At 44.1% G+C, this 72,089-nt stretch overlaps 1 protein-coding gene across 2 annotated transcripts; it reads right to left on the bottom strand.

The window, feature by feature from the left end:
- Positions 1-3,798: 3,798 nt before the first annotated feature.
- Positions 3,799-46,711, bottom strand: SMIM14 (small integral membrane protein 14). Of its 2 annotated transcripts, none has more exons than XM_088482991.1 (5): positions 46,562-46,711; positions 25,537-25,638; positions 24,665-24,713; positions 6,020-6,168; positions 3,799-4,383 (listed from the first exon to the last, which is right to left on the bottom strand). In XM_088482991.1, the coding sequence occupies exons 2-5, from the start codon at positions 25,609-25,611 to the stop codon at positions 4,345-4,347; spliced, it is 312 nt and encodes a 103-aa protein (XP_088339117.1). In that variant the 5' UTR covers positions 25,612-25,638; positions 46,562-46,711; the 3' UTR covers positions 3,799-4,344. The 2 variants fall into 2 exon arrangements, with proteins under 2 accessions (XP_088339117.1, XP_088339118.1); XM_088482992.1 differs by having other exon boundaries at positions 25,537-25,658.
- Positions 46,712-72,089: the final 25,378 nt, after the last annotated feature.

The raw sequence follows: 72,089 nt of genomic DNA on the forward strand, positions 1-72,089 counted from the left end.
TTCTCTAGAACCATTAAGCGAGTGTTCATTTCAGCCCCTGTATAATTATATAAAGTGATAAATAACAGGTTGAACGTTTCTTTTTCCTGTGACTGAACATTTTACACTTCACCTTTATTTGTATGACAAATCTGAGAGGACAGAAGTTATGTGCAAGTAGCCATTTCTCATTTTAGTACAGTCAAACGGTTTATAATTTTTTTTTGTAAATAGACCTAAAAGCTATGATCGCCTAAAAGGCTCTTGTCTATACCAAGGAGATCTTGGGCTAGAAACAAGATGGCCAATAGAGACGTGTATGGACAATCCAAAAGATGCCATTGTTTACAGCTGCGGCCATACATCTGGATTCCACAGGGTAGCATTAGTGCTGTGGGAAGATAACTACAGTGATCACTATTCTGCATCTATCATCCACCTAGGCGTCCGATGACCCCTGTCATCATGGGCAGTCTCTCTGTGTGGGAGATGAATCAAGCCTCAGAAGGGGGGAGGATGAATCAAGCTTTGGAGAGTGATAAACTGGAGAGAGATAAAGTACCAGCCAATCAGCTCCTAATTGTCATTTTTCAGGCTGTTTGAAACATGACAGGAGCTGATTGGTTGATACTTTATCTCTCTCCAAGGTTTGATACATCGCCTCCCCCCTACAGTGTCTATTACAGGAAATCTACAGACTCAAGAAACAACTTTTCATTCCAGATTTTCTCTATAAAATAAGCATGGAAGCCCGTCAAACACATTTCAGTGTTTTACACCCACTGACTATCTGCCAGCATGGAGGCCTTTTCCCTGCAGCTGCAAATGCCCTTCACCAAGTTTATTTAGATTGTATTATGTAATTGACCTGATGGTTAAAGCAAGTGGCAGTGTCCCAGACAGGCATGGGACCAGCAGATCTGGCATCTCATCTACTGCGCAAACATAAAACCTGTAGCTCAGAGGTTCCCAAACTCGGTCCTAAAGGCACCCTTGCAGTCCTGGTTTTAAGGATAGCCATGCTTGACCACAGGTGTCTTAATTAGTACCTTAGTCAAATTAATTTAACCTTCTGTGCTCAACCATGGATATCTCTAAAACATGAACTGTTAGGGTGCCTTGTGGACCACCTTTGGGAACCTCTGCTGTATCTATCAAATGAGGCCACTCTTCCTGGAGGTATCAGGCCATATTCTGACTTTGGGGGAAACCTAATGAATCGCCATTTGTCACATATCACCGATTCTCTGCAGCTTTTTATTTTTGAAAGCTTCTATTAAAAAAATAAAAATATCTGTGATTTAGCAAAGTCACGGTTCATTACAATTCCCGCATATTATGTATTGTAGCTTACGTCTTACTCTGGCATGATACTCGTATGAGGCTTCACAATGGAAAATGATTCTATTGTGGTGTGGAGTGCTTAATGTCTAACACCCAGGAACGGAGTTATGCTACTGAACGGGTGTCCTGTGTAAGGATGTTATAGGAATGGTGCATTGCTCCAGGAGAGGGACTAGAACAGCATAAAGCAACTTGTGACCCTCCAGCTGCTGATCTACCTTTCCTATCACTAAGGTGATGGCGCCCACCGTGCTCAGCTAGCTATACAGTACATGGCGATTGTCTACAATGATTAACAGCCCTATGCAGCTTTTGCGCTTCATGTAACCACGCCAAATTTCACAGTCATGTTCTGTGTCAGTGTCTCGGGGACGATCACTTAGTAATACAGTTTGCTTCTGGTATCCTGCACCTTCATGGTCGCTGTAGTTATTACTTCACAGTCAGACAAGTGTGAGATAGGCTAAGAGCTTAACTTCTATTCTAGACGCATTTCTACATGTAACAAACACTCAGGCAAACCGTTACATCTGGTGTACCTGTGGGCGTGATGGCCCACGCAGACGCGTGAATTCCTGCAGCTAAAAAACAAGAAAAACCGTGGTGTGCATGTAGGCGTAGGGCGATGTAGCATTTGCTGCATTTCTTCCCCATTCTAATATATTTAGATTCTGGGTTCGTCTCAAGAGTGTTTTGCAGCACAACATTGACCATAGAATGAGGGAACGGTCTATCCAGCTCGTGTTTTGCAGCCTTGTGTGACATTAGTCTTAAGCTGGCCACACACTAGACCAACTTTCATCCAACCAGCCAACTAGCTGATTGGTTGGAATGAAAATCTGGTAATGTATGGGAGTAACTGATGATCAGCAATTTGCTCCTAAATGCCAGAAAACAGATGAAAATGGCCGTCAGACATGTTTGTTAAATGTTTGATATAAACAATTTGTTCAAACAACAGTTTTTGTCCATTTTCCGGCGTTTGGGAGCAAATTGCTGATTGTCATTTGCTTTCATCCCTTACCAGATTTTCATTCCAACCAATCAACTAGTTGGATGCAAGTTGGTCTCGTGTGTGGCCAGCTTTAGGGTAATGTCACACGTACTGCGTACACACACACGCTGCAGTGTCCCTCTCACAATCAGCCCCTAAATGCTACTGGTGTGTGCGCGAGTGTATGTATTGTATAGGATAAATCACGTTTATTGCATAATCCTATTTATGTTACCGAAAGGAGCTTCCATTTATGTCCTTGTGGATTGGTATTATAATAACCCAAAAAGTCACACAGGTGCACAAAGGATTATAGACTGGCACAATGATTGCACAGAGTGGGATGGTCCCTGTAAAACCTTCAAGTAATTATCGCTATGTTCCTGTTCTATGCTCCATACAGTCTAATAAACCAAACAGAACAAAATGTATCTGCACCGTTAACCAATAACTATTGATTACAATCAATGACTTAATCAGAGAATATTAGCGGGCTGTGCAACTGACCTGCCCACCTTTCCCATGCATTTCCTTTCTTATCTTAGCCAATATAATCTCAAAAATACAAAAGCTTTTACAAACGTTTGACCCTTTCCTCTGACTATGCAGTAATAAATCTCAAATAAAACTAATGATTTACAGGTATATTACAATATAATAGGAAGAACAGGGAAAGGAGGCGTATTTAATAAAGCTGTGATAACTATGATTGCAGGATCTAGATAAACGAAAATTTCTTACTGAGCCACATGACAGGATGTAGTCAACACTATAATAAAAAGAAAGTATTTGTCATATCTTATAGTTGATTTTAGGATGGATTACGGACCTCCTATTCCTCTTTGCCAATACTAACAAATGGGTAGCAAAAAACAATTGTTTAACCAGTCCATGAAACTGGGTGAATGGTATGATGTTCATAAAGGAAAAGGAATGCAAAAGGAATATCAATTATCACAACATGATAAAACATTCCAAAGACAATGAATGCAAATGTTTAGAACATTTAATTCTTCCAGTTGCGCTGCCACTGTTGGAAATGCCTCTGAGTTTCTGTGATGTTGTAGAAGCAGTGTCTTCAGCAGTGGGCCATCTTCTTGTGGCACATACAGTACTGACCACTGTGCCTTAGAACATTTAAGCATGCTTAGTAGGTTGTCCAACAGCCTGGCACTTTAGCCCATGGTATTTACGCAAGATTATCGGAACTATTGGATACAGTAGTTTCTAGGTCTAATATTTTCAAGATCATCCAAGGTATGGTGTAGTAACCAAGATTCACATATGAACAGAAAGGAAGAGACATTTGATTACAGAATAAACATAATTTGTAAACTATAGTCCACCACACATGTCTGAATGTGAACCGTTTCCACCAAAAGTGTCGCAAATAAAATCCATATTTGTATTAAGTGTCAAAGGTCCCTCAACCAAAAATCTGTAATTATTGAAACAACATTTAGGAAAATAAAAATTATGTAAAAAAAAAATAATATATATATATAATAATTCTATGGCACAAATTGGTTGTCGTGCGATTACTATGAAATATGATCTTTTTATTGTGGTAATGACTGAAGGAATGTTTCTTTATACCCGATTGTATGAGACTCACATTGAGGTGTCAGGTTCACATTACAATAAACATCTGCAGATCCGATCTTAGTACCAAGCAAATGTATGACAAAATACATTATCTTATGTGTCTGAAGACTTACATTATAAGGCTGAAAGTCCAGACACAGGTATTAGTGAAAAGGAAATGTACAGTACAGTGTTGTCTCCTGCCTAGATCTGCAAGCAAGGAACATTAGTATGGCAGGATTGAGCGGAACCAAGAAGGTGATCCGACACAGAGACCCTACATCACTGGCACATCTCAGGATCTGGATCTCGGGGATGCCGTTCAGGTGTTGATCATCATCGGTGGAAAAGAGAGAAAGGATAATCGTCAATTTTAGAGTAGTCTGTCCATTCTGTATTCATTTGGTCGTGCAAAATTGTAGTAGGTTTAAGATCCTGGGAGGCTAATCTACTGGAGGGGCTGGTGGTTCATGGCCTGGATCCTACAAATAAAATAGGACAATTAATTGATGTCTTTCTCTTCACATACACTAAGGCCCTAATTTATAGCTGCCCCTAAGTGCATTTGTGAATGGTAAAAGATGTGTCTTGGTGCAACATGCGTTCAACCTACACCTGTATTTAGAGCTGCAGGTGTCTGCCAATTTCGGCAGCTTGTTAAACTGCGTACACACACAACGATGTTAGTAACCAACGATTTTAGTAAACGATTTTCGTTCAGATTTTCCCTTGAAAAAGTGAACGAAAATCGTTCACTAAAAATCGTTGGTTACTAAACTAATGAACGATTTTCAAAAACGATTAACATTTTTTTAATTATGCATACAGTGAATGGAAATCGTTCAACGTTTATTCTGCACAACAGGAACGATTTTCTGAACGAAAATAGTTTGTTGGACAGTCAGAATGGACGATGAACTACAAACGTGAACGCACATGAATGATTATCGTTCAGCTTAAAAAGATGAACGATTTTACAAACGATTTAACGATAACGACATCGTTATAGTTAAATTGTTCAAAAAAATCGGTGTGTACGCACCTTTACAGTTAGACCAGGGGAGTTAATGTGCAAGTGCAGTAACGTTAGGGCGTGCAGACAAGTTAAGCATGGCTAAATGCTTCTCGTTTAATACATTAACTTTGACACTTACATGTTGCACCCACAACACTTATCAAATTATGGGCCTGATTCGGAGTCAGGCGCTATGCCGATATAATCACGCAAATGGGCGATGTTTTTCCTACTGTGCATGCGTTTGAGCCGCACCACACATGCGTCCCGGGTTTTGTATGCAGAGAGATGCAGAACAAAATGTAGACACCCTTTGGTGCAGAAATGTGTGGGGTGTTCCGGGACAGTGACTGGGAGGTAACGGTTGGAAATACCTCGGAGTGGTCGCGTCTTATGGGAGTGTCGCAGGTGTGTCGGTGATAGCAGTAGCGTCCAGAGATGCTCAGCCATTCACAGAAGGCTGGAGCAAATATCGATGGACGCACCAGATGGTAATGCAGTGTCTACAGACGCTGCGAGTGGGCGTCTCAGTCCTTGCACATTCAGACACACAACTGTACGCCAGGGAAGGACTTTTGTAGCTGCATTAGCATAAAGTTGCAGACGCCACTGCGGAAGAAGACGCAATGATGGCCGCCACTGCATCCGACTCAGAATCAGGCCCTACGTGACAATGTGTTACACAACGCATCATGCGGTTCATCTTCCAGACAGATAATGGATAGTAAATTAGTTACAATGAAAGTAGAAATAAAATTAAAAATCTTTATTACAACAAGATCAAAGATGTTACGAAATACTGCACCCGCTACATCCCAGCGGATTCCTGTGACGCGCACATACTAGCCTTAATCTTCCGGCAAGAGACTACTTGGTAGCGTGCAATTTGCGCCATTGTGCTTCCAGAACAGGGCAAAAAGGAACAGACAACCCTTTAGCATTTTGCTGGAAAAAGGGAAACGTGGATGTGCGTCACTGGCGCTAGGCAGGAACAGCGATGTATGCGACAACGCAACTGCTGCCATAGTCTGCTACATGCTGTATCACAGATAGCATATGGACAGGAATTAGTGGCATTAAATCCAGACCAATGTAACACTCACATTGTGTGGACTGGCAGGTTTTCCAGTTGCCCTGGATCTCCGGAGACTTCTGGGTCTAAGCAGGTATAACATGAAACCGATGACGAGCCAGGCCATGGCGATCATTGCAATGCTAACTCCACCATCACCGGAGGAATTGGGTCCCGGCACTGGGGAGGAAAAGAAACCAGTACAAGAGATGTAGCCACAATTCCCAAGTCTTATAACCCGTAGATTTTTGTTTTATTAAGCCAGGTCTTGTAACTAACATTAATTGACCATGTATGACAGGGTAGAAAACAACTGGAAGACAATAGAGACAGACAGATGATGCCACTCATGTGTGACAAAAATGTTGGTGATGCAGCTCTTCCCCCGTTAACTCCTCCCCACCTGAAGTGATTGACAGGCTGCAGGGAGCCAGATTATCTCAGTGTCCCCAGGAAAGGTGCTGACATCTCTCTCTGAGAGAGCAGCCGGTCACATGACACTGAGGAACAGATTGCAGTCACAGAGCCTAAGCGATAGACGCTTCAATTAGGAAGGGTTCCAGTCAGGCAGCAAGAAGTAATCAGTCCTCCCCCTGTTATCAGAGGCTTTCCTTACTGTTAGTATTAGGCACCATGAACATCCGCAATAACTACAGCAGAACATAATAGTCTTGGCCTTAAGGAAGTGAACTGTATCTATAACGGGTGCAGTGTGTGCCGGCCCCCTGGGTTCAGGGGGGCCCCACACCGCACACCCTGCACCCATATTTTTTTAACTTACCTGTCCGTGGGCCCGCGTCGGATCTCAGTGCTGCCCAGAACACGGGAAAATGGCCGCCACGGCCATTTTTCCGGTGTTCTGCGCATGCGCAGTAGACTCTGGGCACACTCTAGTGCCTGGAGTCTACGAATGCTCCAGTGGATGGCCGGCTGCGTCAGTCGGCTGCCGGCCACCGGGGGGAGAGGAGGGGGCCCTGCACGGGGAGTGCACACGGGCCCCCTCCTCTGTTAAGACACCCCTGACTGTATATTATTCTCCAGAGGGACTATACACTATAACTAGAACTCTATTATAAGTAAATTTGGAAGCCCATCCCATACAGATTGTGGCAGCAGCTTCTCTGATAAGGAACCAGAGGGATAAGTCCCATACCCTAACAGCAGCAATAGCAATAAGCCTGAGCTTGGGAAGCTAGTAGTACAGCTCTCACTCTATGTAGATGCCGAAATCCGCTATTTAGTGCACTTTGCCCTCAGGACTCGGATACCTGGAGGTGCACACTTATAGTCAGGAAAAAAAAAAAAACTCAACAAACCAGAACTTTTCTCCATATTTTTAACCCAGGTCAGACTTTCCTAATAATCTGAACAAGTTAGATATATGGGCCATATATTGAAAAGTGTCTAGGTTATTGTTATTGTTATTTTGTGAACACACTTATATAAGGAATAGACATGGTGATCAGAATTTTATGAAATAATACAGATAAGCTGAATTTAATTTGTATGATAAATCTCCTTGTTAAGGAATTAAAGGTCAATTTACTGGTTTGAAAAGATATTTATAATAATTTCATAACCAGAAGATTCCAGAATAGATATATCTGTAATTGCAAACAAAATAGCTAATGTCTAGTCTCCAATCCTTCAAGCGTTCCCTGAAAACTCACCTCTTCAGACAAGCTTATCAGATTCCAGAACCACCCACATAACATATGTCTAATTACATCCCCTTTCACAGTTCACACATAGGGCCTGATTCAGACCCACTCGCGAGCGGCTGTCCGCTCGCAAGTGGGTCGATGTTAGGCACTGAGCATGCGCACGACGGAGGGAGCTCCGTCGTGCGCATGCGCCAGACGCGACGAGCGAAGGAAAGTCCTTCGCTCGTTGTGTCCGATCAAAGGGGGCGTGCTGTCAATGTTGATTGACAGCACGCCCCCTTTGGTGGGCGTGCCGGGGGCGTGCCTCCCTGACGGGGGCGTTCCCACGGGAACGCCTCCCGTCAGAAGCCGGCCCACTGACATCACTAGTGATGTCAGTGGGAGTGATTTTGGCTCTGATAGAGCCAAAATCACTCCGGAGCTTGCGGTTGAAAACCTCAACCGCAGGCTCCGGCTCGCAATTTCAATGGTCGCGATGGTCTCGACCATCGCGGCCATCACAAAGCACGCTCGTATAGCCTGTGGGTGGTGACCCACAGCTATACGAGCGTCCAGGAGGACGCTCCATGAAAATGGAGCCCGGCCCTCATTCAGAGCGTGCGCTCTGCTCAGAGCGTACGGCTCTGAATGAGGGCCATTGTCTTTCTTTCACATCCTCCTGACATTTGGCCGACATTCCTGTGTGACTGGATCATGCAGCCCACCAAGAAACTCTGCAGTCTGGCTGGGCCAAATTGCAATATATAGCACCTATCCTTGTATATCAACGCCTATTTCCCTATAGATTGTAAGCTTCCTACCTATATATCTGTCTGTTATTACCCAGTTTTGTTCTATTAATATTCCAATTGTAAAGCACAACGGAGTATGCTGTGCTATATAAGAAACTGTTAATAAATAAATGCAATGCCTGTACTCTAGTGTAATAGATAGCAATTATAATGTTTTGGACTTAATGAGTTTTATTGGCATTGAACTGTGTATATAATTTAATTGTTATTAGTATAACTGAGAAGACTATCTCTTATACCCCTTCTACACCGGAGCTAAAACCCAGGTTTTTGAAGGGTTAACCCGGGCAGCTCCCTGGTGTAAAAGGGGAGAGGGTTGGATCGCCGGGTCGAGTGACCCGGCAATCCAACCCAGGTTAATAGCAGGGTTTAACATGGGTGTAGCCCGTGAAACTCTGCTATGAGAACAGCGCACTCCGGGTCACGATGACCTGGAGTGCGCTGCTAGCCGGCCGATTGGTCCGGCTTCAGTGGCGCTTGGAGATGACGTCATCTCCAAGCGACCACTTTCACTCCGCAAAAGCTGGGTCTATGCAGACCCGACTGTGGTGTGAGCGGCGATGACTCGGGAATATCCCGAGTCGGCGCCGGCAAAATACCGGGTCTGATCCGGATAGGAACTTTGTTCCGGGTCAGACCCGGAATTTAGGTGGAAAAGGGGTATAAGCCTACAGTGCAGCAATTGGTGTTTAATAAAACCTTGTATTGTGCGAGAAAGTTGTCAGTTAGTGAGCTGGGGAATGGGGATACTTGCCTCTCTGCCATAAAGTAAAAGAAATCTGTGAACATCCCATGACCATACGCAAAACACCAACCTGCTTTTGATCTGGCAAAAGGTAGGAAAAGCCTTTAATGAAAATTTAGGGTGCTACAAGTATATTACTAACGAGAGATCCAACCTGGGAGCAGGTGCATTTTCATTTAAAGAAAACTGTATTACTAAACAAACACAGAGTGGAGGAGTTTAATAGCCAGACTTTAAAGTAGGGGTGTGCACCGGCCACTTTTCGTGTTTTGTGTTTTGGTTTTGGATCTGGATCTTTCTTCGTGTTTTGGATCTGGATTGGTTTTGCCAAAACCACCCTTCCGTGTTTTGGGTTCTGGGTTTTGTGTTTTGGATCTGTATTTTTTTGAAAAAAAGCATAAAAACAGCTAAAATCACAGAATTTGTAGGTTTTTCTGCTCCTATGCTATTATTAACCTCAATAACCTTAATTTCCACTCATTTCCAGTCTATTCTGAACACCTCACACCTCACAATAGTGTTTTTATGTCCAAAAGGTTGCACCGAGGTAGCTGGATGACTATGCTAAGCGACACGAGTGGGCGGCACAAACACGTGACCCATCTAGGAGTGACACTGCAGTGGCAGGCAGGATGGCAGTTAGAAAAACTAGGCCCCAAACTGTACATAATGCAAAGAAAAAAAGAGGTGCAAGATGGAATTGTCCTTGGGCCCTCCCACCCACCCTTATGTTGTATAAACAGGACATGCACACTTTAACAAATCAATCATTTCAGCGCCAGGGTCTGCCACACAACTGTGGCTGAAATGATTGGTTCGTTTGGGCCCCCACAAAACAAGCTGGCAATTAATGTGTCCCTGCACAAACTGGCTCTACGGAGGCAAGATGTCATCCTCATCCTCCTCATCCACCGATTCCTCACCCTCTTCAGTGTGTACATCCTCATCCTCACAAAGTATTAACTCGTCCCCACTTGAATCCACCACCACAGGTCCCTCTGTACCTTCTGGAGGCTGGTCTCCCTGGAAGAGCTGATAATTCATTTTGATGAACATCATCTTCTCCACATTCTGTGGAAGCAACCTCCTACGCCTTTCGCTGACAAGGTTCCCGGCTGCACTAAACACTCTTTCGGAGTACACACTGGAGGGGGGGCAACTCAGGTAAAATAGAGCCAGTTTGTACAGGGGCCTCCAAATTGCCTCTTTTTCCTGCCAGTACAGGTATGGACTGTCTGACATGCCTACTTGGATGCTGTCACCGATGTAATCCTCCACCATTCTGTCAATGGTGACAGTATCATATGCAGTGACAGTAGACATGTCAGAAATTGTTGCCAGGTCCTTCAGTCCGGACCAGATGTCCAAACTTGGTCCTGCCTGCCCTGCATCACCGCCAGCGGGTTGCTTAGGATACCTAAGTTTTTTCCTGGCAGCCCCAGTTGCGGGAGAAAATGAAGAAGGAGCCGTTGACGTGTCACGTTCCGCTTCAGCTGACAGTGTGTTCACCAGCAGGTCTTTGCACCTCTGCAGGCTTGTGTCGGCCGGAAAGAGAGACACCACATAGGCTTTAAACCTAGGATCGAGCACGGTGGCCAAAATGTAGTGGTCTGATTTCAACAGATTGACCACCCTGGAATCCTGGCAAAGCGAATGAAGGGCTTCATCCACAAGTCCCACATGCCGAGCGGAATCGCTCCGTCTTAGCTCCTCCTTCACTTTCTCCAGCTGCTTCTGCAAAAGCCTGATGAGGGGAATGACCTGACTCAAGCTGGCAGTGTCTGAACTGACTTCACGTGTGGCAAGTTCGAAGGGCTGAAGAACCTTGCACAACACGGAAATCATTCTCCACTGCGCTTGAGTCAGGTGCATACCCCCTCCTTTGCCTATGTCATAGGTGGATGTATAGGCTTGTATGGCCTTTTGCTGCTCCTCCATCCTCTGAAGCATATAGAGGGTTGAGTTCCACCGCGTCACAACCTCTTGCTTCAGGTGATGGCGGGGCAGGTTCAAGAGTGTTTGCTGGCGCTCCAGTCTTCGGCACGCAGTCGCTGAATGGCGAAAGTGGCCAGAAATTTTTCGGGCCACCCAAAGCGTCTCCTGCACGCCCCTGTCGCTTTTCAGAAAATTCTGCACCACCAAGTTTATTGTGTGAGCAAAACATGGGACGTGCTGGAATTTGCCCAGATGTAATGCCCGCACAATATTGGTGGCGTTGTCAGATATCACAAATCCCCAGGAGAGTCTAAGTGGGGTAAGCCACTGGGCGATGATTTCCCTCAGTTTCTCTAAGAGGTTGTCGGCGGTGTGCCTCTTACTGAAACCGGTGATACACAGCGTAGCCTGCCTTGTAACGAGCTGGCGTTTCTGAGATGCTGCTACTGGTGACGCTGCTGCTGTTGCTGCGTAAGGTGATACATCTACCCAGTGGGCTGTCACAGTCATATAGTCCTTAGTCTGCCCTGTTCCACTTGTCCACATGTCCGTGGTTAAGTGGACATTGTGTACAACGGCATTTTTCAGGACACTGAGGACACTTTTTCTGACGTTTCTGTACAGTCTCGGTATCGCCTGCCTAGTGAAGTGGAATCTAGACGGGATTTGGAACCGGGGACACACTACCTCCATCAATTGTCTAAATCCCACTGCACTAATGGCGGATACCGGACGCACGTCTAACACCAACATAGCAGTCAAGGCCTCAGTTATACGTTTTGCTTCAGGATGACTGCTGTCGTACTTCATCCTCCTCGCTAAGGACTGTTGGAGGGTCAATTGTTTAGTAAAAGTAGTGGTGTTCCTACTTCCTCTCTGGGATGATGAACGACTCCCAGCAGCAGCAGCAACAGCAGCAGCGGCAGCAGTAGGCGTAGCAATGCAGGATCCTCCGGAGGAATCCCGGATAGGAGAGTCAGTCATGCCAGTGATATGGCCTGCAGGACTACTTCCGATCCTGACTAAGGAGGAAATTGACGAGGAGGGAGTTGACGGTGTGGTTTGCAGGCGCTTGGATACAACAGGACAACGGGATTTAGGTGTCCCTGGACTGCTTACGGTCTGAGCCAAAGTTTCTGAACTTGACAGTAACTTTTTATGAACGCGCTGCAGGTGCCGTATAAGGGAGGATGTTCCTAGGTGGTTGACGTCCCTACCCCTACTTATTTCACCTTTACATATGGTACATATGGCAAGACAGTTGTTGTCCGGATTTGGATAGAAATATTGCCAGACCAAAGAGGTGGAATGTTTGGTCTTCTGCCCAGGCATGACCGTGATGGGCTTTTTCATCCCACGGACAACAACTGTCTCCCCCGGAGCCTGATTTAAACAAACCACATCACCATCAGAATCCTCCTCGCCAACTTCCTCCTCAGCGCCAGCTACACCAGTATCCTCATCCTGTTGTACTTCAACAGTGACATCTTCAATTTGCATATCAGCAAGTGGACTGTGGGTGCTCCTTTCAGCACTTGCAGGGGGCGTGCAAATGGTGGAAAGAGCCACCTCTTCCCGTCCAGTGCTGGGAAGGTCAGGCATCGCAACCACCACCACACTTGGACTCTCTTTGGGGATTTGTGATATCTTCTTAGAAAGCACAGTTCTTCGCTGTGCTTTTGCCAGCTTAACTCTTTTGATTTTTTTAGTGGGAGGAGTGCTTCCATCGTCATGTGAAGCTGAACCACTAGTCATGAACATACTAGGGATCGACCTTAGCCGTTCCTTGCCACTCCGTGTCGTAAATGGCATATTGGCAAGTTTACGTTTCTCTTCAGCTGATTTAAATGTCTTTTTCAAGGTCATTTTCCTGAACTTTGCCATTTGGGATTGTATGTGCCCTCTACTATGACATTGGGCATCGGCCTTGGCAGACGACGTTGATGGCATGTTATCGTCTATGTCATGACTAGTGGCAGCAGCTTCAGCACTAGGAGGAAGTGGTTCTTGATCTTTCTCTATTTTATTTTTATCGGAGAAAGTTTGGTCCTCCATTTATGTTATATCGATTTGATATATACGTGCGGCTAAACACAGAAAATAAATTTTTTTTTGGTTCGGACTGGAGTGTACTTTGTGGGTTACAGCACCCTTTAACGGTCAAGCCAGCCGGCCCTTTACTTATGACACAGGCGCACTCTTGGCACTACTTTGTTGATGCACGTGCGGCTACTGCGCACACAATTCACAAACACAGAAAATAATTTTTTTTTGGTTTGGACTGGAGTGTACTTTGGGGGTTACAGCACCCTTTAACGGTCAAGCCAGCCGGCCCTTTACTTATGACACAGGCGCACGCTTGGCACTACTTTGTTGATGCACGTGCGGCTACTGCGCACACAATTCACAAACACAGAAAATAATTTTTTTTTGGTTTGGACTGGAGTGTACTTTCGGGGGTTACAGCACCCTTTAACGGTCAAGCCAGCCGGCCCTTTACTTATGACACAGGCGCACGCTTGGCACTACTTTGTTGATGCACGTGCGGCTACTGCGCACACAATTCACAAACACAGAAAATAATTTTTTTTTAGGTTTGGACTGGAGTGTACTTTCGGGGGTTACAGCACCCTTAACGGTCAAGCCAGCCGGCCCTTTACTTATGACACAGGCGCACGCTTGGCACTACTTTGTTGATGCACGTGCGGCTACTGCGCACACAATTCACAAACACAGAAAATAATTTTTTTTTTGGTTTGGACTGGAGTGTACTTTCGGGAGTTACAGCACCCTTAACGGTCAAGCCAGCCGGCCCTTTACTTATGACACAGGCGCACGCTTGGCACTACTTTGTTGATGCACGTGCGGCTACTGCGCACACAATTCACAAACACAGAAAATAATTTTTTTTGGTTTGGACTGGAGTGTACTTTCGGGGGTTACAGCACCCTTTAACGGTCAAGCCAGCCGGCCCTTTACTTATGACACAGGCGCACGCTTGGCACTACTTTGTTGATGCACGTGCGGCTACTGCGCACACAATTCACAAACACAGAAAATAATTTTTTTTTAGGTTTGGACTGGAGTGTACTTTCGGGGGTTACAGCACCCTTAACGGTCAAGCCAGCCGGCCCTTTACTTATGACACAGGCGCACGCTTGGCACTACTTTGTTGATGCACGTGCGGCTACTGCGCACACAATTCACAAACACAGAAAATAATTTTTTTTTTGGTTTGGACTGGAGTGTACTTTCGGGGGTTACAGCACCCTTAACGGTCAAGCCAGCCGGCCCTTTACTTATGACACAGGCGCACGCTTGGCACTACTTTGTTGATGCACGTGCGGCTACTGCGCACACAATTCACAAACACAGAAAATAATTTTTTTTTTGGTTTGGACTGGAGTGTACTTTCGGGAGTTACAGCACCCTTAACGGTCAAGCCAGCCGGCCCTTTACTTATGACACAGGCGCACGCTTGGCACTACTTTGTTGATGCACGTGCGGCTACTGCGCACACAATTCACAAACACAGAAAATAATTTTTTTTTGGTTTGGACTGGAGTGTACTTTCAGGGGTTACAGCACCCTTTAACGGTCAAGCCAGCCGGCCCTTTACTTATGACACAGGCGCACGCTTGGCACTACTTTGTTGATGCACGTGCGGCTACTGCGCACACAATTCACAAACACAGAAAATAATTTTTTTTTGGTTTGGACTGGAGTGTACTTTCGGGGGTTACAGCACCCTTTAACGGTCAAGCCAGCCGGCCCTTTACTTATGACACAGGCGCACGCTTGGCACTACTTTGTTGATGCACGTGCGGCTACTGCGCACACAATTCACAAACACAGAAAATAATTTTTTTTTAGGTTTGGACTGGAGTGTACTTTCGGGGGTTACAGCACCCTTAACGGTCAAGCCAGCCGGCCCTTTACTTATGACACAGGCGCACGCTTGGCACTACTTTGTTGATGCACGTGCGGCTACTGCGCACACAATTCACAAACACAGAAAATAATTTTTTTTTTGGTTTGGACTGGAGTGTACTTTCGGGGGTTACAGCACCCTTAACGGTCAAGCCAGCCGGCCCTTTACTTATGACACAGGCGCACGCTTGGCACTACTTTGTTGATGCACGTGCGGCTACTGCGCACACAATTCACAAACACAGAAAATATATTATTTTTTTAGCACTTGGGGGGAGCACCCCTGATGGACAGAGCACCCCCTGGACAACACTACAGCACCCCTTTAGGACTGGGACACTGCACAGGACTTTGGAACTGACTGCACAACACAGTCCAGCCAGCCCCTATGGACTTTGAAGTAGTGGACACAGCCCCTATTAACAACAGCAGCACAGCACAACACAGCCAGCCCCTATGGACTTTGAAGTAGTGGACAACAGCAGCACTACACTACACTACACTACACAGCACTAACTCCCACCCTCCCTCTTCACTGTCCACAGCCGAGTGAGAAAATGGCGCCGACGCGGGTACCTTATATAGGATCCAAAACCCGCGAGACTCGGAAGGCGGGATGATGACGTTTTGCCTCGATGTCAGATCCGAGTCAGGCGGGAAAAGTCGAGCCTGACTCGGATCGGACTCGGATCGGGGGGGCTCGGGGGGGGTTCGGATTTCAGAAATCCGAACCCGCTCACCCCTACTTTAAAGTAATCTGTATTACTTACCTAGGGGTATATTTACCAAAGGGTGGGTTTTTAGAAGTGGAGATGTTGCACATAGCAACCAATCAGATTCTAGCTATTATCTTCTATAAGGCGCTAGATAAATGTTAAGTACATCGCCATTTCTAAAAAGCCGCACTTTAGTAAATATACCCCCTAGTGTACAGGAGGCCTGTCTAGGATGGAAAATCTAGAACATTAATGTCATTTTATAAATGTAGATTTTCAGAAGTCATTTTTCACATCTGTTCCACTCTAAAAACATGGCAATATTTTATTATTTTGATATTTTTAAACAGTTTAATAAAGCTTTGACTATTCTACTAATCTGAATATTTTAGTTTTATCTTAGCCAATCAACATATATTAAAGCACAGATATGACAGATTAGTAAAATGTGCCGGTCCGTGAGGCTACATACGAGTTGGCACTAACATTCTGTGGTCAATTCAATTAGACCCGCCCTGCGAGAGTAAATGTGCCTATGTGCCATGTCGGCCGGATCCCGGCGAGTCTGAATCATTTAATAAGCAAAACCTGTTTGGTTTTGCCTTTTGAATTACTGCCCCTTTAAAACATCAGACTCGCCGATGCCTGCATTGCACAGGCTATTACATTTACCACTTGGACTTTGATATTATGGTAAAGGATATCCAACAAACATACTGTACAGTATATGGAACTGTGGGTTACTTAATAGCCCGGTGCACAAAGGAAGACATGGAGGAAGACATGGCAGAGACACACAAGTCTTGGAAAACAAAAAGTACTATTACATGTAAGTTCCAGATGTTTGCATCCCTTTATACAGGAACAATGTTGGTGGGGGAAGGGGAGTGTTAACCCTTTATTCTGCTTCTTAAAATGCAAAGACGGTGATATCATGAACAGTTACAAAACGGTGTACTAATCCCTATTGTTTTATGTGTACAGCATGAATAGGCATAGTCTAATTGTAGTGCACAAGGAATCAAAGTAACTTTTCTTTATTTTAAAAGACTTCTTTACATTGTTTTTACAATTTTAGCTAAATAAAACATTACAATGTGTGAAAAAGGAATGAAAAGCTGTTTAAAAAACTTAAAGTGAGCGGGTGTATGGATTACTTCTGCAGAAGTTATTAACGCATCCATTCACCGGTCATGGTACCTTTGTTCCTTTTGCAGTCTATATATTAGCGCATTTAGTCATATTGCGCATGTTTGCCACCACTGAAGTTATAATGCCTTTTCCCAGAATTTCCTCAGAACTCTTATCATAGACTTCCTGGGTGCATGGTAGCACAACACCAATTATTCTACCACCCGATCTAGAGCCTTATGTTCGGCAAGAGTACATTTCTGAAACCATACGACAATCCTGTGGGTCAGGGACGTAACAAGGTCCTCACTCACACAAGCCTATCTTAATCGTCCTACAAAAAAATAAGGTGTTGCTGCGCCTTCTTCACCAAAACTAGACCATATCAAGGTATCCGAAATAAAAATCCACAAGAATTTGAAGGACTCCACTTGCTCAATGATCAGTCCATCTAGACAAACAAATTGGGCATAGAGTTTGCATTTGATAACTCCATTTACAGTAGTCTGGGGTCACTGTCTAGCTCGGTGACTGATTCCTATTGTATATATTTATCACTGAGTATTCTTCCCTGGATAGTACATCAGAGTTAGATTATATCTGGGTGCACTCACCCAAGTTTACATACTGATTAATTCAGTAACTGATCCACATCTCCAAGATATCACCTATACTAGATAAATACACATTCATTCATAGAACACACACACACACACACACACACACACACACACACACACACACACACACACACACACACACACACACACACACACACACACACACACACACCTATTAATCTGCTTTTCTCTAAAGAATGAGTCCTGTGTTCATCTCTTGTCTATTTGTTTACTTACTGTAGATGTGTTCTTAACATCCATCCCTATGGGGAGTGCTTTACACATTGATGATGCGATAAGCTATCTCTGGGATTCCCTTAGTAGAAACCAACAGACATTTCAAGGAGTCTATGAATGCACTGTCTAATGCCAACATTTACATATGACTGATCCCTCGCCTCAGATATGTCTGTAAAGACTCATGCACACTAGTCCAGGGGTAGCCAACCTCGGTCCTCGAGAGCTACTAACAGTTCACGTTTTCCAGACTACCTAGCTGGTGCATAGGTGTATTCATTACTCAGAAACACATTTGAAAAGATCCACAGATGGAGTTATTATACTTGTGATTCTGTGAGGAGACCAGGAAAACATGCACTGTTGGTAGCTCTCGAGGACCAGGGTTGGCTACTCCTGCACTAGTCGATGTGTGTGATGAGCGATATTTGACACGGCGGGCCTAGACATCGGTAAGTGTATACACACTTGCCGATGTCGGCAATTGGCAGCATGGCATCGTTAACGTTATCCCCAGATTGAGCTGCATGTTCAGCCGACTGGGGATATCATTACCGACCCGCGAGAGCACGCATCGTCAAGTACACACTTGACGATATACTGCTGAACGATATAGTTATCGTCCATAAATATCGTCTATTGTGTACGTGGCTTAACTATTCAGGATTCTCACCCCCCACCACCACTAAAATCCACACAGACACTATTGGGGCCAGGGCTTGGTCACATGTAAATGTTTGTATTAGATACATTGAGAGACTTCCTGAAAGGTCTTATTGGAATCTACTAGAGATCCCAGAGATAGCTTACTAGAGCTGAATGAATGTGTAACACACTCCCCAATAGAAATGGATGTTAGGAACACATCTAATGGAATGAATAGACAATAGAAAGTCAGAGGATGAACACAGGACACATTCTATATAGAAAAGCAGCCTTCGGAGAATGGATGCAGCTTATCCGTTTGTGAGATAGGTAGGAGAATACCATAACAAAACTTAGGTTTTTAATTAGAAGTGCACTACAATTGGACCAGTGGTTCCCAAACTCAGGGCCTGATTCAGACCCGGTCGCGAGCGCTGAGCGCTTGCAACCGGGTCGATGTTTGCCCTCTGGTCATGCGCATGACAGAGCCGGCTCCGTCGTGCGCGAGACCCGGCTAGCGACGGGTGCTCCGTCGCTCCGGGTCTCGCACCAAAGGGGGCGAGCTGTCGATGGTGATTGACAGCTCGCCCCGTTTGGCAGGCGGGCAGGGGGGGTGGCTGGCCAAACGGAGGAGTTCCCGAAGGAACGCCTGCCGTTTGGGGGAGGCCCCACTGACATCACCAGTGATGTCAGTGGGAGAGCTTCCGGCTCTATTAGAGCCAGAAGCTCTCTGGGGCTTGCGGCCACAAGACCCTATCATAAGGGTCTCGTCGCAAGCTAAGCGAGCGGCCAGGGGGCCGCAAAAAAATAAAAAATAAAAAAACGCCCTGATTCAGAGCGAGCGCTCTTTCAGAGCGTCAGTCTCTGAATCAGGACCTCGGTCCTCAAGGCACCCTAACAGTCCAGGTTTTTAAAAGATATGCATGCTTGAACACAGGTGATATAATTAGATTTAACCATCTGTGCTCAGTCATAGATATCCTTAAAACCTGGACTGTTAGGGTGCATTGTTGTTCATTGACCCACCTAACTTGCTTATAAAATGTAAGCCGACTGGTTATGGGTGGGTTTTCCAACTTGCGGTGGCATAGAACACCATGGGGCCGACTCAGTCTTGCACCCAAGTCAGTCACAATAATGGATCTAAATGAGAGATTCTTGAAAATAGGGAGGCTCATTATGGGAATGGCAAAAAAACGCAGTGAAAAGACGACACGTTCTAACCACATTAATAATTTTGTTGACGGGGCACAAGCCCCTGACTACACACAAATATTACGGGTTTCTCAGGTGTAAACGCATCTTTTGCACAGCCTGCATGGTTTTGCAGTTACATGAACTCCCCATTACTGCCTACAATAGAATGCTCCCGTCCTGCGACAGTGAATTCACACACTATGCAGTACGCCAATTGGCTTAGTCCTCACTCGGCATCAGGATCTCCACAAAAACTTGGTTAGCAGGTGGTTAGGCACTTTCTTTTAGAGGCACTAAACGTTCACTGCACCGGAAAGCACTACAGCCTTGCAGATCTGTTGCTCCTAAATTGTGAACTGCTGAGATCAGAGGTGCAGAATTTGCCCAGAACTGAATGGGTTAAAATCTCGATAAAAAGGACAGCGACAACAACTATACCCTCAGGACAGTAGACATGTTCTATAATCTTTGGGCTGTGTCAGCATAAGCATATGGAGTATCTGTAATGCACAGTCAGCCTTCTCGCAAGTTTTTTGAAGGAGATCCCTCTGACCCAGATTCCTAAAATAAAAGGCTTATTAAGAAAACAAAAAAAAAATAAAAATCAATCAGGCGTGTAAACCAGTATGGCTGGTCTAACCTACATTCTGGGGAAATAGTCACATTCCTGAGCATACCTTTACGTTACATACTGGGGAGTGTCTAATATGACCTCTCCATAGCCGATACAGGTAATATTACTCAAACCGTTCGTACTCGGTCTGTCCCAACAATGTTTCTGAGTTGCAGCACAAAGGCCACTGACGCACTACAAAGATATTTTTAGCGCATAATCCCAGCAGATGTGGGTTAAATATAATGAAGAAACTATATTATACAGGTTTATTTGTAATACGGCACAAATGGTCCACATCACTGTACATAAAGGGCGAGCACAGAATACATTTAACAGTATTAAACAATGCACAGGCAGCAACGACTAATACATAATTCCACAATCCAAAATTATACAATGACCAATCAACAAAAAGTTGACAGAGTATTAACAAAACAGAGAATTGCAGATCCAGCTTCTGACAAGACGTGAGCATCAGTGATAAGTAGCCCCCGCGTGATATAGGCCAGTGCTCAGAAACAGTGAGGCAGAGGTGCAGTGTTAGGAAGGAAAACACAAGGGAACAGGACCCTGCTCGTGACAGCTGCCTTACATCCTAGAGGGAAGGGGCAGACACACATAGGATGGCACTAAGTGGGGAGCAAACTGGTAGCATAGGCAGTTAGGAGGGCTGGTAGGCTAGAATGAACTGGTGAAGCCTTGGGGACTAGTGGCTAATATAATAGGATGTGGGTGGGAGCAGGTCACAAGCATCACGCACAAAATCCTGGAGGCGGGAATGCGAATAGGTAACCAGCATGGTAGGGAGTAGGGATGGTCACCGACCATCGATGATTTGCCATCAATGCAGGAGAATTAATGGTGCTCCATCACTGATGGCACATAGGGGGTCATTCAGACCCGCTCGCGAGCGCAGGACGCTCGCAAGCGGGTCGATGTTCCCCTACTGCGCATCCGCACGACGGAGGGAGCTCTGTCTTGAGCATGCGTGAGACCCGGCGAGCGACGGGCTCTCCATCGCTCCGGGTCTCGCACCAAAGGGGGCGTGCTGTCGATGTTGATTGACAGCACGCCCCCTTTGGTGGGCGTGCCTACCGTCTGAAGCCGGCCCCACTGACATCACTAGTGATGTCAGTGGGAGTGATTTTGGCTCTGATAGAGCCAAAATCACTCCAGGGCTTGCGGCAGCGAGACCCTACCGCAGGGTCTCCGTCGCAAGCCCGATGGTCGCAATGGTCAAGACCATCGCGACCATCATCATGGACGCTCGCATATGCTGTGGGTGGTCACCCACAGCTATGCGAGCGGCCAGGAGGCCGCTCCATTTTCATGGAGGAGGGCCCTGATTCAGAGCGAGCGCTCTGGTCAGAGTGTTCGGCTCTGAATCAGGCCCATAGCCCGGTGATTGTTTTTTATTTTCTCCCCCACTGCGGGAAGCACCAACCTTAGCTGTGCCTTCATATATGATACGCAAAACCCTGCCCTTCCCTGATTGGCCCGCTACTAATGGTGGTCGATGGTGTAAACCATTGTTTGTTTCTTGCCAGCAATGTAGATCCCTGATGAAGGTGGTGGGGGGGGGGGGCGGCGGGGTGTTCAAGGGGTGAGGCTGGAGATGTTGGGGGGACAGGGGTGGCTGAAGAGATTTGTAATAGACTCTGGAGTCAGTGCAGAGATCAAAGCTGAGAGAGGAAAATAATGTGACAGCAGCATGTAATATAGATATAACAACAACAACACTAATAATGTTTGTAACCGTACAAGAATTGTAAAGTCCAAGGGGCTGATATAGAGTTGAATGCAAGTTGGCTGATATTGTTCCTGCATGGTATGCATGGGACTAATAGCATAGAATTGCCTGTGTGCAGAATGAATACACATCTCTGCGGTCAGACAGCCGCTATCCGTACGCATGGCTTATTACCCTGCATCACCATCAGTACACTTACACCAGCCCTATACTCGGTATAAATGATACATCTGAAAAGAGGCATAACTACGCATATACACAACACTGCATAGCTCGTAATTCCGTTACCACTCTATCTCCGAATGCCCCGTTACCACCCAGTTATGCCCCTAACTAGCAAGAGGCGATGTGACGGTTTTGTGTGGGCCCAGCTCCACCTATAGTTGTGTACAGCCAGCTCCTGGCCAGTGTGGAAACACACAAGATATGTCTGCAAATCCGACTTGTGTTCAACTGCTTCAAAATCATTATCCTGCTGCCTTATGCTGCATACCACGGGACGATTTTCCTGAACAATGACGATATCGTTGAACGATATATCGTTCATATCATTAATTTTTAGGCAGTGTGCGATCAACCAACGACCAACGATGCGCGTTCCTGCATGGACGATAAAGATATCTTTCATCGTCCATGCATGCTGGCCAACTTGGACGATATCGTCAATTTTCCCTGTTCAGAGATGTGCCAGGATGACTCACTGAAAGATATCTTTGAACGATATCTATGAGCGATATCTTTCAAGTCGTTAGTGGTACAGATTGTACCGTGTGTATGCACCTTTAGACCTTGTGCTGCCAGGTGGCCAAATACCAATTATAGAGGCTCTCTCATATTGTACATATTCATGCGGTGTCTGTTTCATCAGGGATAACTGGTTTTATATATTTACTGTATGAAAGCAATAGCTTTTTCATTACTCAGACAGAGTTTTCTTTTAGTGTCACAGCTAAGGGATCATCTCTCTCATTTATGGTCACTAACCAGATAGTAATGGGGAGGGGGAATGTTTGAAATTCCATTAATTACTTCCACAAAATGATTTCACTTCTATGTAGCTCTTATTCAAAACCATACATAACCCATGTTTTATTCAGACACTACACAGTGATACCTAATGTGTGTGCTTTTTATTGTTTAAAGTATTTTTGTGGCCATTATAAAAATGTAAATGCAAAACGTGTTTTGCTGGTCAGTGTTTTTTTCTTGGTTTTTTTTTTTTTAGAAGTTTTTGCTACTTAACAAAAAAAAAAAAACATTTGGTTAGTGCAACAACTATTTAAAACATGAGACTGAAACGTTAACCTCTAAAACAGAGGCAAATACTGCATTGGCATTAGTTACTAATACTATATGATCGCAACATCAGCAACCATCAGCTTATAGCGCATGCCACAACGCACACCGTTCACTAATCCCAAATTTCTGACTATTCAGTCTAACTGCTTACTGGGATAGACTTATCTTACCGAAGACAACTACAGTATAGGCTCTGCCAATTTGTGCATTAGACACATAAATGCTCATGGACACTGTCTACTGGTGTGCTACAGGTGAGCTCCTGGGGCGCTACAGGTGAGCTCCTGGGGCGCTACAGGTGAGCCGCACAATAAGTAGAGTTGCAAATCAAAAATATAAAAAAAAAAAAATAGATCCAAAAGGGATGATTTACCATATCTAACCTTCTAAAAAGAACCTGTGGAGGTGTTGTCATTAGCAACTAAATTCTAGCTATCATTTTATAGAATGCACTAAGTGACAGTTTAATTGACTGCTATGAGCAACAAACACCATTCTCTGATTTAGAAGGTTTAATAAATCTCCCCCTAGTGAAAGAGACCTAGCTAGTAGGAATAATTAGGCATGGATACATATATAGGGGGAGACGTATCAAACGTCTAAAGAGGACAGGTGAAGAAGTTTCCCATAGTAACCTATCAAGTTCTACTTATCATTTACCAAGTACATACTATAAAAAGATAACTAGCAGCCGATTGGTTCTTCTCCACTTGCCCTAGAAGGTTTGAAACATCTCCCCCATAATGACCTATTCTTCCTCTACTTATATTGTTGTACATTTATTGGAGAATGTTATTCAGAGTGGACACAATAAAGTACCAGTGTATGTAAAAAAAACAACAGAATAGAGTGTAGTATAATAGTGCAACAAGGCAAAAGTTTGTTTAAAAAAGTAAGGCAAATTAAATGCTAAGATTGTATAGATTTAACTTGACAGCGGTAACAGGATACGTTTAAAATCCCAACAGCGGGGATTCCGGCGGTCACAACGCCAACGCTGGAATCCCGACACTTATCAGAATACCAGCACCAGCAACCAAGCCGCCGGAATCCCAAAGATAAGTAGGTTAAGATTAGGGATTAGGCACTAGCGGGAGGCTTAGGTTTAGGCACTAAGGGGAGGAAATGTTAGGTTTAGGCACTAGAGGAAAAAAGGTTAAGTTTAGGCACCGGGGAGGGACGGTTAGGGGTTCAGTTAGGTATACTTACCTTCAGCCGTCGGGATGCTAACCTAGTCGCGGTGTCGGCATCGGGATTCTGACTGTCGGGATTCCAAACGCCGGCATCTTGTACCCAACCCGTGGTAACGACCTGCTCTTAATGCCTAACATAGGGAAATGTTCACCCAGACACAGTAGAGACAGTCAGAAAGATGGAACACAGCGTAGAGACATACTCACGTTCTTGTAAGCATTCGTTGTCTGTGCAGTAAGACTGGGATTGCCGGAGCTGTACACAGAAATACATTACAGTTACGCTTAATATTACAGCGGCTGTGCTTGTTTTTATATTTATTTCCATTGGTAAAAAAAACCTTATAAAAGACATGTAATGCTAATCAGTGCTGTTATTACCTCTAATAGGGATATTATTACTTTTATCGCTTGCGTGTTACAATTACCTGATGGCAGATACTGTAATAACACACTTTAGAGTTCCTTGAGCAGTATCACCACTCTGGCTTGTAATATCATTTACAATTGCGTGTTCATTATAACATACTAGCTGAAGTACCCGGCGTTGCCGGAATTTAAATCTTCAAGTTATTAAGTTATCAATGAGTTGGATGCAACTGTCAAAATTTACTTTCATGAATATGGATAAGTGGTTGATTATTTCATAAAAAGTTTTGTTGAAAAGAATGTTTAGTGTATTTGAGAATACAACAGAAGTTACAATAACTGAAAATGAGCAAAAAGTTCTTGATGCTATCAATTTATCTATAAAATAGCTGTTCATTCAACATTATGTCATTATTTTCAGCCTATTGTTAAGATATTACTTTAACTGTAATATATTTCACATTATATTCTATTTGTTTTAAGATTATTATGCTAGGTCGTCTAAATCCATCCAGTGGAAGGCCAAGAACAGGCTCCCTGGGTCATTCAGCATAGGCAGGTATAGAGATAGGAAGATAGATCATCTCGCCAATTAATGTTTTCTAAATGTGTTTCCCATGTGGACTAATCTACTATTCTATGTAATACTGTGAAAAAAAAAAAGTAAAAAAAAACAAAAAAACACACATTATTTATTGTATTATTCTCACCAAATTAATCAGTCTCCGCATTGCAAATTCATGGGAGCAGATGCACTCACAGGGGTCAAAATTGCCCTCCGCCATCTTGCCTGTTGGGGAGTCTATAGCCACCTGTGAAACGCAGACAATGACTTACACACATATGCGGAGAACAAGTTTAAAATCAATTTGCTAAAAATAAGAACAATGATATAAAACCACAAAATATCGCAACATGTAAAACACAATATTAATAGGCAAATACTTCAATCCTGTTGTAGTAAATTGTTTTTAAAGAAGTTTGAACATGTTCATTCTGTAATTCTTGATAAAATATTCTTTCCATTTACAACAGATGTGTGGGTTCTTGCATGAAATAAGTTCAGTCCTGAAAAGCTCTTCTATGGGTAAATTTTAAATAACTGGTACCAGAGGGATGATTGGTAATTTAATATTTGTTTACTCGAGACATTTAATCATTTCACCACAAGATGGAGACAGCACCCAGATTACAGGTGAACAGACGGCAGAATAGATTTGCGCCATATCGTAGGAGGAGCTGCCCAGAACCGGATAGATCAGATTATTTTGCGTAGCCTGCGGGCCTGGCTAGCTGCTGTAATGCAACTGCTTCTGTACAATGATTCAAAAACTGGGGTTTTGCCTTGCAGGACAATACTCCCATGAACTACAAAAGGGAGGGAGCATACATTTTTGGAGAGGCCCTCTTATAGTCACACCAAATGCCCTTTGGCCATTTGGTGTGACTTTTTTAGAACCAGATTGTGAGACCACCGTTGAAGAGGTGGTGACAGGACCTAGCCTGCTACTTTTAATAGGATAACTTCTGCCCTATATAGGCACATGGTTTGTACTGAATACATTCCTCAGCACACAAACCAATGTTGAAAGGAAAAAAACCCAAAAAACCCAGTCACCATGCGGCCATGAGACCGGTGCAGGGCGATTTATAATTCTGGAGTGACTTCCTTAAATAATAATATGATAAAAATAGCATTTGTAATACAAGATTTGTCTACGGAGTTAAACATGATACGCTAAACCTTATTGGTTAAATAAATGTTTGAAAACTGCTTAATGTAAATAGTGACAGCATAAGAATGGAAAAAAAGCATAATGTGTGTTCTCTAAATGGTTTGGTCAGATACGTTTTAGAAGAAAATTTGGCGACTCTTATAATTTCGGGACCTCATTGGAACGGACATTTAGTGGGTCGGATTTTTACCCTTCTGCCCCACGGGAGGGTTCTGTCCTAACTGAGCTCGCCTTAGAACACCTGCGTTATGGTTTGACAGGTGTACTGCCCCAGTCATACTGCCCACCTGCCACTGTCCAACCTGACTGACACACACACACACACACACACACTTTACAGTTCTGTGTCCTAAACCCAAATTACTTTGCGATGACTTGTGCCAGGCCTCAATAAAACTATAATGGAATAAAAGAAAAGATATAAAGAGGATTGGATTGGTTGGTTGGCAGCTCGCCGGTGACACCTGACTGAATGCCTAATGACACGTTTGAGAATAATCAAGACCTAGAAATCTAATGGAATTGGTGGACTGTATCTTGGCACTGGTTGGAGGACCCCAGAGATAGGACCTTATCGTAATACTACTGCCGGGAAGGATAAATAGATTCAGAGCCACAATATCATAGGAACCCTTGCATGCAGTGCTGGGAAGTGTGGTGTTTAGTTCCCAGCAGAGGGAAAGATACACTGACTGGTGCATTCCTATCACTCTGCCACAATGGGGGGCATCTGAAGAAATGCAAAGTGACATTTTACCTGGCAGCCTGATACCCAGCAGATAACACAGGTATACACTGTAAGATATCTCACAGAGTATTTGCCCCAATATCTGTGCTCTTCCCCTGGGGAGGAGACATTTCCCTGTTGCTTCCCTGTCAAGGAACAGAGGAAATGTCTGTAGGTCGGCCGTGGCTGGGCATACACTGGACGAACATGCTGGACGACGGCATGCCCGACCAATCGATAGTTTAACATTGGTTGACCACACACACAGTAAAAATATCGGGGGGTTTTGCAGATCCGCTGCTATCGGCTAGATGCCCAGCATTACAATGGACTTCCAACTAATGACATTATGGGAACAGCTCCTAACAGGTGGAGAAATGTCAGATCTCACGGGAAAGCCTGTACAAGAGACTCACGTCTGGAGCAGATTTTGTTCCCTTTTGGTTACATTTGTGTTTATTCTCGCTCTCAGAAACTGGTATATTTTAATAGCTGCAGATTAAAGTTTACATATTGTCTTCCTCGCTTGTGGGGCTACTAAATGGTAACACACTAGACACTAAATAAGATTTAGTCCACCTATATACTTGCAGGTTACATTAGTTTTTTCTGTAGCCGGACCACAATAAACTATATAAAAGCACCCATTAAAGAACCAGAGAAGACAGAGTAAAAGCCACCAGCTAAAGTAAAGGATTTGTGCTCTCATTGCACCAGTCACAGGGACTAGCAGAGGCCTGCAAATGTGCCGTTTATAGCCCCCGATCAATCAGCTACATACATTAACTGCCGCGGTGCATGAAAGCCCCCTGCCCACGGCTATAGTAACAGGATGGCAACATTGGTCACATCTGGAGCCGTAGAAAGCCTGCCGGGCCCCGGTAATATTGGGGGTACATGGTCTAATGTAAATAGACATATCCACGCTTCATTAAAAAAAAAAAAAAAAAAATACTATTTGCTGCGCCCCACAGTGGGGTGCATCGTGTGCCCCTCAGTCAGGGTTAAAGCCAGGGAGAGGGTGCTTGATCAGTGTGATCCCCCCCATCCTCCCTGGTCCCACCACATGTGCTGGGGAGATGCAGGCCTCTGACAGGTAAGAAAGGGGGAGCGGGTGGTGCACTCGGACCCTTGTATCCGTCCTAGGCAATTAGTATTTGCTCACCCCCCCCTCTCGGTGCCCCATGGCGCAGAGAGATCAAAATCCCCCTCTCCCCTGGTGCTCATGGAAGGCCATAGGTCACTGCTTTCTAGTTTCTTCCAATTAGGCACATGAGGGGAGATGTATGAAGCATTGGTGAGAGATCAAGAGGAGAAGTTGCCCAAAGCAACCAATCAGCTTCTACCTGTCATTTCAACTACTTTGCTAGATTAAAAGCAGAAGCTGATTGGTTGTTTTGGGCAACTTCTCCAGTTTCTCTCTCTCCAGGGCTTGATAGATCTCATCCCATGGTGTGAGGTGGCAGCAGGCGTTCCGGCACACACCTGTGTGTCCTGACCAAGTTATCTTCTAGTAATCATCACCTCTGCCTAATTTACAGCTCACAATCTTGCAGCCTGCCCCTGTCCATTGTAATTTTATCCACTGTGACCCTGTGATGCTGGCCTGTTCTCTGACCCTCCTCTTCTTAGTTAGTGAGCCTAGGCTACAAGTCTGTGGCTTCGTTGCAGCGGAGCTCATCACTCCCAAGCAGGAGCACCATGGAAAATAATCCACACCCCAGGCAAAATCATAGTGGCACACAGAGTATCACATGCAATAAAACAGGTACAGGATCAACAACGGATTAGCCATGGTTCTCTGGGCCCGGTTCCGATCTGGCCGCAAAGTCGATGTTTTACTCAGATTGAGCGATTGCCTGCCATTGTGCATACGTATAAGCCACACTGGGCACGGGCAGCAATTGAGTCATAAAGAGGATTGACAGGTAGTCAGCGTTTGGGTAAGGTAACGGGGGTGGCTACAGAAACCCAGGCGTGTCGGTTCTGTTTAAACACTTTTTCTGGGAGTGCGTATATTAGCCACTGCGATCCTGCTCGCCCTCTGCATGTCAGGAGAGCCGCCCTGTTTGAGATAGGTCAGATATACTCAGAAGGTCAATGGGCACCCGTTCCGCATCGATGTTTCCGTTATTGCACATCGCCGGACATGTACCTGAATGTCTGACCTGAGGCAGCTGGAATGATTCTAGTGGTGAGACTGCCGATAACCCATATCACTGAAAACAAGAGAGTATCTCCGGCACCGAGAAAAGTACTTTATAGATTGAAAAATTTAATTGTGACCCGCTATGCAATACTAATCCTTTACTCTCCATATATGGGAGCCTGGCAATATAGGAATGTAAAGGCAGTGTCCGCACTTATGATATAAGTGGTCAAACACCCTCTTACCCAAACAAAAAATATGGGCTGCAATTGGCAAATAAGGTAAGACGCAACACAAAATGAATGATTAATAATCAAATAATTTATTAAAGATTTATTAATGGCATATTCATAATACACTATTGTCAAAGATAAACAAAACTTAAAATAACAAATCTCTTTCACTACTGTAGGCCACAATGGTTAGAGGAATAATTAAAAATACAAAACTGTTTAAAACACAGTATCACGTTACAAATCAGGCATAACAGAGAAATTAAATTCTCACTTAAAACTGCAACGCGTTTCACAGCACCTGGGCTCTTCCTCAGGCAGTGCTGTACCAATCTTAGGGTTCAGTTGGGAAACCCACTAGTTCTGCTTTTATCGACTAGCTATGTTCACTGATCCCATGTGCTACAGACAATGCTATAAGCTAATTATATACCAAATATGTATAAAGCTCATCAACTGACTCAAACTTAGTTGGTGAAAAATCACCTCTTGGATGGCCCTTCACTTCCCACAAATGAATTAAGAACTATTAAAAATGGGGCCTTTGAGCTGCTCGTATCTTAAGATACAGATGACTTTAAATGTAGCGTAGAGATACATCTGATGCACAAATGTTACCATCATCATCACCAGGCCTCCTACACATATGCACAAGTCTACATTGGACACATCGCCAAGGGGCATTGTTACTTAAGCCGCGTACACACTAGGCAATATTTTACACGGCTGAACGATATCGTTCTTGATATCGTCCAGTGTATGTGCTCAATGTCGTTCACGACATTTAGCACACCCCTGCCAGGACACCCTAAACGATGTCGCTCATGGAGCGAATCGTCTAGTGTGTACGCCCCTTTACTGAGTGAACTAAATGGTGGCCTGTAACATAAGACAGAGGTTACAGGTGAAATGCATTTTGCTCAGTTGGCTATTGGCACTATATTACATGCCCAACGATTGGTTACATGGATTGTTCTCAGGTGAATTGCAAGCTAGATGCAGATTCTAGTTACACAGGATAAACGGACTAAAGATAAAACAATGTACCACGCAGCATCGGATAATCTGCAAGGACATCAGCCGGCTAAGGGACTATGGGGTCACACAAGCCGGCCGCCGCAGATGAAAGAGGCTAGGAAATCTCCGTCAGCGGAAGGATATCCTGGCCTCTTCCCTCCCCCCAACTGCAGCGACGTGCCTCCATTTTGGGAAACAGAGGCCGTTGCCACCCCCTCCCGCCCACAAACAGCAGCAGACTGACAATCTGCTGCCGCTCTGCATACTAACACACATGACCCGTACTGCACAATGCAATACAGGTCAGGACTCTGCGTGCACTGCTGAATCAGGTCTCATGTGCTCCTATAACAGACAGTAACATCTCCATGTACATTACCCAGAGCTATGACATATGTACAAACATGGTGCCTCAAGGTACAGAACACACACACGTAACCTGACATGTTTGTAGTACATAATTACACGCCTAGGATTCCTTCTAGTCACTAAATGCAATTAAACATTTACATCTGTCTGTGTGTCATTGTCTCCACGTTCTATACTTGGCGGGGACACAGACCATACACCATCGCTGCCACATGGCAGTCCCTCAGTTGTCGGCAGGGGCGTTTTAAGAGAGAAGGGGGCCCGTGTGCAGTCTCCGTTTGGGCTCCCTCCTCTCTGTCAACATGCACACGTGTCTCCGGGAAAATGGCACCCGCGTTTTTTTCCTGAAGCTGCTTGTGAGTCCTATTCACATCGCTGTGTGGATAAGACACGTTTGAAGGGAAAAAGTCGCACGAAAATACGCTCGGCGCTACCAACTCACATGGCGCTCACTTGTTATGTGTAACAGGACTTGTAGCCTACGGAGGATAGATGTATGTGGACACATCTGTACTTCTTCCCTGGTTTGCCACTATCCATACGTTAGGTTGCATAACTTACGTCATTAGCAGTGTACACAGACCGTTCAATCCCTATCCCAGTGCAAACTAAATGTGCCTGAAAGCAGACGTATTTACAATGTAATGCTGCCCATCCAGTAAGAGACACCTAAATGACTGCACGTTTACGACATTGTCTGTGATGAGCCTGCACTGAGCGAGCAGTCACTCAGTGTAGGCACAATCAGTCATCTGCTAACATGCTGAACCTGACGTTATCGTCGGGTTGTACAACACGTTTGCCCGATGATAGATGTCTAAACGACCAGCGGGAGCGCGCATCACTGGACGTTTTAGACATTTTTCTAAACGTTTTGCAAAAGATTTGCGAATGATTAATGAACGATTTAGTTATCGGTCAATTTAATGGGCTAGTGGATGGGCACCTTAAAAATGCCCCATTATGCTTACGCTGCAACAAGTGGAGATACACCTGAGATGCATTCATTACTGCATTGGCCGTTATGGCGTGCGTTTGGTTCCAGAGCATGCGCAGTCTTAAAATGTGCCCAATTCTGCATCAGCCCATTACAGGTCCATTGATTAATATTTGCGGCAGAGGGGAAACCACAAATATCCCCCCAAATGTATGAGGGAGGGAATGCAGCAGATATCTCCATCTCTGACAGCAGCCGCGGCCCCCATAGGTCTTTATGGCATTAGGCGATGCACGTGCGTGACCAGCAGACCGCGCATGCACAGGACCCAGAACGAGAAGTGAAACGATCACACATTGCAGGAAGGGCTCGGAAATGTGACGAATGGTACATTTGGGTGATGTCAAATTTCTTATTGGTGCAATAAGCTGATAATTAGTAAATATGCCCTTAGTTTGGGTTGGGTATGATATCCTGGCTGTCGGGATCCCCCTGGTCATAATACAGTCAGTGGCATCCCGACAGCCTGAATGTCGACACCTATAGGAAGCTATGGTAACTACTTTTCTTACCCCTACCCTAACCCACCCTACCCAGTGACTAACCCTAACCTCCCCCCTTTAGTGCCTAAACCTAACCTCCTCGCACCCTAAACCTAACACCCCCTCCCCGGTGCCTAAACCTAACCTCTGCCTCCCCACACCCTAATCCTAACTCTCGCTCCCCGGTGCCTAAGCCTAACCCTCCCCCTAATGCCTAAACCCTAACCCCGCTAGCTAACGCTAACCTCCCCCCAACACTTACCTTCGGGATGCTGATGGTCGGGATACTGGTGCCGGGATCCCTACCTATCGGGATTTCGGCGCCGGTATTAAGACCTTCGGCATCCCCTTAGTTTTTAATCAGGATACAAAAGGATTTTGTATACTACTGTATAGCAAAGGACTGCCATTAGCTTCTCACAAAGAAAACTATACAGCCGTGACCAAAAGTTTTGAGAATGACACAAGTATTGGTTTTCACAAAGTTTGCTGCTTCAGTGTTTTTAGACCTTTTTGTCACATGTTACTATGATATACTGAAGTAACATTACAAGCATTTCATAAGTCTCAAAGGCTTTTATTGACAATTACATTACACTACACTACTTGTGTCATTCTACAAACTTTTGGCCACGGCTGTACAGTGCTAACTGCTCACCTATGAGCGCCCTCTAGTGGCACATACAACAACTTGCGCAATGCCCTTAAGTTGCTGTTGATGGGCCGCTACAGTAATGAAAGGCAGTTTTAAAGGGCATAGTTATATTATTGTGGGTGTATTTGCCATGGATATTTGCTGTATACATCCAGGGGTCACCTCTGACAAAGCAGTGTACCTATACAGTAACACCTGTAAAACTATATATCATTCACGTACGTTCATGTTAATATCTTAGCAGCTGTCTGTGGCGATTCTAATCACTTTGTAGTTAGTGGCTGTGCTCCTTATAAATCTATGTGAGGCCTTTAAAGCACTGTCATGTAGACTATTTACTTATGAGAATCTTGAAAGCCGGAACGGATTCCTCCTATGAGAGACGGATACGTGGAGGAGCAGTTTGCTGTATTAAAACAAATAATACATGGGCCAAGAAACGAGGTGGAAGTTACATGACACACTCCTTGCAGGTAGGAGAAGCACACCTTACAGCTGACTTTTCTAGTACATTGAGACAACTTAACCCAATACATTGTGTTCTATCTCACTTCTCACAGCAGTGTGATGGAGTAATTACTCCCCTCCATCACGGACAGTAAACAGATTCCACGCTCTCGCTAACATGCAAATCTGGTCACTCAACAAAGAGCGCCCACTTTCCGATTGGCTGATGACCAAACAGGCACACTGACCAAACAGATTCTCTATTGTGACCAATCAAACCCAACGCATTCAGATTTTAAACAGGACTAGGATTTTGGGACATACACAATTTAATTTCCATCTAGACGTCTGTGGTGTAGCCAGAATGAGGGAATATGGAGAATAGAACAATGTCCCCCACCTCTAAATATTCATCTCTAGTATATTTAATTTTGACAAATACAAAATAGTGTAAATTTCTTTATTTTAATGCACTTTAGAGAAGTACACCTACCACACACTGTTCTAAGAAGACGACAGCAGAGTGTTATACGCGGCCAGCTGTGAGGATATGAGAGTAAATGAAAGGTCACTTTCAGCATTATTATTTACCAGTCTGTCACTAAACCGTAAAGGACATTTGCATATAAGACATCTGTGGTAAGATTCACTAAGTTTCAGCTGCCATATTCTGTCTGCCGTGTACAAAGCATTACTGGAAACGGTTACACAAGAACAAATTATCCAGAGCAGCCAATGTCACCGTCACTTATCAAACACAAACGTTACTTGTACAGCTGACATTCTTAGGTTAGTGTCACCCTGGTGATTTCTTTGTAACTATTGTTTCCCTCAGTTTATTATCGTGAACGATTTTTCGCTGATAACACTCTCTTCAAATATTTTAAAAAAATAAATAAATGATGGAGTGCCACTGAGGCCTGAGAGCATCCAATGGGAAAATCGGGGCACACAGCCACTCCGAGCTGGTGAATGGCCACACGAGTGCCCATGCAGCACAAGAGGGCAGATTGAGGTAAATGGTGAAGGACAGACATGGTGGCCAACAGCTGCCAGCCTCCACATACCAACAGAACCTGGTTCATCTTTCACGTCTCCACCTTCCAAAGTCTCTTGTCATCGCAAACGCATGACAGCTCTATTAGCCTAAATACACCATCACCGATGGCAGCTGTAATACTGGGGGCTGATAATGCTTCTGCCTTACAGTAGCCACACACTCCCCACCAACAACAATTATTAGTCTGCTATCTCAAGTGTTCCTCGCACATCGCTTAGGGCTCGATACAGCAGTGGACGCTAAAAGATCGCAGTTGCGATTTTGCACGGAACGCAGCTGAGAAAATAAGTATATACCTGCCGAAGCACAGCTGGCATAAAGATGCCCACTGCTGCCTAATCATATACGTCCAATGTCGCACTCATGCGTAAACATCGCTACCATCGACGCACATTAAGCAGTCATGCAGCATGGGTGTCAGGTCTGACCAGTCGCAAACACTGCAGCTCTCCTTGCACGCAGAGAGCTCTCATGCTGCAATTGCAATCGCAGTGGCTAATTTATGCACACCCATGAAACGGTGCCTGACAGGTCAGACACGCCTGCGTTTACCCAGCCATCCCCCAGTAACCTACCCCAAACGCTGACAACATGACTCACTTTGTGAATGGGTCCTCTGTTTGTACTTAATCGCAACATGTATGCAGTGAGAATTACACGTATGCGCAATGGCAAAAAAAAAATTGCTGTGTGTAAAAATCTGCATTCCATGCGCTGCTGAATCAGGCCATTAGAATGCAAGCTCACTTGGTCAGGGCCACCTTTATCACATACTTGCCCACTGTCCTAGAATTTCAGGGAGACTGCAGAATTTGTAGCAGGTGAGGGTGGGGTGGAGATTATGATTACACGATTCACTACGACTTGTATAATAGCAGCCGGATCCCAGCAGCGCAATTGCGGGAAGAACGGTAAAATGTTGCGGGGGACAGGGCTGTGATGATGCAATTCACAGTTCCCTGACCATCAGAACCTCCGTCTCCATGGACCTCCTGTAGCCCAGCCCTTCAAAGTTGCCATATAAGCTTTACCTTCGATTTTCATGTTGTTATTGATTTAGATAATGACTCTCTTAATATACAACGCTATGTAATGTTATCGCTTTATAAATAAGGGATAATTAGTTTCTTTATGTTGTTTACCGTGCATATTTCCATAATTACTTGAAAAGCTCCAACTTATCAACTTGAACAGCAAGAGACAATCAAATATATTTAAATCTATCAAGTAATGATTTTATGTATCCATATAGCGGTCTTTTCATACATTTCAAAGAACCAGGGGACGGGTTCATGTCGACCAGCTCATACACCAAGACCAGAGTGTCATACAAGAGGCATTAAAGGGGGTTATAGAGGGACAAGCCCAACATTTCAAAAAATAAACAAAAGATTAAGGAACGAACTAAAGAATGAAAGAACAGATGGTGACAGGACTCTACAGATGGGTTGCTTTTACTTGCTGCTAATGATAGGAGGCCTCACATATATTTACAGTTTTCTACATGAAAACTAAAGCAGTTTGGTTTGCCGGAGTTCAGCACTCAGAGGTATTCACAGGTCTTCAGAAGGTTAAATTACATATGATTGGACATACGCAGAAACAAACAAAATATTAAAATTGGCCTGTTTGGACAGGTGGCACCGAGCCTGGCACCTGGTAATCTCTTGGATCCAACAGCCACCACTGCAGAGGTCGCTCTCCAGTCATCTCTTTAATGGCTGGCCTTCCTCCTCTTGGCAGGCCACACAGTATACGAATGGGCGTCCAGCTCTGCTGACAACCTGCGCCAGATTATAAGTCTCACTACCTGTCCTCCCATAATCCCGGTTTCTCGTATCCCGTTCTTTGTATCCTGCCTGACTCCAGTGTATCTGACCCAGCTTATTCCCGAAGTGCCTATCGTCTGCTAATGTACTTCTGATCTCTGCTCCATTTGGTTCTGACCCTTTCCCTATACAAAGTCCATCTATGCACAAGACCCTGCTTGACAAACATTCTTTGCAGCAGCATACCACATCTGGAGGCACAGCAAAGAGGCATGACCTCAGTGCCTCCCAGCAGAGCATCCAAAAGCCCCTTGCTGTGGTCACTGATGAAGACCTGGTGCTTCTTAGGATCCGCGCCTTTGCTACTGTCAATCCAGATTGGAGCAATTGCATCCATGAAACCTGTTTGAAATTGAAGTCACATTGCCGCACTAACTCCCATGATGCTCGGTTGTTGGCCATTTAATTGGAGATGCAGCCCTGGCGAAGGGTATGCAATCGGGTAGCCGACTGCCTAAATACCGGCAGCCGGCTTCCCGACTGTCATATCCCGGCAAGGGTGAAGTGCCGGGCGTCTAGATGTAGATGTAGGTTTAGGGCTCCCGGGGGGGACTTAGGGTTAGGCACCCCCCTGGGAGGGTTAGGGTTAGGCTAGGGGGAGGGAGGGTTAGGGTTAGGCACCTCGGGGGGGGGAACTTAGGGTTAGGCACCCCCTTGGGGGACTTACGTTGAGGCAGCGGGGAAGGGGGTGGTTAGGGTTAGGCACTTAGAGGGGGATTAGGGTTAGGCACTTGGGGGAGGGAGGTTAGGGTTAGGCACCCCTAAGGAGGGTTAGGTTAGACAATACTTACCTATCCACGATCGGGATTTCCAGCGCTGTCGGGCTTCCGCTGCCGGGATCTCTGCTGATGTCGGGCTGCCGCTGCCGGGAATCATACCAATTCCCTGGCGAAGTACAAGTGAGAGGTCACTCCTGCCAGTATCCCATAGCACGCCCAGGCACTGAGAATAACAGATAACCACATCCATATTCTGGAGGCTGTGCTGCTCAGGCTTCGTCTGGCAGCAGAAGAAGTGCTGAGGTTTCACAAAGTTTATACTGTAACATCGTGGCAGGAAAACCAGTGCAGCTCCATCGCGTTATCAAACGGGTTTCCACCCTTTACGTCACTTTATTCTAGTGATATATTCATGCCCGCCAGCAACATCTGCTAGGATTAAATGGCTTTATCTAGTGTAACTTTGTGGTCTTGTCTCAAGCATTTATATAATAAAAGCAGTTTGCTTACTTTAGGATACAACAGCAAGCGCTCTATAAACACAGAGCAACAAAAGATAATGGGTTACATAAATATATCCCTGAATGGCACAGTAGGATGTTAAAAAGAAAACTATGTATTTTGTCACAGCTGCTGGAGGGTACAGATAAACCAATATATTAGTATTAAGTAATCCAAGAGTTTACTTAAATGTTTTTGCGATTAAACAGCGGTTTTTGCGCCAACCAAAATGGGATTTTAAGGCTGAGGCACAAATTGGAATTTAATTTGCATCCAACCAAATTCTGTTGTCCAAACAGCATAGGGCTATAGGGCAGAGTTTTAGGGGAAAAAAACCACAACAATAGAAAGAAAACCGAAAACAAACAACACAATTATACTTAATGATCCACTAACAGTTTTATACAAAGTGATGTCAGGGATGGTTTTTAGCGCCACAATTTTGCATTGACTTAAAAATTCGCAGGTTTATGCACGTGAACGCGTATCAACCCGGGATTTTTGTCAGTATAAACGGATCAACCCGGGTCCAGTTACCCTGCAGTGTAACCGGCGCGACCCAGGTCATGATGACCTGGGTTGTGCCGCATGCTAGCTGATTGGCCGGCATCAGCGGCGCTTGGAGACGAGACCTCCAAGCGTTCACTGCAACGCCAGAAAACCAGTGTGAACGGTGCCGACCTGGGCATAACCCAGGTTGGCACCGCCTTGAGGAAGGGGTCTGTCCCGGATCTGATCCGAATTGGAAAAGTGTTCCAAACCCCAGGTCAGACCCGGTACTTTTGGTATAAAAGGGGTATTAGTGGCTGCTATAGTCCAAACTGCCTAGTACTATAATAATCCTGCGGAGGACATAATGTGAGGGAGGTTGGGAAAGGAGGGGGGGGGAGGATAGAGTGTGTAATAAATGTATATTGCTTTTGAGAGCACGTGACACATTCCAGAATAGAATAGACTAAAGCCGCTGCCGGCTCACCGTTACAATTGAAAACTTCCCTCCAGCAACAATCACCGTCCTGGCTGGCGACTACTGGTTGGTGTTACCTGCTGCTGTGGAGATCCCTAAACGTTTACACATATTTCTGAGGTAATTTATTTCTTTTTTAATAACATTTAGTGATTCTAGCCACAGGCGCAATGACAATAGGCTTGTGCCTTTCACAAAGGGTGACCCAGGTTGAAGTACAAAATGCACTCGATTTCACATAGTAATTAATTATCCCTCTTATAGGGGCCTATTTATCAAGCTTTTTTCCCCCCATAAAGCGCAGTTTCTGCAAACTTGTGGCTATGTACTAAGGGCCTAATTCAGCAAGGATTGCACAGCTGCGTTCGCACGCAGCCGGTGATGTTTGCAATCTGCGCATGCATTGCAGTGCGCAAAACCGGCTGCTGCGATCGGGTAGCGACCACAGTGAGCACGTAGAGTCCTCACACAGTGATTGACAGGAAGTGGCCGTTTGGAGGCGGTGACGGGGAGTGGTCAGAGAGATGCAGATGTGCCTGTGCGTATTTGCATATAAACGCCATTACAGGGGCGTGCATAATTAAGCCACTGCGATTGTATACGCTGGCAGAGGTCTAGATGGTGACAGGAAGTTTAGCAGTTCGTGCGGTAGGGTCAGTTCAACCACAACTGTGCGAATGGTTCCGATGTTACCAATGTTTTCGCTGACTTGCGGATGTATGTCATGGGAAGTGGGCGGCTTTATACAGTGATGGGCGTCTTGGTATAGTGCTGCAGTTGCAGTGCTATTGCATCCATTAGAATATTTTCGCAGTTAGCGGGTGAGTGCAAACGCAGCCGTGCGATCCTTGCCGAATCAGGCCCTAATAGCGTAATGCAGGAGAGTTCACAGACATTTCAGGCAGAGTGTAAATTAGCACTGCAGACCACAATGGCACCACTCAATGGCAACCATGATCTCGCCCCTATGTACCAAACTCCGAAAAGCAAAGTTTTTCCTCGTTTGGCCCAGTTTTAAACCTATACAGGCTTTACTCGCAGAAGGGAGCTCTTCCAACCTCTCTCCCGCAACATCCGGCCGGCAGCGGAACTGACGCAGTGCGCATGTGCAGTGTCGGATTTCCCAGGAGGAGTATTTAAAAAAATGAGAAAGACACTTACTTGTTGGTTATATAACTTGCAGGGAGAGCAGTTATCACAACCGCTGTCCCTGCTAGTTTCACTTAATACATATTACATAGTGCGGATATTTTATTAAACACTCAAATATCCACCATGAAACGGATACATAATAATAGCGGCAGTTAGATTATTAATACATAGGTTCCATAGTCTCCGTTTCTGCACGGTTTCCTGTTAAAATAACACCATGAAGTGAACGCAAATCACTAGAGCACTGTAACTAGGAACAGAAAACCAAGTACAATCCTCAATAGGAGCCTTATTTCAGAAATCCAGAACAAACAGGAAACATAGGAACTGTGACTAGCAAACAGAAATCATGGGCAAAATAAAAATACTAATTTCTAAAGGATAAATATATATATATATATATATTTTTTTTTTTTTTTTTTACAGTAAATTTTTCATCTCAAAATATATATATTTTTTGTTAAGATTTTATGGCATTTCTAGATTAACATCAACTACTTTTGATCCTAAACTCAGTCTAACAAGTAAAGCTGAATTCTGAGTGTGCAGAATAACAGTTACATCAGGTTAAAAACAAAACTACAGAACAATAAACAGGGCCGTAGCTATGGTAGTGCGGCCGGTGCCATCGCACAGGGCACCACAGGGCAGGGGGCGCTGTTTGGGCCTGTCAAATTTCTGTTTATTATCATTCTTGCTTGTAGCTTCCTCTTATTACATCCCCAGCATCTCCTGGCCTCCCCTATCTCTTCCCTGGCCCTTCCCCATGAAGCCATGGCCCTTTTTTGGGTGCATTATGTCCCTTTGAAAAATGAGGGGGGCACCAATGCTCTTTCTGGCACAGGGCACCAAAAAGTCTAGTTACGGCTCTGACAATAAAAGCCCCTTAACGTGAGATGACAAAAGCTGGAAAAGTTGTATACATTAAATTATTTTATAACCTCTGTATAGCATACTTTCTGGTTAAATACAAGGAGCTCAAAACAGGAACATGAGGGGGGTGGGTGGGAGTGGGGGTTGAATATGCTCAAGGTATCAATTTATATGAACTTCATTTAAATACATTTTTAAGATGGCTAAACAGCCTATAGAAGTACTTAGGCCGGCTGCACACTTTCACGATATTGGCCCGTTTTTGCCAAATCGGAACAACAAATCGGGCATATCATGCAGTGTGTATGCCAGATTTGCGCACTCCCGCGGTCAAATGCGATATCGTGTGATTGGCCATATACTGCATGTCCCATCACACAATATCGCATGACGCACCATACATATCAATGAGGGACGGAACAACTAATTGTTCCGTCTTTCATTAAATAGTGTAGTGTGTACCGGCAATCATGCGATGTCCCTGGTAAAGGCAAATTGCCCTGAATATATCGTCACGATTGCTGGTCATTCAGGTGTGTGCCCACCCTTTGGATTTTTACTGTGATTCTTACATTTTCGCTTGACCAGTGTTTTGTTCCAAGATGTTTCTTAATCAACAATTATCACTGTTCCTAAAACTAATAAAGCCATTTGACTATCGCCCCATAGCTCTGACGTTGCCTATAATGAGCACCTTCAGGTGACTGGTGTTGGGTCATGGCAAATCTACTTTATTGGCGGCTTTTGATCCATTTCAGTTTGCTTATAGAGCAAGCAGATCTACAGAAGACGCTGACCTTATGCCACGCTCTAAGGCAGACTTTCTCCATTTCAAATGTATGCTCTCATTCTACAGTGCTGCCCTTTCCTTCTCTAGTCATATTTCAAGAACCTCATCTCCTCCCAGTCCTCACATCCCCAGTGTTTCTTTTCCACCTTCAACTCCCTTCTCTGCCACCCCCTCCTCACCTCCCCTCCTCGCTCTCTGCCCTTGACTTTGCTACCTAATTTACATCTAAAATTGACCCCATACTAAAGGACATCATATCCCACCAGTCCCCAGCACTCCACCCTCTCCTTTCCCGGATCACTCCATCCCATTCATTTTACCAACTCTGACATCCTTCTCCCCTGTATCTGGAGAGGAATTCATGGCCTTCATCCCTTGGTCTACGAGACACTGCCCTCTCCTGGCTGTCCTCCTACCTCTCTGACCAATGCTGCTCTGTCACCTCTCATGACTCCTCCCCCCCCCACATCCTCTTACAGTAGGTGTTCCCCAAGGTTCTGTTCTTGGACCTCTCCTATTCTCCCTCTATACTTCCTCTCTAGGTGAAATCATCAGCCCTTTTGACCTCAAATATAATCTTTATGCTGATGATACTCAGATCTACCTTTCCTCCCCTGACCTCTCCCTCCTCTCTCCTCACTCGTACCTCCAACTGTCATCTTCCCATTCTCCCCCATGATCTCACTTCCCACAATTTCATTATCTATTGATGGCACAACTATAACCTCCACCTATCTGACCTCCCCAACTCCCATCTCTCTCCTCTCCAGTCTGTCCTCAATGCTGCTCAGCTCATCTTCCTCTCCAAATGCTCTACATCTGCCCCCCCTCTCCAAGCCCTCCACTGGCTCCCCTTCCCCTTCAGAACTCAATTCAAGGTTCTTACACTCACTTACAAAGCCCTCATCAATTCCTCTCCCATTTACATCTCTGACCTCATCTCCCTTCACTCTCATGTCCGCCCTCTTTGTTCAACAAATGCACGTCGTCTCTCCTGCCAACTGATTACTTCCTTCCACTCCCGCCACCAAGATTTTGTCCGTGCTGCTCCCCACCTTTGGAACCCTCTCCCTCTCCCCATCAGACTCTCCACAATCATTCAAACGGGCTCACAAGACCCACTACTTCATCGAAGCCTTCCAGCTCTCATCCTAACTTGCTGCTACATGCTCTTTCCTCCCTGTCTACCACATTTGTGTCACACACCTGTTTGTATGCCCCTTCCCTTTAGAATGTAAGCTCTAATGAGCAGGGCCCTCTACCCTCTTGTGCTTCTCCTTTCTATACTTTCATCTACTCCTTACTCCCTACTAGGGCACCTAACACTTGGTTGCTTATGCTCTGTTGCTTATTTGGGTGTTATGGTCACTAATATAGCAATGTATATTGTACATGTCCTGTATTGTACTGTAATGGAGCATACACACGGCCAGATCTGTGAGATGAACGATTTTACCAAAGATTTGAACGATTTTTGACTGCATTAAAATGAATGGAATCGTCCAAGTCTGACTGCAAACACATCAGATGTCAGATATCGTTATCTGACCATTGGGAACGCGCATCGTCCATCGTTCAGGCATGTCAGATATGTCAGGTTTTCCTTCAGATATGAACGATTGAAAGATTTTTTAAATCGTTATCGTTCAGATCTGAAGAAAAATCTGACCGTGTGTATGTTCCATAACTCACTGCTCACTTATTTGTTTATGTACTTTGTAATGCGCTGTGGAACACTTGTGGTGCCAAATAAATAAATAATAATAATAATAATGTTATTACATCAAGTGCTGACTCACTTTGAGACAAGGAAATCATCTTCAAGAATCCTATCTGTACATTACAGTTCAGCTTTCAACACTATCACAGCGACCTTAGGGCCTGATTGAAAGACGAACAGAAATGCCATCGTAGCTGAGATTGTGCACAGAACGCAACAGTGAAAATATGGTAATGACTCACTCGCCAGTGTTTAGAGAAGGCCACTGAAAGCATCTCACATCCGCCGCACATGCAGCAGACACACAGGTGGTCTCCAGACACGCAGAGGGCTCTCCTGCTGCGAGCAAGAACTCAATGGCTAATTTATGGACGCCCAGAAAACGTCATTTAAACGGTCTGACACGCTTGCGTTTTTCTAGCCACCCCCTGTTACCTCCCCCAAATTCTGGGTACCTGTCACTAACTTTGCAAGTGAATCCTCTGTGCGAGAATTACCACAAATCAATTGCGCAGTGCGGCTTTCTTGAATACACAATGGCTAACAATCGCTCAACCTGCGTACATCTCTGTATCAGGCCCTTAGTGACTAAGCTGTCAGATTTGGGCATTGACGGTTTCACTTGTAAATGGATTTTAGATTTTTTTGATAAACAGGCCAAAGTCTGTTAAGACGGGAAATTTCTTATCAGGCGAGACTGTGAGAAGCATGGGGTCCCACAGGGATGGCTTAAGTCCCTTGTTGCACTCCTTCACTCAGGACTGTGATTCGGTGTATGACTCAGTCCATATCACTACATTCGCACATGATATTGCTGTAATAGGTCGGATCAGGAAAGGCGATGGGGAGTGAAATAGGCCCGCAGTGCCTAGATTGGAAATAATGGAGATGTGAAAACTACTTAATCCTAAATGTGAAAAAAAAAACCCAGAATGAAATTATTGTTGATTTTAGGAGATCTAAGAGGCAGTCTTTTCTTCCAGTGCTTTTGGATAGCCTTCCCGTTGAGACTATGGAACCATTCATATGTTTAAGAATAAATATTTCACAATGACTTGTCCATGGTAAACCCACACTCAGCAGCGCTTATACTGTGTAAGGAAAATGCATACATCAGGAATGTGTAGGGATCTTTTAGTAAGTGCATTATAGAAAGTGTACTGACTTATGACATTATTGTACGATTTGGGAACTGTACAGCAGTCGAGCGGAAATCTCTGGAGAGGGAGTGGTTAGGGCCGCGGGGCGTGCGATTGGTTTAGAATGACCAAGTATTCAGGAGACTTGTGAATAGAGTATTTTAAAGGGAGGTTTATAGAATGCTTACTGATAAATCACATCCAAATTATGACTTATTTAATATGCTGCCGCTAAATAGACGGTATGGGTCAATATTATGTTGTACAAGCCGATTACAAAATAGTTTTTTTTCCCAACGGCTATACTCAGGTTAAATGACAAATAGTGTTTTTTTTAATGATTGTAGTTTGACTTGCGTATGTTGTGGATTTTTTAATGACAATAAAGCTAAATTGATAGTTTTTAAAAACAATGTAAATTATTATAAAGACCCTATAAAGTATAACTATTTCTTCTACATAAAGAAAAAAAAAAAAAAAGGCAACTTTGTAAATATTACATATAGAAATGTCACCAATTTCATTGCAAAATTAAATACTCCCTCAAAAAGGCATTAATAGCTACTATACAAAAAGCATACGGCTCACACCAATCACTGTGCACGTCCTTTATAACGTCTCACATTACCAATTTAACAACGGAAAACTCATTTTGTGGTTGTCATTATTCTGTATGAACTCTTAAGGGGCATACACACGTAATGATTTTTTGAACGATTTGTCATTATCGTTCAAAAAAATCGTTCAGTTTCTGAGTTATAACGATGAACGATAATCATTCAAGCGCGCTCCCATTTGTAGTTATCGTTCATCGTCCATTTCAGACTGCCAACATAACGATTTTCATTAAGGGAATGAACATTTTTCTTTCATCAGGCGGGTATCCACTACAAGATCTGAAAACAACTGCACAATTACGACATTGTAATCGTTCAGTCGTTTGTCAGTCATGTGATGAGCCTGCACTGAACGAGCAGTCGTTCAGTGCAGGGTCATCAATCATCTGGAAACATGCTGAACCTGACGATATCGTCAGGTTGACCAGCATGTTGGAAAGATGATAGTTGTCTAAACGACCAGCGGGCACGCGCATCGCTGGTCGTTTTAGACACTTTTGCAAACGATTGAACGATCAAACAATCGCTAACGTTCATAAAAATTTCTAAGTGGATAACCCCCTATCGTTGTAAAAATCGTTCATTACACTTCAAAAATGGTTCACTTTTTAAAGGGAAAATCTGACAGAAAATCGTTGGTTACAAAATCGTTACGTGTGTATGCACCTTTAAGTTTTTGAAGCCCAACTCATCAGTCTACTGTATCATAAGACAAAGGGGAGGACAGAAAGTTTCCTGCCAAACACAGGCGCACACAGCTGCTACAGTATGTATCCCCCAGGAATTAAACAACTGCACAACCGAAAACTTCAGCTTCAACTAAAATTGTGATCCACGGATGCTCGCCCCCCACTGCCCCTGCCCTCCCAGATATTGTACACTAGGGTAACACGACACATTTCGGTGTATGCCTGCATCTCATCAAGCTTTTGTCATAGGTATAGTTTGGGCTTTCAGCAGCTGCCAACGCTGGATGCTTATTACATATTGTATCATTTTATGGGACATAAGATCCTGACACTTTGGTTGAGCTCGGTTCACCAGTCTACACAAGAAATCACAAAGAGGGAGGAATCAGGAGAGAACGATGGGGGTCATTCAACAAGGGAACATTCCAAAGCAGTACTCTCTGGCATTAGGTGGTGCAGATGACATCACAGTGTACATGCAGCACATTACAGCAATGACATGATTTGTAGGGACCAAGGAGGCACAAGTATAACACAACAAGCTGACACCCAACACAACAATGATGGATATTATAAAAGATGACACCAGATACCAGCACCACAGGGAAGTGTATTGTGTAGGTGGGCGTGTGTGTGTGTACGTACTCTATATCTGTGTATACTGCAATATATATATATATATATATACACACACACACACACATACATACACACACACACACTTATATGGATGAATTGTGTTGCATGCCCATCTGAGGGCTGGGTAATCACATGCAAGCGGCTATGGGAAGGTAGCAGCAGACTATGGGCAGTGGTCCTTGCGTGGCATGGTGGCAGACAATGACATGCAGTGCCAGGAGCCCTCACCTGTGTTTAGGAACGTGCCGGGAGCCTCCAGCCTTCAGCACCTGCTCTGTTTTGGTTGTGTTGTACACGTCATGCTCGTGCACGAACCCGGATCTCCCCGGCCGCCGCTCTGCCCCCTCCAGCTGGTGCGCGCCGCCGCCTCCGCCGCTCAGCCAAGGAAAGGAGAGAGAATGTGAAGGGAGCGGGGCGGCGCTAGCAGAGAGCATCCAATCAGCTGCTGCCAGAGCCGGCACACAGCTGGGCTCTCTCTCCACTGCCTCCAGAGATACACGGGGAGAGGGGGAGGAGCCCAGTGGCTGTGCCCAGTGCCCACTTTTCCTGCCCAGGTGTGTGTAGTCTGGCATAACCGGCAACTGTCACTGACTAGTAACTACCAGGCAATGACATGTTAGTGTTTATATACCTTCCAGCTAGCCCAAAGTATGAGAGAGAGAGAGAGAGAGAGAGAGATCGGATACCGCTCATTTGGCCTGATTCACTACCAATCACAACTGCTATTGCAATCGCGATTAGGCACGCAGATAAACTGCGATAGTGTGCTAATCCATTGCGATCACTATGCCGTCGCAGTACTACATAAGGACAACCGTCATTTTTAGTAAGACTGCGAAACCATCGGTACAATCGTGTACCATCGCAGCCTCATGCATACTTGCACAAGCTCTGACCATACTCAGAAATTTCTATCTTCCACGAACGCTATGAGTGATCAGGCTGCGTAAGGCACTCCAAGTGGATAATTAGTGCACGTCCCTGCAACGGCGTTCAAACGCACTGGCACGCCTGCATTTCGCCAACCACCCCCTGCCACCTCCCACAAACGGCACTTCCTGTCAATAACTCTGTGATGGGTCTGCGCAGTCACTGCGATCGCAGTGGCCGGTTCGCGCAGTGCGCAAACAATTGGCCGATTGCGTGCGTAATCACAGTTGCGATCAGTAATGAATCAGGCCCATTGTACATTATCCAATTAGGTGCGAGTTGCTGTTTTTTCTGCGAATTCGCATTGCAAATTAATTTTGCAATTCAATTAGCAACTCGCATTGAACCAGTCAGAGTAAACTCACATCTATCAGTTCGCACCTCCCTGGGGGTGAGAGATGGCAGGTAAAATCCTTATTGTACAGTTAGAATGTCGGGACACCGTGCGGAACACCTTGGACGCCCCTCTAATGACTAATTAGGCAAACGGAAGTTTCCAGTTAGCTTAATTAGCCCAATAATTACATGTCATTTTTGGGGTGTAAAAAAATGGATTCAAATTACCCCCAAATCAACTAATTTGATTCTTTATGCACCCCAATTTTAATGAGAGTATTTTTTTTTAAATTGTTATAAACAGTTTTTAAAGTAACCTCAAAGTACCCCAAAAGCATCTAATTTTCCTACTTTTTATTTTTCGTATGAAAGTAAATGAAAAAAAAAAAATAGCTTTCTATAATTTTTTACTTTTTGAATAAAAATGCACAAAACAGCCATTTTACGCCGTTTGAAGCCTTCCAGTACTTGCTTTATGACCACTAACAGCCTTCTATATGATTCTGCAAGCAAAATTGTCAGTTTTTTGGGGTCCAGGATGATCACCCCACTTTTTCTTGCACTTCTCTTATACCGCATTTGGCTGGCAATTCACAAACCCCCACTGCAAGTACCACAAATAGGCGGTTTTAATTGGATAATACTCGGGTGCGCGCATTCGTGCAAAGTTGCGAGTTTTGTGAAACAAACTTGCAACTCGCACCTAATTGGATTGACCCCTAAGTATGATCACTGTTTCCAGCTGCGGTAAGTTATAGTAGATAGGAAAAGTATCTATTTCCCGAAAAGCTGTCATCGCAAAAATGACAGGTTTTCGGAATAGATAGTTATAGGGAGGAGGAATGATGAATTCCTCCGGTAATTAGGCAGAACTCCATGCAAGTTCTAAACCTAATTACCTCCAGAGGATTTTTAGTAATGATGAATAGGCCCCATATTCTGTACAATTTCAAATGAACAGCGATGCTTCTGTCCTCCACACTATAGTCATGTAAATGTCAATAACAGATTAACATTTTAATCAAAAAAAATATATATATATGAACACACTGCATCTGAAAATGTATTAAACACAATATACTACGTAGACAGCTTATACTAAAACTTAAAGTTTAAATGGTGTGGAGGTCATAAATACCACAAAATGTACGTCTGCTTTTTAGACATGTGTCATCTTGCAAAACAACCCAAACCACAAGTATGCAAAATTGAAAACAGGGAAATAATTCTAAACTGTAATTTTGTACATTGTTATTTTCAAACATATAGGGCCTAATTCATACCGAAACTGCATCAGCATGTCACCTCAGTCTACCCCCGACCCCTTTAGTGCTTACCTGTGTCAGCACTGGTACTTCTCTGCTGGAATGTTCCCTCTACATCACGGCAATGGGGGCCAATCAGGATACATAGGACTTCATCAAGATGATTGTATAGAGATAGATAGATAGATAGATAGATAGATAGATAGATAGATAGATAGATAGTTCTATGTTTGGCACAACAATGACCACATGTTTTGACAGACAAGTGCAAATGCAAAACGGTGTTAGCTTTCACAATAGACTGAGGTTTGGTTAAATAACATTCTGAGGTTAGCAATCAGACGGTATGTAACTAAGAATATTAAGTAATGGAGCCAAGTTTGGTATACACATCACAGCCAGCAGAGTTAAGAATTAAGTATTTTTCAGGAACATAGGGTCTCATTCAGACCGCTGTACGCTCGCAAGTGGGTCGATGTTACCCAAATGCGCATGCGTACGACGGAGGCGCCTCCGTCGTGCGCATGCGCGAGACCTGATTAATGACAGCCAAGCTGTCGTTAAGGGTCTTGCACCTAGGGGGCGCGCTGTCGATGGTGATTGACAGCATGTCCCCTTTGGTGGGCGTGCCGGGTGCGTGGCTGCCCAGACGGAGGCGTTCCCATGGGAACGCCTACCGTCTGGGTCCGGCCCCACTGACATCACTAGTGTCATCACTGACATCACTAGTGATGTCAGTGGGAGTGTTTTTGGCTCTGATAGAGCCAAAAGCACTCCGGGCTTGCGGCAGAGGTGACCCTACCACAAGGGTCTCGTCGCAAGCCCGATGGTCTCGATGGCCTTGACCATCGCGACCATCTTTTTGGCCGCTCGCATAAGCTGTGGGTGGTCACCCACAGCTATGCGAGCGGCCAGGAGGCCGCACCAATTTTAGGTAGGCCGGCCCTGATTCAGAGCGAGCGCTTTAGTCAGAGCGTCCGGCTCTGAATCAGGCCCATAAACCAGTGTGTAGCACTAAAAAACCTTTAATGTGTTTTCTGCTTAGTCAGAGGTTCCCAAACTCAGTCCTCGAAGCACAATAACAGTCCAGTTTTAAGGATATCCATGATTAACCACAGGTGACCCAATTAGTGTCTCAGTCAATTTGATATAACCACCTGTGCTCAACCATGGATATCTCTAAACCCGGACTGTTGAGGTGCCTTGAAGACCGTGTTTGGGAACCTCTGTGCTAAGATTCTCACAATCCCATTGTTCATATGGTGTTTTCTCCACTGTTTGGAAGGATAATCTGTATTGCAAGTTATTAGTTGCCACACCCTACTGTTTTTAAGATAATGAAGTCTGTAAGTATGCATCTGATCATTTCAGTTGTGGTCCTGTTCTTCCTTTCAGCTAATCCTTTTTGATCTAGTGCATATTACAATGGCTTTCGATGCTCTAGAGTCTATACCATCAATTTCTCTACTTTATGTTGTGTAAATTCACCTCCATTTTGACTTTGAAATGTGATTGGATTTCTCTTAAACTTGTCATTGTTCTATAGTTATCATGTAGGAGGGGGTGTTTCTTTTAAGGTTACAGGGAGTGCAGTGCCCCTGAGTGAGGGGGGTCCACACAGCTCACTCTCAACCCACTGATTATATTTACCTTTCCGTTGCCATGCAGAGCCATTTTCCAGGTGATATGCACCTGTGCAGTAAGGAAATCACAGGGAAAATACCACAGACTCGAAGATATTAACAACAGTGACAGTGTCTTCAAAGTGCATTCACCGGCGCAAGCCCTCACAGAGACTGCACACAGCCCTCCTTTGGAGAAACACCAATGGTGTAAGGATATGTTCTCGGTTTGTTACAAGTCGAATCATTGAGCACTTGTACCCATGAGCGTAACTACCATAGGTGCAAGGGGAGCAGCTGCTATGGGGCCCAGAGCTGAGGGGGGCCCATCTTCCTTGTCAAAGTTACATGTGTTATATACATATTTTACCATCGTGTGCTACATAGGGGCCCTTACAAACTTTTGCTATGGGGCCTTCAAATACCTAGTTACACCCCTGCTTGAACATGACATATCCTTGGTACATGGTCAGCATAGGCCACGTTTAAATGACCTTGCCCTTCTTTAACTTGGTTGGCCTATGTGAGATTGCACCTCTCTCCCCCAGTCTGCCTCCCCAGACATAAATATGTAAGTATGTTATCAATATGGGTGTGGAAATCAATGGAGATGAACTTAAAGAGGAGATATTAGTCATATCTTCTGCGTTAAGTCTTTTGATGAATACTAGTGATACATAAATATGGAAAAACAGCTTAAAAACTAAACTTTTGGTTTGATGACTAGGGCCCTAAGGGAGGTATCTTGTTAGGTGGAAAACCTCCTTACCATAGCCACCTAGCCCAACTCAGAGGAACAGCAGGTAGCAGGAATTCCAGGACACAAGGAAACAGTCTGAACAAAACAACCAAAGCAAGGAGATCTCTCCAGTGGCAGTCCTCAAAGGCATTCGGCGTTCCACAGAAGGCTGAACAGTCACGTATACTCCAAACCACCACACAGGAGCCACAGACAATGCACTCTGGACAGGGTGTAACTCAGCTCTCAGCATGGCCACTTTGGTTTATGCCGGGCTCAGCAGGAAATACATAGAGCTCTGGGGCATGTTCTCCAACCGGTAATAGAGATCGGTAAAGGGACCCATGTCAGGTGTCCGTATTTTGGTTGCTTAGACGGCCGGGAGAATTTCCCACTTTTCCGGGCAGCCGGAAGCACCACACAATTTTTCCGGGAGAATAGGCAAGTATGCTATTATTAGTTTTGTGAAGTTTTAATTCTTGTGTTTCAGAATATTGGTGCTGCATTAATTGCTCCTGTCACCAGTATTGCTGCTGCTGTATTTTGCAACAGTCATAGATACTGTTGGTGATTCCTGGTAGCTAATTACATCCACCCGTGCTGAAGTGTTATAGGCAGGCCTTCCCCTCCCTACACTCAGTGCAGCTCATTGTCTTCCTGGGCTAGTCCTGCTGCTTCTGTGCTCTGGTGATTCCTGCTCTTTGTATCCTGTCTTGTTTTTGTTTGATTCCTGGAATGACCCTGGCTGGTTTTATTGACTCTGCTTGAACTATGGCTGCCTTTGATCTTCTGCTTGTGACCTGGAACTCCCATGCCTAAAGGGGCCCATACACTAGTGACGGATCGCCACGTTCCTGCGAACCTGAGATGCCGGGTTGCAGGATCAGTGGAATCCAACATGTTGGATTTCACCCATTTGGCGATCAAAATACGATCGTGATTAGCAAATCGGTGAAATTTAACATGGAGAATTTCACTGATCCTCCGACTGATCGTGGAACATTGATGGGCGCTGGTCAGCAATTTCCGACCGGCAGATCAATGTTTTCGATCCCGTAACAGGAATGGACAATCCATCGGATAGTGTATGGTCATACCCAAACCTTAAGGGGCCCATACTGTACATCAGCAATCTGTGTTTTTTTTCCCTGATTTCACAATTATCCAATCCACCAATCTGCGCCCATACATTACAGATATTTTTCAATGATTTGCAGATAATTTTCAGCAACTCACAGATCTGCCAATCTTGAAAGCCTCATCATTTTACTAGTAATGGTCGGCAAACCAGCTGATTGTCTCCATACACTACAACAACCTGACAGCTATTCCGATCAGTTTTTGATAGGAATCGGTAACTAGTGAACCCCATACATTGCGGATATTTTGTGACAATTAAAACGCCAAATTCCCCTAATTAATCGCAAATGTCTGGGGGCCCTTAGCCTGTCAATTGGATTTTGCTTGCCTGTTCCTTTAATGTTACAGGTTCATCTTGTGTTTACTTGCTGTGTATCCTGCATGACGGCAAATCATTGTGTATTGAAGTTTGCTGTTTCACTTGCACAATTTTCAGAGACAATTAGCACACTGTATATCAGATTGCTGTTTACTGCCTTGAATCATTCTAAATACAAGAAACTCATTACTTGTAACATTGTAAATAAATATATAACAACCAAATTGTATGTAACCCTGCCTGTACCTTATGTTTATGTCTCCATGTGTAACCCTGCCTGTATGTGTGGGTATTTCTCTATATGTAACCCTGCCTGTATGCATATGTGTGCGTATGTCTGTATATGTAACCCTGCCTGTTTATGTGTTTATATGTCTCTATATATAACCCTGCCTGTATGTGTGTGTATGACTCTCTATATGTAACCCTACCTGTATGCATGTGTGTGTATATCTCTATATGTAACCCTGCCTGTATGAGTGTGTGTATGTCTCTATAAGTAACCCTGCCTGTATGTGTGTGCGTGTATATGTCTATGTAACCCTGTCTGTATGTTTGTTTGTTTTTTGTTTTTCATGTAAAGCCTATGTGCGGGATGTACTAAGCATCGCATCATGAATGCGGTACATCCCACCATTTATTGGGTACATCAGTGGTCGAAGTGTGCTGGTATGAAATAGTATGTCATACCGGCACTTCACTTTGGCACTGTCACCAAGTAGCTACATGCTTAAATTTGGCTCCGGCCGCGAGCCAATCACGGTTTGTGGACCAGTAGCCAATCAGGGGTGGCCACGTGACCACCCCTGCTTGGCTGCTGGTCCGCAAGCTTTCGTTGGCTCACGGCCGACGCTGATTCAAAATGCCCATGCCACCAAGGACAAGCCAGGATTAGGGAAGGGTCCAGAGAAAGGGGTGCCGCAGTCACCAGGGCAGAACAAGGTGAGGTGGGCAGTGTGCTGTGGTGTGAAGTGTGCTGTGAGCTATGGTGTTGGTGTGGTGGGAGGCATGCTGTGACTGTGAGGGAAGGTGTGCTTGTGGGTAGGAGGAAGTGGGGGTATGGAAATATTGGGGGGCTTTGGACCTGCCTAAGTAAACCCCTGATATTTGATACCCCCACTTCAAAATTTCCTCTTCGACCACTGGGGTGCATACCAGCGTTATTAACACCAACATGTACCTAGAAATGTGATTAAAATCACAAAGGGCAGCTCTCCCGATAGGAGCAGTCCTTTGCAATAGAGGGACTTCTGGGTTTATGACCCAGAAGTCCCTCTGCACATGCGTTGTATAAAGTGTGCACTGTGGTGGGTGCTGGCAGGGCCATTGAGAGCGCTGCTGGGCCCCGGTAGAATAAAAAAGTTTACATTTGCAGTGCCGCGTAGCGCCGCTGCACGCCGGGGTGGGGGGCGCTGCGAGCCCCTCAGCCCGGCGCAAAGCCAGGGGGGGCGCGATCAGTGTGATTGCTCCCCCCCTCAGGCATAGGAGATTGCTCGCGGCTGCTAAGCAGCAGCCACAGCAATCTCCCACTGCATCTCAGCACACGCTGTGTGCTGGGAGATAGTGAGGAGGGAGGGGGGGCGGCGCCGGACCCGGGTCCCCGCCCGGCCCCTCTGGAAGCCCGGGCCCGGGTAAATTGTACCCGCTCCCCCCCCCCCTCTCGGCGCCCCTGGGTGCTGGGAAGGATCCTTCTCACAGCACACGGCGAAAGGAAGCTCTGCAGATGCAGGGTCGGATTAAGGGGAGGGCAACAGGGGCAGTTATCCCGGGGCCCCCACACACAGAGGGGCCCCCACAACTAAAGCACGCAGGGGGGGGTTGTGAGTACCTAAAACTCCCTCTAACGAACCAATTCCCCCTTCCGTTGCTGAAATGGGGGCGGAGCCAAAATGACAAGCCCCACCCCCACATGACCCGCGAATCGCGGCATTATGACATGAGGGGGCGTGGCCTAATGAACTGATCAGCAGCTGCATAGAATGTAAGTGTATATGTACTGTTTTTATTATTTATATATGTGTATGTACTTTATGTGTATGTGTTATTGTATATACAGTATGTGTTAGTGTGTGTATATACTGTGTATGTGTGTGTATGTATGTGTTAATGTGTATATATGTGCTAGTGTGTGTACTGTATACTGTGTATGTATATGTGTTATGGTGCACACACGGTCAGATCTGTCAGATGAACGATGAACGATTTTACAAACGATTTGAACGATTGACCGATTTCAGACAGTATTAAAATGAATGAAATCTTCCAAATCTGACTGCAAACACATTAGATGTCAGATATCATTATCTTCTTTCAGATATGAACGATTGAACGATTTTTTAAATTGTTATCGTTCAGATCTGACACAAAATCTGACCGTGTGTATGCACCATTTGTGTGTATGTGTGTGTATACTGTATATGTGTGTGTTAGTGTGTATGTTATATAAAATATGCTTGCTGCATATATATATGTGTCTGTGCGTGTGTTTAACGTGTGGTGGGGGCGGGGGGGGTAGGCTCCATGCAGCTTGGTGGGGGCCCCCACAACTTAGTTGCCCCAGGGCCCCCACAAGCCTTAATCTGGCCCTGAGCAGATGACATTGCTTAACGGCCCAAGCTCCAGAATGTATTGCATTCCGCAGTTTAGTACATATGGGAATATGACCAAAACTCCCAAAACAGGGGAGCCTCTGTGTTTTATTATTTATTTCCCATCAGGGCCTATGTGTTTTTTTTTTTTTTTCATGTGAAGCCTATGTGATTTATTATTTTCCTGTGGGAGCCCATGTGTTTTTTTTCCTGTAGGGGGCCATTGTGTTTTATTACTAAGGATCCTGAATGATCATCTGATGCATATTGGAACACTTTTGATAAGAGATCCAAATTTATAATACTATTCCACCTAGCACTTGATTATTACAAACTATACAACTGTTTATATGGGTCATGCATGGCAAGAGTCCAGTTCCATGCCCAAATTTAAATGAGATGTGATAAGAAGATATAAATATAAGTGTATTAGACCACAAAGGGGTGGCAACATCTTTTTTTGCTTATCAAAAAGTAAACCTGGTCCGGCCCTGCCTTTCACACAAGCCAGGTGACAATCACCAGCATGGTGAAAAGAATGTACCGCTTATGTGCTCTCTTAATCATCTCTCGTACATCACATATAAATAGAATCTTAAACGCATACAGTATAGTGTAATAACGTAAAAATAACGGATGTTGCACTCAGACAGCAGGAATAAATCGTCCTTAAATGGTATCTTTCTTTGTGCATGGTGACCGGCTTGGATAGATGAAGCCACTCTGGTCGGAATGGATTCCCCTATCCAGTCATTTTAAAGGAGTCCATCAGTGCAATATAAGAAATTGGTATCCTTTTGGTGTATGACAGTTGGCGGAGGGGTAACAGAGAAGACATTTTAGCCTAAACAGAAATGAGAAGCATTTATAATATAAGGATTCAATGCCGACTTTGACACCAATTGGTTTCTCACCTAAAAGCTGTATTTATTTATTTGTTTATGCACATTATATTATTGAGTCCATGCACATGTATTGGGAACAATTCCTGTTTGTTTCCACTCGTGTTCCAGCCGTGACCGTAAGTCAGAGTATCATCACAGTGCCGCAATGGTTACCCCCAAGTCCTTTAAGAGTCTATACAGCAGCCACTAATGGCGTCACATAATGCTTACCCTCCTCTGGTTAAAATTCTGACCAGGGTGTCTTCACTCCAAGCGGGTCACCATGTATTTCATCTGCCTGACTGGTAGTGGAGCTCCAATTTGCTAATGACAGTATATTACGGTAATTGTACACTATACTCTTTAATGCTCTTTAATACTCTAATGTTAAAATATTGGTATTTAACCATTTATAAAATAATGCAATACGTAATTATCTTATTGCTGAGAAACAAACACGTGACATGCTAATCAAATTGACTCTATTAGTTTATGCATCATTTGTCAGACCGGGAGTTGACCTCTCAGTTCAAACTTCTAGCTGTCCTTTCATTGTATATGTGTCTTATGTAATAGCATTTTATATGTAATAACAATTTTTTATGCCTTTTGTGTATACATATATCAAAGTCATACATACCGACTATGGCCCGTATTCAATTGCCGGCGAAAAGTCAGAATCCGTGAAAAAGTATCGCGGATGACGTCATTTCGCCAGACGGAAAGTTTCCGCCGTATTCAATTACAAAGACTTTTCGCGAAAACTTTCACCTATGAATAGCAGGCGGAAAAAAGTGTAGAATTGCGGTTTTGGGGTGCAAACTTCGGGAATCCCCCCTCTGCACCCTTGGGACAGTCCCCCAAAGATAAACTGTTTTTTGTTTTTTTTAAATCGTTTATTAGTTTTATAGGACTAGATATATAAAACAGTATTACATCTCGATGGACAATAGAATATAGAGATAAACAATTGGTCTCTAATACGTAACAATTGTGCATATCAAAAAATATAATAGACAACAGAAAGAAAAGATCTTCCATGTTATAATAATTGAAGACAACATCCTCATAAATTGCAATGAAACTATAGTATAATAACCGTGATATAGTAAAAGAAAAAGGTAAAGAGATGAAGCAGAAAAAAAGGGAGAATATGGGGAAGGTTGAAAATATATAAGTATAGATATAAGTATAAATATAAGCGAGCCGGGGGGACAAAATAATACCGAAAAAAGAAAAGAAAGGAAAAAAAAAAAAAAAAAATGAGACCGGGTCAAAAGTATGAATCATACTTCACGTGAGGCCAGGAAGGGTAACCGCTTGGAGGGAGTACCAGGAGGACCAAATAGAGTGAAACCTCTCCACTGAGTTATGCAAAAGACTGGTAGTGTTCTCCATTTTAGATATAAACCAAATCCTATTCAAAAGTTCTTGACGAGTTGGAGTATCAGGATTTTTCCAGTTACGTGCTATCTGATATTTGGCCGCACATGAGATGTGAACAATCAATTTGTTCGAATTTTTAGAAACCTGGTCTACTGGAGCACACAGTAACAGGTTGGCAGGTGATAGAGAGAAAGGCACATTAACTACTGATGATATAAGGGTACGGACCATGTTCCAGAATGGAATAATTTTTGGACATGTCCACCAAGTATGATAAAATGTGCCAATGTGGCCGCATTGTCTCCAACATAGGTCAGAAGTGTTAGGAAACATTTGATGAAGGCGCTCAGGGACTAGATACCATCTGGTAAAAACTTTATATGAGTTTTCTTTGATAGCTACACTAAGAGAGCATTTGGAGATAGCGAGACAAATTATTTCCCAAGTATCGTCTCCCAGTGGTTGTCCCAGGTCTGCTTCCCATGCGAGTTCATGTATAGAAAGTGAGGGGGACTCCAATACCAAAACAGAATGATAGAGAAAGGATATAGTGCCCCTATCAGTGGGTCGGTATATACACAGTTTTTCTATTGGGGACGGTGTGCGAGACTGGGGGGTAGAAAGTGTTGACATAGCAAAGTGTCGGAGTTGTAGATATTGGTAGTGAGAGGAGTCAGGGATGTTGTATGTCTGCTGAAAATCACCAAAGTTTTGTGGAGCAAATTGTCCTATAATATGACGGATGCGTGTGATACCTGCTGCAGACCAGATAGATGCCACAGTAGTTGAGAGCCCTGGTGTAAAAGAAGGATTGTGCCACAGGGCACAATCTGAAGAGAGGGGTATTTGGACACCTGAAGAGAGGGGTATTTGGAAAGAGCAAATTTTTTATTAAGAGTGTCCCATGTAGAGAGTGTTAAAGCTACTGCCGGGGTTGAAATTATGGACCTAGGTCGGTGTTTACGTGGTAACCAGGGTAAGTATGAAATTGATTCCACCCCCACCAGAGCTCCCTCTAGATCTACCCATCGTTTAGTGAAAATAGGGGCATGCCAAGCCACCATTTGGCTCAAACGAGAGGCATTATAGTACCGTAGGAGCATCGGTAATCCTAGTCCCCCATTCGATGATCATCTAGCCAAGACTTCGCTTCTTATTCGAGGCTTTTTATAATTCCAGACAAAATTACAATATAAAGATTGAAGCTGATAAAGAACTCTGGTCGGTACTGCGACCGGGAGCATCTGAAACAAATACAACTTAGGTAAAACGTTCATTTTAATAGCGTTTATACGGCCAATCCATGATATAAAGTAGGTCTTCCACTGTAGCAAGTCATGTTCAATAGACCTAAACAGTGGAGGATAGTTAGCCTGATACAAACGATCATATGGTAATATTAACCCCAAGATATGACAAGGAGTCTTTTCTCCAATTGAATTCAAAATTCAGCTGCAGCAGTTGCTTCAGATCTGTCGGGAGATGAAGAGGAAGAGCTTCCGATTTGCTATTGTTAATTTTGTAGCCTGATAAATCTCCATAGATAGATAGTTCATGAAACAAATTTGGTAATGAGATAAGTGGTTTAGTCAAGGTAAGAAGGATATCGTCTGCAAATAATGAGAGAGTATATTGAGAGCTCCCAACAGTCACACCAGTAATATCGGGATTTATACGTATCCTTCTAGCAAGTGGTTCTATGATCAGTGCAAAAATAAGAGGCGACAATGGGCACCCTTGCCGCGTTCCATTGGTTATGGTGAATGGGTCTGAAAGCAGTCCCCCAGCTAGAACAGAAGCAGTAGGGTTATAATATAGGGCTTTAATGGCTTGTAAGAATTTACCTCTAAAACCAAAGGCGGAGAGTGTGTGCATCATAAATGGCCAAGCAACCCTATCAAAGGCTTTCTCCGCGTCCAGGGCAAGCACAAGAGAGGGAAGTTGGTGTGCATTAATATAGTGAATAATATCCACAGTTCGTCTGGTATTGTCAAGTGCTTGCCTGGACGGGACAAAGCCCACCTGATCAGGGTGAATAAGGTCAGGTAATATGGGGTTAAGCCTAGTTGCTAGTATTTTTGCAAAAATTTTTAAGTCGGCGTTAAGTAGTGATATGGGTCGGTAATTAGAAGCAATGAGAGGATCCTTATTTGGTTTGGGGATAACTGTGATGGTAGCTTTAGTAGTAGATGGGTGAAAGGTTTCACCGTCTAAAATTTTATTAAACATCTTAGTCATGTGTGGAACTAAGGAATCTTGAAATGTTTTATAATAGGATATGGGATAGCCATCAGGGCCAGGTGCCTTTGAAGGCTTTTGGGTTTTAAGAGCAAGGCGTGTTTCTTCCTCGGTAATAGGAAGTCCCAGCCTTTCTGCCATTTGTGCATCAATACTAGGAAGACCACAGGAGGAAAGGTAATCAATAGTTCGTGAATTAATGCTAGGATTCGCATTGGTTGCATCTGCAAGATTATATAATTGATCATAGTATGTCTGAAAGATGCCATTTATGGTAGCTGGGTTATATTGAGGGACGTCATTCCTATCTTGTATGGCCTGTATGGCTGTTCTAGCCTTCCGGGATTTTAATCTATTGGCCAATAATGTGTCTGCTTTATTACTTTTTTCGTAAAAGCGTTGATTGAGCCAGCGGAGAGATTGTTCAGTTTTTTCAGATAAAATGGCATTAAGGTCATTTCTGGCAGATATGAGTTTTTTATAGTTATGGGGGGATGGGTTTTGTTTGTGGAAGGTTTCTAATTGTTTGACTTCATCAGTCAGAAGAGACAGTTTAAGTTTACGCTCCTTATTCCTAAAAGAGGCATAGCTAATAATGTGTCCACGGATTACGGTTTTGTGGGCCTCCCAACCCAAGGGTGAGCAAGGGGATTCCGCCAAATTAGTAGAGAAATAGTCAGCTAATGCGGATCTGATCCTAGTCTGAAATTGTGGGATCTTCAGGAGGGTTTCATTTAATCGCCAAGATGGTCTGGATGCAGGCGTATCAAGAAGATCATAAGAGGTTGTGAGGATAGAATGGTCCGACCATGAATTAGGTGTTATAGTTGAGTCTAGGAGATGTTTGGAAGCTTGAGTACAACAGAGAAATAAATCGATCCTAGAATATGTATGATGGGGGAAGAGAAAAAGGTATAGTCTCGCTCGAGAAGATGGATTGAGTGCCCGCCAAGCGTCAAAGAGCCCTGAGTTCTGAATATGCTTATTAAGGGATTTAGCGAGCCGATTTACATGGGTACTATTTGAAAAATGTGATTTATCTAGGTCTGGATTAAGAACAGTATTGAAGTCTCCACCCACTATGAGATATCCCGCTCTACGTTTATTTAAGACCGAAAAAAAGGAGTTAAAAAACGAGATGTGACCCATGTTGGGAGCATAAACATTAGCTATTGTCACCTCTAAGTGCCCCAGTTTTCCAGTTAGAATAATGAATCTACCGTCCGAGTCTGTGAAAACAGAGTGTTGAGTGAAAGGAAGTTTATTATTAATTAGAATGGCAACACCATTATGTTTGCTTGAGCTTGAAGAATATAACACAGTGGAGAAGTTCTTAGATTGAAGAGTTGGATGGCAGGGAGCGCGGAAATGGGTTTCTTGTAGTAGTACTATTCCGGCTTTAAGGCCACGAACAGTGCGGAAAAGCAATGAGCCTTTTTGAGGGGAATTAAGACCCTTAACATTCATAGAAACGACAGTGAAGGGCATCTTGACAAATTCAATGAACCAAATAAAAAGGGAATAAGATAAAAATAAACAGTAAACGAGGAAGAAGAGGAAAAAGAAAAGAAAGGAAAGAAGAAAACAAATAAAAAAAAAAAAAAAACTCTAAAATCCCGACTCGCTCAAGAGGAGAAGAAAAAGAGAGAGAAAAGAAAAAAGAGAAAAAGAAGGAAGAAAAAAGAAAAAAGGGAAGGAAAGATCAGGAAAAGGGAAAATATGAATGGAGTCTGAATGCGGAATCGACGAAACCAGCGTAGGTTAACACATACAGAGATTAGGACTAAAGAGTCCAATGAGATAAACAGGACTTTGTCTGCTTAACCTCTGGGAAAATAGAAAATAGTATTTATAGTTAAACGAGAAAAGTAGTAAAAAAAGGAAAAATATATAGGCAAGTTGTTGTGTATCAAATATATCCAAGATACAGCTTAAAAAAAAAAAAAAAACAACAGAAAAAGAGAAAAAAAAAAATACAATTCAGAACTACATAGAGCAAAATAGGTCTCAAACCCTCTGGGTGTGTGCTAACATTTTAAACATTGCAAGGCCTATAATAGTAGAAAAATACACATTTTAAGAATAAAAATAATGCTAGTTGAAATGAATTTATCAACACATGACATAGCACAGTACTTGCAATTAGTGATATTGAATAAACCTAATAAATGAAACATAAAATGGGGATAAGCAAGTGGTGTATTACCTAAGGATAGGTATTAATTTGTGTTCCAAGTTTACATCCCACTTGTCAGATTACAAACATGAAACAATGAAATATATAAATTCCACGAGTGATGTCAACATTAAACATATATAGGAAAAATATGACAAATATACAATTTCTGTAGTAGTACAATACTATGAATAAAACCTGTGAGGAATAATCAATAACAGGTGGTATTGTATTTTCATTAGTAAAAGTAACAAGGCCCTTGGGGTGGGTAGAAGGACTCTATCAATAAAGAGTGGGTAGATTCAAGGGTTATCTCTAGAGGAGTGGGCAGGGGGACCTGATTCTTCTAAGTGCGTCAGGAGGTCTCTCCCCTTTCTAGGGTCCCGTATAACGATAGTTTTGCCATGAAGATCAACTATAAGCTTGAATGGAAACCCCCATCTGTAACGTATTCCACGATCGCGTAGGGCCTCTGTCAAATCGCGAAGTTCTCTTCGTTTAATAATCATCGTGGGAGCTAGGTCCTGATAAAATTGAAGCTTAGTGTTTTCGTAAAGAATATGAGGCTTGCCCCGGGTCGGAGCTAGGACTGCCTCTCTGTCTTTGAAGCTAAGTAATCTCATGATGACATCTCTGGGGGGATCACCATCCCGAGGTTTAGGCCGAAGAGCCCGATGTGCCCGTTCCAATGGCAGTGGACGAGACCCCATGTCAGGGAGAAGAAAGGAAAACAATCTGTGTAAATAGGGTTCTAAAGAGTCCGGTGTAATGGATTCAGGAACATTGCGAATTCGAAGGTTATTTCTTCTCTCTCGATTTTCGAGATCTTCATTTTTCGTGCGGAGATCAGAGAGTTCCTGAGCGATATGATCTAGATCTCTATGGGTATCCGTCTGAGCTTTGTGGAGAATGTCCTGACGGGATTCCAGTTTAGTTGTCCTAGAGGCTAGGGAGGAGATATCGGACCTGATAGATGTGACGACTTTGTCGAGTTTAGTCTCCAGGGATTCCTTAAAGTCAGTAATCAATGACCGCAGGGCTAGTATGTCTTCCTTAGTGGAAGGGGCAGGAGAGGAAGGGCCGTCCTCGTCTGAGGGTGGTAGTGACGGAGAGGGGGGATTTTGAGATTGAGACATTTTGTCGTTTCTTGAGAAATGTTGAGCAATGTCACCACCCACTGATTTCTTGGTTCTTGCGTTGGTTTTACTCATGGTTGAAAGAAAGAATCACCAATGGTATAAGATAAACAAGAAGGTAAGATAAAATAAAGGGGCCAGTTAATTGACTCCCAGAGGGTTAAAGGCCAGGTAACTAGGGGGCCATTAAGTAGGCGGTAAAATATCAAAGAAATACAATTATATGAGGATTGGCCGTGGTATCGGAAGGACAGACAATATTAGCTTACCAGTAAGATGAGTGATTATGGTTTCTTAAGGAAAGAATGATTGCTAAAGCAATACACTTTAATATAGAGAACTATGTCAAGCAACCACTAGAGGGAGCCAAAGCTCAGAAAGTAAAAGTAATTACTTTTAACACTATAAACCACCTGATATAAAATATTGTAATAAGGGGAATAAAATGCAGATATTGTTTGTTTAATATGTTGATCAGGCTTATCAGATAGGAGTGTTAGGTAATAGGGTTCAAATGTGTTAGCAAGCAGTATTGGTGTAGATACCATACATTGTTATTATGAGGCAGATAATGAGAGAAAAAAGAAAAATAAATAAATAAATGCTGAATGAAGCAGTGTCCCGAAGGGCTCACCACTGCCAGCCAGGGAGAAGAGGAGGAACTCAGCAGGCTGCAGAGAGTGTACTCCAAGCAGAGGCCCCTGGGAGTGGACCAGCCGACCGCCCAGATGCCGCTGGTAGTAGGGAAGCTGCTGGAGCAATGGCCGCCTCAGGAGTAGCAGCCGGAGGTCTCACCTCACCAGGAGAGATGATCGTTGGGCAGCAGGAGCAGGCAACCAGGTAAGGCCGGTGGGAGAGAGCAGCTGCACATGCACCCGCGGGGCGGAGAAACGTCCCAATTCAGAGACGCCTCCGTCGGCTTGCGGGCCTAAATCGAGTCCCCGGCTCGGGTGGGGCAGGAAGGCTGCAATCCGCGGGGATACCTAGTACCCCCTGATTCCGCGGCACAACCGCCAGACGTGATGCCGGTAAGTTGGGATGAGGAGCTTTGTACAGGTGGGCTGTATTAGCGGCAGGTATCGCTAAAATAGGGGTTTTTTAGCGGGAGCTCCGGCCCAGCACGTCTGCCTCACTTGCTTGTCAAGCCACGCCCCGATAAACTGTTTTTTTATAAAAAAAAAAGACGTTTGAACACCCCAAAAAGGTACTTTCATTTTGGGGGTGAAAAAGTGCAAACTTGGGGGACAAACTTTAAAAAATAGGGAAATACACTTCTGGGTGGTCCCCAAGTATGGGGCAGGTGTTTTTTTTTTATTGCAGGTGCTTATGGCAGGTGTTTCTTTAACGTGATTTAAAACTTGACTTTAGTAACTTAAAAATATGCTACTAGCACCCATTTTCAAGTACCCCACATTTGCTGGGAGTAGTTATTTTCACCAAAAAAACCCTGCTTAATGCTATTCTTCACCACTTGTGTTAGTGCGCTAATTGGCAGCAATTGTCACAACTTAAGTACCCCAGATACCTTCATTAGGGCTAATCGGGGGGCATCTACAGTGATCCCCAATGTTAGTGCTTCTTTTGGGGGGTGTCAGGCTGAGTTCCCCATTTTTGACAGGACTTTCCGCTGTTTCAGTTTCGCCGGGTGCCGTTTTTTGCGTCCTTTCTAATTGAATTAGGCGAATATCGGGAGTGCGCCTGATACTTTTCTGCTTGCAAAACACGCGATGTAGGCAAAAAGTCTGGCATGCAAAAAAGTATCGCATGTGCAAAACTAATTGAATACGGTCCTATGTGTAAGTCCTTTCCGGGAGCAGCCAGAGACCTGTTGCTGCAGGCTGGTTCGGAGGGCGGGGCCAGACTGTTGGTGTAATTAAGCCCCACCCCTTTCATGTAAAGTCTGCTATTCACGTGTCCGCGATGAGAGGGTGGGGTTAAATGACGCAAATTGTGCTGCTTAGCCATGCCCCTCCTCACGGACCTGTGAATTCCCCATTAAATCTCCCCATCCTGCCCCCTTCATGAGGAACAGGGCAGGATGCGGGAGATCTGCCTACATTTCTAGGGGTGGGGGAGCCTCCCGCGACTTCCGGGAGTGTAGGCTGGTATGAGCAAAGTGAATATGGATGGTTCATAGTTAAAATATACCAAGTCAATGAGAATCAGTTTTGAGAAAATAGATCTCTAACTTGAAGAACTATTGACTTTAGGGGGTATATTACTAAAGGTCGATTCTAATCGATTTATTATTGATCAACATCAATTTTGTGTTTCTGGGGCTACTTAAAAAAAAATAATTGTGTGATTAGCCCCAGAAACACAACATCGATGTTGATCAGTTTTGATCGATTTTTTTATCAATTTTAAATTGATTAAAATTGACCTTTAGTAAATATGCCCCTAATTGTTTTTATTGCTTCAATAACGTAGTACCATGTTTAATTGATACTATTTTATAAAATATGATGTTTCCACTATACCATGGCGGTGTTAGTATGAAATAGTAAAAATAGGGGAGCGGGTTCACTTTATGCATACCTTCCAATCATTTCGATTTTGGCGGGACAGTCCCGTCTGCGGGCTGCAGTGTCCCGTAGTGGTGGGGATGCACGCAGCGTCTAGTCATTGGAGAGAGGGACTGGAGTCAGTCCAGCAACTCCCGGAGTGCTAGGAACGCCGGCAGAGTGACGTAAAACGATGTGTGTGGCTCGTGGCATCGACATGTCCCGTGAGGCCACGGCCCTTGCTCAAGGCCACACCCCCTATTTGGGCACATGTCTCGCACCCAAACGTTTCTTTCTTTACTTCACAAAAGTTGGGAGGTATGCTGTAACGCTGAACACTTCATAATAATTTGATTGCCAGATCTTCTGGTAGGAAGCCACTCTCTCCACATTTGGGGGAACATTATTTTATCCTAAAGTGCTTTTATTGTTATGACCCACTGGGTTATGTGGGTAATAAATTAGTTTTCAAGATTATGTGCCATCAGCATTTTTTTGTTTCCATTGGTTCTGGAGGAGCTTTGGGCCTGATTCAGCACGGATGGCAAGTCTGCAATAGCACGCACCCGCTGGCTGCGAAAATATGCAAATGAATGCGATCGCAGCGCAATCGCAGCACTATACCAAGACTCCCACCACTGTATAAAGCCACCCACTTCCCATTACATACATTCGCAAGTCAGCGAAAACATCGGTAACATCGAGTAGCATCAGGCCCATACGCACAATTGCGGTTGAGCTGACCTGACTCACAGACTGCAAACCTTCCTGTCACCATCTAGACCTCTGTCTTCGTATGCCATCACAGGAGCTTAATTATACATGCCCCTGTAATGGCGTTCAATTGCACAGGCACGCCTGCGTTCCCTCAACCACACCCAAACAGTGCTTCTCGTCAATTATTTCTTTGTGCCGCTGTGTGTCCGCTGCATTCGCATACCTGATCTCAATGGCCAGCTCGTGTACTGAGATGCATATGCATGCGAGGAACGCAAACATCGACCGGTTGCGTGCGTCCGCGGCCTTGCAATCCAACCTGAATCAGGCCAATTGTATTTTTACTGTTCCACTAAATTTTTTGATATACAAAAAGATATATTTCCTGCACCCCTAATTTTTGGATTCTGTGGGGTAAATTTACTAAGATTCGATTTGGTCCCGATTTTTGCCGTTTTTCAACTCTGATCAGATCGATCAAAAACGGACTTTTTTTTACCAAATAAAAAAATAGGGAATGTACCAAGCTCTCGGTTTTGACAGCATCGTTTTGATTGATGGTGTATTTGGTTGATCTTGTCCGTTTTTAAGTCCCGATTTAAACGGCCGAATTTCTCTCCCGAACAAGCAGACTGCACATATCAGTGAAATATGTGCAGACTGTTTGTTGTTGTTTTTTTTTTATTTTAGGGTTAATTTTTAGTAAACCAGCCTGACTTGCCAGTCTGTCCTGGTACCTAAAAAAATGGGGAACAAAATGTGTTGGGTTCCACAGTAAATTAGGTACCAGCACTAGGCTGCAGGGCCAGTCCTGGTTTTAATTATAGGGGGGAAAAAATTGCGTAGGGGTCCTCCTATAATTAAAACCAGCACCAGAACCTTTCTAGCGGGGGGCTCATGCCACAGCCAGGGGAGCCCTTTTACCGGGCGCCCCAGTCGCAGTATCGGCCCTGACCGCTAGTCAGCTCAGGCCAGGGATCCCTGGGGAGTTGGAGACCCCCCCAATAAAGGGGTTCCCCTCTCCAGCTCACCCCTTCCCTAGGCTGATAGCCCGGGGCTATCCCCGCAACCCTGATTAAGAGAGAACATAAGCGGTACATTCATTTCCTCTAATACGTTGGAGCGTGTATGCTGGTTTTTGTCACCTGGCTTGGGTAAAAGGGTATGCAGTCGGGATGCTGACGGTTTAAATGCCGACCGTCGACATCCCAACGGTCTAATCCCAGCAAGGGTCTAATGAGAGGCGTCGACATCCTGACGCCTGTCATTTTTCCTACGCCGGGAGTACGACGCCCGGCATCCCGATCGAAGGTAAGCAGGGCACCGGGCGCGGACAGCCGCGGAGGGGAGGGTTAGGTTAGGGGCTCCCGAGGGGGACAAGGGTTAGGCACCCCCCCTGGAGGGTTAGGGTTATGATCTGTATGAAGAGGCTCAACACCAGTATCCAAATCCAACATATATAGATTAATGTCTCAGAAAATTTTATCGGGCTTGATCATGAGCTTCTGCTGTGAACTTAAAATACCGTTACATTTATTTGACTTTGTATGTGTACAGTACCTCCGGTTTTCAGATATGTTTTGTCATTATTTGTACCAGTGCTTTTCAAGTCTAGTCCTCAAGTACCCCAAAGGGTCATGTTTTGTGGATTTCTATACTTATGCGCAGGTGAGTTAACTGGATCAGAAATGATCCCACCTGCTCTCACACACAGTTAGGCAAATAAGTGGTTGACAGCCACTTATTTGTACAAACCAGTTTACTGTTAACCCTTGCATTGCCTCATAAGACTTACCACCATATTGCATGACAGTCTGCTACAGTGGCAGATTTTACCTAGGGGCTGCCCCCGCAGTAAAATCTGCCACCTCAGTGAGACAGTGGCAGTCCACGACTGCACTGGCTACACTGTGACTGGCAGTGACTTCCCATTGGAAGCGCTACCTGCCAATCACACACAGGACAGACAGTCCCAGGGAAAAGTGTTTTCTAGTGGGAAGTCACTTATCTGCCTGTAGGGCAGCCCTACCTGACTTTGAGGGTCCGCAGCCGAAGCAGTCCCAAGAAGCTGGTGTTTTGCGCATGCGCGTTTCCACAGCCGCATGTGCTGGTCCCGACGCCTGGCAGGTCCATTGCGCAGGCGTCAGGATGCCGCCGACTGTGACTACGGTCTCCTCCTCTCGTCCGACCTGCAGTGCAGGCAGAGGCAGCATGGGCAGCTGGATCCCCCGTCACCTAAGAGGGTTAAGAGCCGCTGCTGGTCTGATATTATTTAGTGTTCTTGTATTCAGCTATGTTCCATAGTTTGTTATGTCATCCTGAACATTCCACAGACATCTCTTATTGGGACTGGTTACCAGTGCTCATTCTCAACTACTCCTAGCATCCAGGACTACTTTCCCAACTTGCTACTGAATTAGCTCTGTAAACAGCTGCCTGTTCATTGCTGTTACTGAGTATTTAAACCTTTCCAGCAATTGGGTTTCCATCACTTTACCAATATTCGTTTTCACATTTTGTACCAACTCCTGAACTTTAAACATCATTTGTGAGTGAAGTAATACAGCGTCTCATACCACAGCTCCATTCCTTGTTTGCTTTTTGATAAATAGATTTATAAGTCTGGATTTGAGTGGAGACTCCATATAACTGTAGTTATATCATCCTGCACTTGCTTCTTAGAGGTAGAGTTATACTTTGTGGTTCGTCCCCATAGTGCTAAGTGTCTGGGTAGGTGGTCTTGCAGGATTGGCAATCTGATACAGAGTTACAAAAATGCAGAAAACATTATTGGAAGTCAGGCGTATAGGTAATTATTGATGAGAAGGCCAATTATAATGCATCCTTGACTGCACTCATTCCCTTCCTGACTGACTGCAATTGACATGTTTAATAACCGTTTATATTGCAATGTGACCCTTTATATACTAGTCAAAATGGGGTCCCAATGTCCACTCATTTTGTAATTCTTGGAGCAATTTATATTTCAATTCTGAAAAATAAAAATTTGAGGAGTGCGCCCTCTAGTGTAGTATTTACCTAAAACCATCATTGCTCTTAAAACATAATGAGTAAAAGAAGGCCTTGTAGAAACATAGAAACATAGAATTTGACGGCAGATAAGAACCACTTGGCCCATCTGGTCTGCCACTTTTCATTTATCCTTTTGGCAACTTCAACCCTATTTGTTCCTTAAGTCTCTCTTAAGGATATTCTTATGCCTATCCCAAGTGTGTTTAAATTGTTCTACCGTCTTAGCTTCAACCACCTCTGCTGGGAGGCTATTCCACTTATCCACTAACCTTTCTGTGAAGTAATTTTTCCTCAAATTTCCTCTGAGCCTCCCTCCCCCCAGTGTCAGTGCATGTCCTCGTGTTCTTGTACATCTCTTCCTTTGAAGAATGCTTCCCTTCTGTCCCTTGTTAAAACCCTTCATATATTTGAAAGTTTCTATCATGTCCCTTATTTCCCTTCTCTGTTGCAAACTATACATATTAAGATCTTTTAGTCTTTCTAGGTAAGTTCTGTGCTGTAGGCCATGCACCATTTTAGTTGCCCTTCTTTGTACCGTCTCTAATGTGTCTATATCCTTCTGGAGATATGGCCTCCAGAACTGAACACAGTATTCTTTTTTTTTAAATCCAATAAGTTTTTTATTAAATTTTTCTTTAGAATATACAAATAAACAAACATTGTATTAATAAAACATTACAAACAATACAATGTAATAAAGAACAATAAAACAAAATAAAAAAAAAAAAATTACATACAAGTGTGGTTTCTCTTTTTGTTATTCAAATAAGACTGTATATTACCAATAATCCTCCGCATACAGATCAAACCAGTATATATGGTAAACTTACAGCTGTAACCATAAGTATGACATCAAATACAGCACCGCACATATTTTATTGTGCTTTTTTTTTTCCCCTTGAATCTACCCGCTAGGAAAGAGAAGGGTCCATCAGCCCCGAGCGATTATACGGAGAATCTAGCTATCTATCCCATACATTATGGTACTTTTGTATTATATTTCTAGCGGTATAGATGTATTTTTCGTGTGTAGCAACCACATCTACTAGAGATATCCAAGCTTCCAGAGTTGGCCCATTATTTGCCATACAATCCCTTGCTATACACACTTTGGCAAGCGTGCAAAGGTTATTAATGTAGCGAATAGCAGGCTTGTCAATTACGTCCTCATTTATTACAGCCAATATGCATGCTGCAGGGGTAAGAATATCCTGAGGTATACCCATAGCAACAATAACCCTGAATTCTCTTTGCCAAAAGGAGTGTACATGACCATAACAAATGCCAAAAAGCACCCTCGGACGAATTGCATTTGGGACACTTTGAGTCCGTCCTTCCCCCTATTCTCAGTAACCTGACGGGTGTCATATATACTCTATGTAATATGAAGTATTGTATCTGCTGGTATCTTACAGACATAGTGGCAAGGCGAGGACTAACAAGAGCTGTACTCCAGTCATCCTCCGCCAACACACCAACGTCGTTTTCCCATTGTTGTTTTATTGATACTAAATCGGACTCATTATGCTTGTTCAGTAAGTTAGAGTAGATCACAGAGATCAAGCGATTAATACTAATAGATTGTAATAAGTTTTAATAGGAGAGTCCTGTATAGTCAAACGAGCTGCAGAAAATTGGGCATTAATAGCATGTCTGAGCTGAAGGTATCGAAAGAAAAAATGATTGGGGACGTCAAACTCTAGTTGTAGTTGATGAAAGGACTTTAGAACTCCCGCCTGAAATATTTGTCCCAAAGATATTACATCCCACTGGCCCCAGGCTTCTCCAACTTGGATGGCCGAGAGCTCCTTAAGGCTATTGGCATGAGCTAGCGGAGTATATGGATCTAAGCCTTCTGCTTGCAGTATACGTGAGACAATCATCCAAATATTTATGGCCTGCTTAATTAAGGGCATGTTGACTATGTGTATATTATCGCTAAAAAGCAGACGCAGGGGCGATAATCCTGTCTTGGACTGGGCCAATATGAGGGCCAATAAGGATTCAGCATTTTTATCACTTAACCATTCCCATATATGAGATAGTTGTGCGGCATAATAATATAATTTGAAAAGGTGTAGCGCCAAGCCACCACAGTCTCGGGATCTGGTTAGAGTGTCCAACTTGATCCTAACTGTTTTTTTAACCCAGAGTAATGAGGACAAAAGACCATCAATCTGTTTGAAAAATTTCTGAGGAATATATACCGGGGAATGATTCAAAATGTGGAGAATTTTTGGCTGGAGAACCATTTTGACTAAGTTTACCCTGCCCGTTAAAGTTAATGGCAATTTACCCCATATCGGGACACGGGACTTGAGATATTCAATCTGTGGCTGTACGTTCATTGTTAAGTACTTTTGAGGTGTATTGGAGATCCAGATTCCCAAGTATTTAAATGAATCCACCCACTTTAGAGGAAGATGTATGATAGGAACATTTGGGCGAGTTCCCTTGAATGGGCGGATACAGGATTTGTCCCAGTTAATTAACAATCCTGAGTATGTTCCAAATAAATCAATGATTTCTAGAGCCTTAGGCATAGAGGTCTCATATCGCGAGATAAAGAGTAGTATGTCGTCTGCATAAAGTGCAATTTTATCTACCCTTGAGCCTAGCTGAAAACCATAAATATTTGATTAAGCTCTAATCATACAAGCCAAAGGCTCAATAGCCATAGCAAATAAACTGGGTGACAGGGGACATCCCTGCCTTGTTCCCCTATATAGTGAAAATGATGCAG

The sequence above is a fragment of the Taudactylus pleione genome, unplaced genomic scaffold, assembly GCF_031769625.1.
Source record: "Taudactylus pleione unplaced genomic scaffold, aTauple2 ptg000302l, whole genome shotgun sequence".
Lineage (NCBI taxonomy): Eukaryota > Metazoa > Chordata > Amphibia > Anura > Myobatrachidae > Taudactylus > Taudactylus pleione.

Coding starts and splice junctions, on each gene's coding strand:
- SMIM14 (XM_088482991.1), bottom strand. CDS start 25,611: ATGGCGGAGGGCAATTTTGACCCCTGTGAGTGCATCTGCTCCCATGAA. Junction 24,714..25,536: donor TGCGGAGACTGATTAATTTG/GTGAGAATAATA, acceptor TTCTGTGTACAG/CTCCGGCAATCCCAGTCTTA. Junction 4,384..6,019: donor AACCTGCCAGTCCACACAAT/GTGAGTGTTACA, acceptor TTTTATTTGTAG/GATCCAGGCCATGAACCACC.